This window comes from Manihot esculenta, chromosome 4, assembly GCF_001659605.2.
Source record: "Manihot esculenta cultivar AM560-2 chromosome 4, M.esculenta_v8, whole genome shotgun sequence".
NCBI lineage: Eukaryota > Viridiplantae > Streptophyta > Magnoliopsida > Malpighiales > Euphorbiaceae > Manihot > Manihot esculenta.
This window is the reverse complement of record NC_035164.2, coordinates 15,276,350-15,348,438: the sequence shown is the minus strand read 5'-3', so window position 1 is coordinate 15,348,438 and position 72,089 is coordinate 15,276,350. Positions and strand designations below refer to the sequence as shown.

The 72,089-nt window shown below is 38.3% G+C and overlaps 2 protein-coding genes across 2 annotated transcripts; both read left to right on the top strand.

Moving 5' to 3' along the window:
• The first annotated feature begins 25,705 nt into the window (after positions 1-25,705).
• LOC110612560 lies at positions 25,706-27,520 on the top strand. The gene is made up of 2 exons (XM_021753336.1): positions 25,706-26,698; positions 26,753-27,520. The coding sequence occupies exons 1-2, from the start codon at positions 25,706-25,708 to the stop codon at positions 27,518-27,520; spliced, it is 1,761 nt and encodes a 586-aa protein (XP_021609028.1).
• A 1,851-nt stretch (positions 27,521-29,371) lies between these two features.
• LOC110612561 lies at positions 29,372-29,997 on the top strand. Its single transcript, XM_021753337.1, has 3 exons — positions 29,372-29,676; positions 29,765-29,891; positions 29,980-29,997. Exons 1-3 carry the CDS (start codon positions 29,372-29,374, stop codon positions 29,995-29,997), a joined length of 450 nt encoding a protein of 149 aa, XP_021609029.1.
• The last annotated feature ends 42,092 nt before the right edge of the window (positions 29,998-72,089 follow it).

Sequence of the window (72,089 nt, the reverse complement as noted above, 5' to 3'; positions counted from 1 at the left end):
TGGTGGCCAGCCATGAAGAAAGAAGTGGCGCAGTTCGTGACAGCCTGTGAGGTTTGTCAGAGGGTGAAATTAGAGCATCAGAAACCAGCAGGAATGCTTAACCCATTACCGATTCCAGAGTGGAAATGGGAGAACATAGCCATGGATTTTGTAGTGGGTTTACCAGTAGTGTCCAACAGGATAGACTCGATATGGGTGATTGTGGACAGACTCACGAAATCTGCTCATTTTCTTCCAGTACGGAGTAACTATTCTGTGGATAAGTTGGCACAGGTCTATCTGGATGAGATAGTGAGATTACATGGAGTTCCAGTGTCTATAGTGTCAGACAGAGGACCTCAGTTTACCTCTCGCTTTTGGCGGAGTCTGCAAAGTGCGATGGGCACGAGATTAGAGTTTAGTACTGCTTTCCACCCACAGACTGATGGACAGTCAGAAAGGACCATCCAGACCATAGAGGATATGCTTCGACTATGTGTGTTAGACTTTGGCGGTTCTTGGCGGCAGCATCTACCTTTGGTGGAGTTTGCCTACAATAACAGTCATCATGCTAGCATTGGGATGGCTCCTTATGAAGCATTATATGGGAGGAAGTGCAGATCACCTGTTTGCTGGGAAGAGGTAGGAGAGAAGGCTCTTGCAGGGCCAGAGTTAGTAGACATTACCAGTAGAATGGTGCTCATGATCAGAGAGAGAATCAGAACAGCTCAGAGTAGACAGAAGAGTTATGCAGATGTGCGCAGAAAGCAGTTAGAATTCCAGGAGGGTAATTGGGTATTGCTGAAAGTGTCTCCAATGAAAGGAGTGGTTCGTTTTGGGAAGAAAGGTAAATTAGCTCCACGGTACATTGGACCCTTTGAGGTGTTGCAGAGGATCGGAAATGTGTCGTATAAGCTGGATTTACCTGCTTCTATGGAGAGAATTCACCCGGTATTTCATGTTTCTATGCTACGACAGTTTGTGTCAGATCCGAATCAGGTTCTGAATGACCCTGAAGTGGAGATTCATACAGATCTCACCTATATAGAGCAGCCAGTGCGGATTCTTGACACGCAGATCAGACAGCTAAGGAACAAGGAGATTCCGATGGTGAAAGTTTTATGGAACCACCATAATTTAGAAGAGTGCACCTGGGAGACGCGAGAGTCGATGCTCCAGCAGTATCCCTATTTGTTTTGAGGTTAGTTTCCTCCTTGTGTTTTATTTTGTGTTTTAGGAACATCCGAGGACGAATGTTCTTAAGGAGGGGAGAATGTAATACCCGGCTAGAATCCGGCACCGGAATTCCTGTTGTCTGGTGGAATCCGGGGTGTCGGAATTCTAAAAAGGGTAGGATTTATGTTTTACTAGGTGTTATGATGTGTTTAAATGTTTGAAGGTTAAGGGAAGTGAGTTTTGAGTTGAAATGACCTAAGGCAGTTGAGCCAAGTTCGGCCGCCGAAAGTAAGTTCGGCCGCCGAAAGTGTTTGGCTTCCGAAGGGAAGTTCGGCCCCCGAATGTTGCATGGTGTTGCATGCGATTGGGCAGCCGACATTGAGTTGGCCAGCCAGCTTTTGGACATCTTTAGTCAGCATTGTGGACAGGTGTTATGTCCCCTTTGTTGCCAGACATTTGGCCACGTCTCCCTTGGTTTCTTTGCTGAGTTTGAGCAGCTCATGCAGGAGTTTGCTCATTCACCAAGTTGTGAAGGGTTGGAAGCAAAAAGTGAGTTTGGGGGAGTTTGAGAGTGTGAGAAGAGGTGATCCGTTTTCCCTTGTTCAGAGTGTTTAGCTTCTTGCTACAAGAGGTAAGTGATGCACTTGAACATGTGTATATGTTTCTGAGTTATGGGGATAAAGGAAGGAGATGCATGCTTAGGGTATTAATGGTAGTTTTAAAGAATTATGCATGGCTACATGTTTATATGTTATGTTTGTTTTGTTGTTTGGGGTTATTAGCTAGTCTTGGACCCCTGTGAGCATATACATGAGTATATGTATGGTGAGGAGGTGACGTTTGCATGGTTTGAGAAGTTGAAGGAAAGAAGGAGATGGTTTGTCGTTGAAACTGAGTTCTGGATGAACTCAGGTTCGGCAGCCGAAAGTTCATTCGGCCGCCGAACCTCTTGCATGGTGGCTTAGGCTGCCACAGCTTGCCCCCGAGTGTTTTTGCATGTTCGGCTCTGTTTGGGGGATTCGGCCGCCGAAGGTGCCGCCGAAGGTGCTTGAGTTTCGTCTCTGGAGAGGACATTCGGCCGCCGAACCTGCCGCCGAAAGTGTCCTGTCCAGCTTTCAGCTTTCTTTTGCATGCTTTGCATGGATAGTTAAGTGAGTTTCAGGGGATTCTTGGGGAGTTTAATAGAGGTATTGATAAGTTAGTTTGGTCCCTCATTTGAGTCTATCTGTATAGGTACAGACCAGAGGAACCAGAGAGAGCAGCAGTGAGTACTGCTCCAGAGATTCAGAACCTGCAGAGTCAGTCAGTCCAGATAGCCAGAGGTGAGTGGAACTTAACTTATGACTTTTAATTGAATCACAAACTGCTTTTAGCATATCTCATGCATCATGGTTATGCCATAGGTTGATTGCATTAGTATTCACGAATATGTTGCATTGCATTGTTATTTGATGATGTGAGTAAATGCTGAATGATCCAATAGTCACAGACAGGAAGACCAGGAGCCTTTGACTACGCCCTGGCACGTATAGCAAAGACCAGGAGCCTTTGACTATGCCCTGGCAGGTATATAGCAAAGTCCAGGAGCCTTTGACTACGCCCTGGCAATGGTAAGTTCACAGGTGTTATATACACATATACATATATGACAGGAAGACCAGGTGCTTGATTCTACGCCCTGGCACAGAGTTACTGGGACTATGTGGTGACAGGTTTACTCTTGATGTGGCTTGTCTGTGATATGGTGCATTCCATGAAATCATATTTTACTGAGATGTTTTACTGTTCTACTCACTGGGCTATAGAGCTCATCCCACTCCCTTAACCCCAGTTTTGCAGGTTCAGTATTCAGTGTACAGTGTACAGGGACAGTCCAGCAGAGTACAAGAAAAGTAAAGAGATCTGTAATAGCTAAAGAGATGTAATAGTTGTTGCTTGCCCTAGTGATGTATGTGTTGTACATGATCTGTATATGTATATATGTTTTCCTGTATGTGAAAACCAGGCTTAACAGGTATGAGTGAACCCATCTAGAGCAAGCTCTAGTCAGGGATACAGAGTACAGAGTACATGAGTACAGAGTACAGAGATAGTGCATGCACAGGTTAAGCCTTGGTTCAGAAAAGAGTTTTATTTTCACAAAAAATGTATGATCATGTATGAGATTTACAGGTACACAGAGAGTATAGCAGGCTTGCTACGGGTTCTGGCGGCCTTAAGCCGACCTGAATCCTAGCGCCGGTGACGGTCCTTTTTGGGGTCGTTACAGAGAAAGTCCAGGTCGAGGCCCATGCTATGCCCCTGGCATGATTGGTTATGTTATGTTATGTTATGTTAAGAGAAAGTCCAGGACGAGGCCCATTCTATGCCCCTGGCATGATTGGATATGTAGAGGGTTATTGCTGACAAGTCCATCCGTGATGTGAATTGTTTGTGATGTGATGCATTTCATGATGGCATATGTTTAATGAACCGTTTTTACTGTTCTACTCACTGGACTTTAGTAGCTCACCCCTTTCCCCTAACCCCCAGGTTTGTAGAATCAGAGATAGCTCAGGGAGTCAGCAAGGGTAATGGCTATGGCTATGTTATGTAATAGTCTAGTAGTGGATATGAAATGTAAAATGATGTAATGTAAAGTAATGTAATGAGGATTAGCATTGTGCTTGGCCCTAATGTTTATTGTAAATCCCTGTTGTACATGATCTTTATGTAAATGTTTTAATGGTGAGATATGTTGAACCAGGCTTGACATATGAGATGTTGACCCAACTGGAGCATTTAATGAGGGCTTCAGTAAGGGGTTTTATGTATATAGTTATGATGCATGCACAGGTCAAGCTTGGTATATGAAAAGTTTAAGTTTTTATGGAAATGTATAATCATGTATGGGATTTTATCAGATACAGGATGTATTTTAGGCTTGCTACGGGTTCCGGCAACTTTAAGTCGATCTGAATCCTAGTGCCAGTAGCGGTCCGGTTTTCAGGTCGTTACAATGTTGGCAGGAAAAGGATGATTTATATGAAAGTCTTGTAGCAGATACATGAGCCATTAAACTTCACAGGTGACTTATGCTAATGCCCTATATTCTGCTTCTAAGGAGGATCTTAACACTATGTGCTGTTTTTTGATTTCCAACAAATCAGAGAATGTCTGAGGTAGACTGAAAAACCTGTGATAAATCTTCTTATATCTAAATAGCCAGTCCAATCTGAGTCACTAAAGGCTTTTAACTGAGTTATGGAGGTAGATGGGAAGAACAATCCTTTGTCCGGGGCACTTTTAACATATCTAAGTACTATATGAAGTGCTTGTAGATGTACAGAAGTTGGTTTAGCTAGGAACTAGCTTAACTGTTGGATTGCAAAGCTAATGTCAGGCCTCATGGTGGTTAAGTGAAGCAGCTTTCCTATCAATCTCCTCTAAGCAAAAGGATCAAATAAAGGATCTCCTATGCTGGAGCCTAACTTCAACTGATTATCCATAGGAGTAGATGTGGCTTCCCAAGGCAAAATCATTTTCATAAAAAAAAGCTCTCTTCTTCTCACTTTTTGTATTAAACTAGTCTTCTATTTCAAATTGGTCATCTAAACTAAATAGGATTAAGATATCTGTGGGATCGATACTCACTTATCTTATCTACGAGTTCTTATAAATAAAGAAAAGGGAAGTAAATTTTAAATTAACGGATTCGACACTTATCAAATTTTGGCGCTATTGCCGAGGACCTTTAACAATTTATTTTTATTTTTATGATCAGATCTGAGAATAGCAGAATTCAGTTTGATCGAAAAATCGAGAAGACTGCAAAAAGGTTGAGAAAAGCAACCAAGTCGCAAAAAAAGGCCAATTCGAGAGTCTCTCAACCATCTGCCCGATCCCCTTTGCACATCGAAGACATATCATCTTCAACACCAATCGAGCCTTCAATTGACACAAACCAAAGAGACAATATAGCCGCAGCTGCTGCCACTGAAGAGCAACCCCTTTGCATCACATACCTAGTACTGAATGCACCCTTGGAATTACGAACAAGTATGATTCATATATTACCAAAATTCCAAGGATTGGAGAATGAAGACCCTCATCGTCATCTAAAGGAGTTTTATGTGGTTTGTTCAAGTATAAGACCACAAGGTATAACTAACGAACACATAAGGTTGGTAACTTTTCCTTTCACTTTAATTGAATCTGCTAAGGATTGGCTCTACTATTTGCTCGTAGGATTAATCACCACTTGGACGCAAATTAGAGACTTATTCTTAGAAAAAAAAAAAATTTCAGCGACCAAAGCATCATCAATAAGAAAGGAAATAAGGGTAATCAAATAAAGAAAAAAAGAAACTTTACATGAATATTGGGAACATTATAAGAAATTAATTGCAAGTTGTCCAAAACATGGAATCACTCCAAAACAGCTTAACCTTCACTTCTACGAAGGACTTTTACCATTAGAACGAAGAATAATAGGCACTGCTAGTGGAGAAGCCATTGCAGAAATGGAACCTGAAGAAGGTAAAACTTTAATCTCCAATTAGCCGCCAATTCTAGATAGTATGGCCAAGAAGAGTACATTTCAAGAAATACCAATGAGGTAAGTATTGCATCTTTAGATTCTAAAATTTCACAACTAATAGCTGCAATTCAACAATTGACTGCAAGGAATAATATATGAACTTAGAGGATTCAATGAACAACAAAGGAAGTATGACCTGTTTTCAATTACCTGCAATCTGGTGTGAAGAGATCATCCAAATCTTAGCTATGGGAATAAACAATAGAACTTCCAGCCTAGAGCAAATTATCAAACTACAAAATCAGTTATGTCTCTAGAAGACCTTGTTCAATCCCTTGCTAATAACACTCTTACTTTTTAACAGGAAACGAAATCGAGCATACAAAATTTGGAGAATCAAATGAGCCAACTTGCTACATCAGTGAGCAAGCTAGAATCTCAAGGGAAACTGCCCTCCCAAACCATGCCAAATTCAAAACAGAACGTAAGTGCAACTATGCTATGAAATGGAAAGGAGTTAGAATCTGCCAGCCCAAAGAGGCTTACCCAAGGCCGTATGACAGACTTAAAGGCAAAAGCAGAAATAGAAATTCCAGTGGAGAATCAACCTAAAAAATCAGAGGTAGAACAGCTCCCAATACAAGTAATATATCCTCCTTTTCCTAAAAGGTTTGCTCAATCAAAAAGAGAAAATGAAGAAAAAGATATCTTAGAGATTTTTTGCAAAGTCCAAGTAAACATACCCCTTCTTGAAACTATAAAGCAAATACCCAGGTACGCGAAATTTCTAAAAGATCTTTGCACTAATAAAAGAAAATTGTATGGGCACGAAAAGATTAAAGTAGGGGATAATGTATCAGCTGTACTTCAAAGAAAGTTTCCACAAAAATGTAAAGATAAAGGCATGTTTGCAATATCATGTAAAGTTGGAAACCCTAAAATCAAGAAGGCAATGTGTGATTTAAGAGCTTCCATAAATGTTATGCCTCTGTCAGTTTATTTGTCTTTGGATGTAGGTCCTTTGAAACAAATAGGAGTCATAGTCCAACTCACCGATAGATCAATAATTTATCCTAAAGGCGTGTTGAAGGATGTTTTGATTCAAGTGGAGAAATTAATTTTTCCAGCTGACTTCTTTGTCTTGGATATGGAAGACGATAGTTCATCCAACTCTACAGATTTATTGCTAGGAAGACCATTCCTTAGCATAGCTAGAACGAAGATTGACGTGCACGAAGGAACACTTTCAATGGAGTTTGATGGAGAAGAGGTAAAGTTTAATGTCTATGATGCAATGAAATATTCTGATGATAATTTTTCTCTTTGCAGCATAGATGTAGTTGATCCTCTCGCTCAAGAAGCATTTGAATTAAGCAAGAAAGATAAGTTGGAGGTAGTTTTAACCGAAAACTTGATAATGGACTGCCCTGATAATAGCACATTGAAACTCAATGAGGAAATCATAGGAACAATCCGTTCATTGGACACTTTGAGCCACAAGGCACTAGAACTTGAGTTAAAAATGCTTTCAACTCATTTGAAATATGCATTTTTGGAAAGTAGTAACACACTTTCAATCATAATCACCTCCAAGTTGAATACTTTAAAAGCAATGAAGTTAATTTGGGAGTTGAATGAACACGAAGATGGAAGTGGATGAAGCTTAACATGCCACTGAAGTCTAGCCTAGGATAATAAAAAGGGCGTTACTTAGGAGGCAACCCAAGGTTACAGGCTTGCCCAAGCCTGTAGAGTCACAAGTAGGTTTCCTTTTAATTTTTAATTTTAAATTAATTTATTTGTTATTTTTAGAGCAGATTGGATCTTCTGGGCAATTCAGGACTTTAGGGAACATTTTTGGAGGTAAGTTGTTATTTTTAAAATTGTTCTGAAAGGAAGGTAAGTTTTGTTCTACTTAATCTTAATAATATATATATATATATATATATATAAATTAAAACCTAATTTCTTTCTCTCTCCTTATTTTTCTTCTTCCTCTCCCGCTCCTTTCAATCTGCAGGATGGTGAAGACCGCCGATGCTGCCACTCCGACTGAAAGGCACTGCTCATCGCATCGTTGTTGGACCGCACTGAAGACTCTAGCAGCTGTGGCGATTGGATCTCACGTGCATCACAGAACCACGATCGCGCTCCATCCTTACCGGTCGCAAGCCCTACGGCTCCATCCTCGCCAGTCATACATCCTTCCACTCCAGGCACAGCGCACGCTACTTCCTTGCCGGACGCAGCTTTCGTGCAAGCCTCCCCGCCGGTTGCAAAGCCCACGCAACCGTCATCGCTCCGCCGTTGTCAGCCCCTTTCACCGATCGCGACGTCTTCACCGCCGATTGCCGACCCAGCCACTCCTTCCTCACCGGTCGTAGCTTCTTCCGCGCTGACACTGCCGCTCTGCCACTATCAGCCTCCTCGCCGACCACAACCACGCGACAAATGCATTCGCAGGTGAAAGAACATGCACCACATTGATGCCAAATTGGACGTCATTCTCTCTCAGTTGGGAATGCTCATACACCATATACCAACCACCACCAGTTTGAGTTCTACACAATTTACTCCTCAGAGAAGTTCTCTTTGACTTACTTTTATTTTATTTTATGAACTTTCCCCGTTTGATTGAATTTTTTCCATATTGAGGACAATGTGAGGAGTAAGTGTGGGGGGAGATATGGAATAGAAATAGAAGTGTTTTGTGATTGATGAGTTTGATTGATTCTGGAATATATTTTTACTGTGTTCTAAAATATTTTTTGAAAATTTTTAATTCTTCTCTGCGTTTTTGCTGTTTGAGCTAGAGGCTTGTCCAAGCATCTGTTTTTATGATTCTCAGCACTTGCACTTGCTAAATTATTTCTCATATTTAATTTTTTATAATTTTCAGTATTAGCATCATTTTATTCAAAAATAAATAACAATAATAATAATAAATAAATAATTTTTTTACAGTTCCTTACTTGCCATGAGAAATTGATATGTCCTTTATCATAGAATTCAAGTTCTTATGCCATTTGTATGCTAGCTTAAATAGAATAAGTTGATCATTATTTATTTTATTAGTCTTGTTTTTAAGACTTGTTTTGGAAGCTTATAAAATATGGTTCTTGCCCAAATAGTTGGATAATGAATGCATGTTCCATAAATAAATTGTTGCTCTTTGTTAAGAATAACTTTAAAAACATTGTTTAGACCACATGTTTATATGAAAATTAAGGGGAGTCAAAAAGCTAAAGAAAAAAAGAAAAAAATATAGAAAAAGAAAAAGTAGAAATTAATGCACTCCTATGATCCATTCCTCTAGTTACTTAGATTAATTGGTTACCAACCTGCTGGCCCAAGTAGTGCGGTACTTGGTGATCCCTTAAGGTGATTCCGTACAGAAAAATCAGTATTTGGGAGAGTATCACCCCTTTGTGGGCCATTTAAACACTCGCCCCATGCCTTTTAATTAGGTAATCATGAGTGGAGCTAGTAGTCACCTAAGCTGAATAACCTAGGGCAAGTGGTTCAATAACCCTTTGTTTTATGTTCACTTTATCGGTTTTAGGCAAGATATAGTCGAAAGTGTAAATAATAAATAATAAATAATAAACCCCCAAATCTTTAAATTTTATTAGTCTAGTTAAGAGTTTGTAAGATTCTATTATTTTAAAAGGACAGTTTAATGTTATATGGCATTCTAATATTTTATGTGCTTGAAATTGAATTTAGGACCAACTTTATGTCTTGAGAAACACGTTTTAAATATAAAACTTGTTGAAGTGAACTTTGGTGAAATTAAGCTATTTCTGCTATCATCCTATTGCATGACAATTCGATTCTTTGTTTTAGACAAATTAAATTTCAGATTGGTTGAGGATAGGGATGTATTTTATTGTTTCATTTTAATTTCTATACTTGAGGACAAGCAAAGGTGTAAGTGTGGGAGAATATGATGAGTTGCAAAACTCACGACTTTTTCCTTATGTAATTCTATAATTTTGCTATGATTTTGATATAAATATTTAATTTTTACTTGGAATTTAATTTTGAATAGGTTTTGAGCAGAAGTTGAGAAAAAGAACGAAAAGAGGCTGAATTAAATAATTTTTGGACTGAAAGATTGCAACTTTGGCCAAACCTGTAGCCCAAGGCGATGAAAAGTTTTAGAAAGCGCCACCTCAGCAAATTTTGCCACATAAGTAAGGATAAGATAAGTTTCAAGTTGAATCAAACACAATCAGATTAGGATAGGATAAGATAGGAGTAGTAGAGTTTATTTTAAATTATTAAATTTTATCTTTTTGTTCCTATATAAAGGCTCCTAGAATTAAACCTAGGCATGATATTTTCCCTCTTTCCCTCCTCTCCTCTCTTGCCGCCGCCCCTCTCTCTTCTTCTTCTTCTTCTTTTCTTTTTCTTCTTTTCTTCTTCTTTTCTTCTTCTTTTCTTTAGCTTTTGCAATTTTATTATGGCCTTAGAAGCTAAAAAATTATTTTCAGTTCAAATTTAATTTAAATTGAGGTTTTATTCAAGTTGTGAGGTTATGTGTTTCAATTATTTTCATCTTATTTCTATTTTCTGTTAATTTCTGAATTCGAGAACACCACCTCCATTGTCGTTTTTTTGAGAATTCAAGGGTCTATTGAATCTCTTGAAAAGACAACATATTGCTAATTAATTTAATTAAATCTGTAATTGTTTAATTGGGTTAATAATAAGTAGCAATTAACATATTAGTTTATATTAAGGAATTAGTAGATTTGATTTAAATAAAATGCGTATTTTTATTGATTAATGTTTGGATTCTTATCTCTTAATGCAGTTGACTAATTAAATCTACACGCGTGTTGGGGTTGTTAGTTAACTAGGAATTAATTTAAGCGCGAAACAGATTAATTTATTCATAAGAAAGAATTATTGAGATTCGCGTATTTGTCCACTATAATCAAATAATAGATAATAACATAAATTATTTTTTTTCTAACAAATAATCAAATACAAAACAACTCAATTTGATTATCATCTTCAGCTGAAAGTTTTAATTAATCATTTATTTTTCAAATTTTAATTGCATTATTTATTTTTTTTTTAAATTTATTTTTCTTGACTTCTCAAGGCAAAACCACTTTCATAAAAAAAAAAAAATTTATTCATCTCACTTTTTATATTAAACCATTCTTCTGTTTCAAATTGTTCATATAAATTAAACAAGTTTCAAATTGTTCATCTACATTAAATAGGATGAAAATCCCTGTGGGTTCTTATTAATAAAGAAAATGGAAGTAAATTTTAAATTAATAGATTCGACACTCGTCAGATTTTAATAATATGTTTTATATAACATAAAATTTCAATAAAATTACACACATAATTTCAATATTATTTAATTATTAAATATTTTTTATTATTTTATTTAGCCAATTTAGTTAGTTGAATATAATTTGTTATATATGTATATATTAAAATAATTATATATATAATAATTGTTATTATTATCTACATATATAATAATAATATAAAATTATTATATTTTTTAGTCACAGTCAATTTTTAAATATTCATAATAGTATAATTTGACTAATTTTATTAATTAATTAAAGTTTGTCCCATTTAAGAGATTATGTATATACACTATCTCAATGTTAATATAATTACACTAGTAGAATATAAATTACTAAAATAATTATATGTAGGTCGCGAATATATATATATATATATATATAGTTATTAATAGCTATATGTATATTGTAATACCCGGCTAGACCCCGGTATCGGAATTCCTACGTTCCGGCGGATTTTCCGTTGGAAGTCGGGATTCGAGGATGTCGGAGCTTGCCCTAAGGGTATAAGAAAGGTTTTTAAGATGTTTTTTAAGTGTTTTTATCATGTTTGCATGTTTTGAGTTACGTAAAGTGAGTTTTAAAATGAAAAGGCCAAGGGGACAAAAGCCAGGTTCGGCCGCCGAAGGTGAAGTTCGGCCGCCGAAAGTTGCATGGTTTCGCATGCACGTTAGGCCGCCGAAGGAAGAGTCGGTTGGCCACTACAAAAGCCCCTTTGCCCGAGACTTGAGTGTTAAACACTCTGTTTTTGGGTCAAAGGTAGGTTCAAGCTCTCCTTGGTGTGATTTCTCATGTTTTCCTCAAATCTTGCATGTTTTAACTTGATTTGAGCTTTATTTTAGAGATTTGAGCAAAAGGAAGCAAAGTTGAGCACTTGGAGAGTTTGATTGAGTTTTCTCCTATCTCCAAGCTTGGATCATCAATCCTCTAGTTCTTCAAGAGGTAAGCATGGATCCTCACCTCCCCTTATGTTTAAAGCAAGTTTTAAGAAGTTTTGGAGAGTTTTATGGCATGTTTTGGGGTATAAGCATGAGTTTGAGCATATGTTGATCATATGAGTTTCTATGAGTTTTGTGGTTGTTTTTGGGGCTTGAACTAGTATTTAGGCCTCTATATGCATGAGCTATGTTTTAGGTTAGTTCAGAAGTGTTGGTATGCATGTTATGGGTGTTTGATAGGAGTTTGGAGGCTGAGAGCATGAGTTGTGCTCGGATTCTGCCTTTCTGGAGAATCCAGGTTCGGCCGCCGAAGCAAGGTTCGGCCGCCGAACCCCTTGTGGAGGCAGTTTCGGCTGCCAAACCTTGCCCCCGAAAGCTAGGCTTTTGGGTGAGAAAGAGACTTTCGGCCGCCGAAAGAGGGAGTTCGGCCGCCGAAAGTGCATGAGTTTCGTCTCTGGACGAGGCTTTCGGCCGCCGAAGGTGCCGCCGAACATGCATGAGTTTCGTCTCTGGAGGGAGGTTTCGGCCGCCGAACCAGCCGCCGAAAGTGCCCAGTCCAGCCTTCTTTTGCCCATTTTTCCATGCATGCCTATGATGTTTTAGAGGGGTTTTGGGGAGATAGTAGGCGTTATGTTTAAGTAAGTTTGGTCCTCATTTGAGTCCACCTGTGTAGGTACGGACCCGAGAGACCAAGGAGGCCCACAGAGTTAGAGTTACAGAGACTGCTCAGCAGTTGACAGAGGTGAGTGGAACAGAACTTTATTTTAAAAGTTAAGAACTGTTTTAGCATGATTCATGCATCATTAATGCCATGTTTATGTAGGATGCTTTGCATTAGTATTCACCAAGTTGATGCATTGCATTATTACTTGTATATGTGGATTGGACCGAGGCGATCTCAATAGCCCATAAGTCTGTCATTATTGTATGTCCTGTGTGAGCTCCTTTGGGGCCGGGCATTTACCTTGGATGAGTCATGTGAGAGCCCTTATAGGGTCGGGCACCAAGAGTAGTTAGTGAAAGACCTGTGTGAGCTCCTTTGGGGGCCGGGCACTGACAGAGGGAGTTTTGGGATCATGTCCAATCCGAGATGTGAAATGTTTGTGCAGTGATGCATCATATGATAGCATGTTTTAAATGTGATTTTTTTATAGATTCCGCTCACTGGGCTTTAGCAGCTCATCCCTCTCCCTAACCCCATTTTTCAGGGCCTTAGAGAAGAGAAAGAGAAAGAGATAGCAAAGGAAAAAGGCATATGTAATAGTATAGAATAGTGGACATGATAATGATGTACAGTACAGAGTTTATGTAATGTATAGAAATGATGTAATTGTAAGTTATATCGTGAGTTATAGAATTGTGCTTGGCCCTAGTGCTTGTTATCCCTTTGCACATGATCCTTTTATGTTATATATGATTGAGATAATGTTGTGATGATGATGAGCTAAGCTTGGTGCAATGTAGTCTTTCTATCTCTGTAGTCACTGTATGGTACCATAGCAGGTATCACTCTTCGAGTGCATACAGACAGAGCATGCATAGTCCAGGCTTAGTGGGAGTTATACAGAAAGACAAGATAGTCAAGCAAAGAAAAAAAAAAAAAAGAGAGTAAGTAACAGTTTTAAGCCTAAGTATGATCATGTATGGGATTTATCAGGTACACAGAGTTGACAGTAGGCTTACTACGGGTCCCAGCGGCCTTAAGCCGATCTGGATCCTAGTGCCGGTGATGGTCCGGTAAGCGGGCTGTTACAGATTGGTATCAGAGCATAGGGCCTCTAGAGTACGGTGTGCTGAGCTAAGATGCTCAGGGATTAGAGATATCTCACATCGGAAAGAGGTTGTTTTCGAGGGCAAGCACAATAGGAAGATCATGTCCACTAGGATAGGATGTTGAGTCCTTTCTTGATGTGTAATGCCATGATTTTATGCATGCGCATTTAATGATATGCTATGTTATGTTATGAGTTGAGGGCTCATGTTGTTACATGGATCCTATGATGATAAAGTTCATGTTATGTTTTCAGAAGCTAAGATGAGAGGAACCCGTCGATCAGCTAGATTGACTGGAGCTCCGCCCGAGAATGAGGGTATGGAAGGGCGTCCCCCTGCTTTGCCAAGAGCTATGTCCCAAAGGGCAGGCAGAGAAAGATCATCAAGGGACCCTAAAAGGTCTTTTGATGAAAGCAGGAGGGAGACAGAACAGAGAAGAAGATCTAGTGATACAAGGGAAGAGATGGATGTGGATCCAAGAAGGGATGGAGGGTTAGGTGTTGGCACTACGGAGGAGGATGTGGGATCATCACAGGGAGGCGGTCAGGCCTCGGGGTATGGTTATCCACCCCACTATCAGCCCTACCCACAGGGTCCAGGATATTCGATGGGAGGTACATCGGATTATCCTAGTTTTCACCCATATCCCACATATATGCCTTATCCACCGTATTACCCCCCATATCCACCATATCCCATGTATCCACCCTCACCTTTTTACCCCAGTCCAGCATACTCTACACCAGAAAGTTCTGCACCTCCCCCACCACCACCACCAGTGGTACAACCAGAAGCCCCAGTTATCCAAACACCTCAACCTGGCCCATCTGTGAAGAGCAAGGTAAAGATGACTGATTACCTAAAGTTAGATGCTCCTAAGTATCAATCAGGAGATGATCCGTTTGAGTACATTAAAGCAGTCAAGATGATAGCAGATGAGCTAGGGGCAGATGATACCAGAGCCATTCAGATGGCAGGGTTCACTTTAAAATGTAAGAAGGCGAAGGAATGGTTTGGCGTTTATGTGGACCCTAGGTTGGATAACATGTCTTGGGAGGAGTTTGCTAATGAGTTTGCCGGATGGGCATTCCCAGATAGTTCGAAAGAGCTAAAGATGATAGAGTTTGAGCAGCTCAAGCAGACAGAGGATATGAGTATTGATGAGTTTACTGACCGGTTTATTGAGTTGCTGCGGTATGCAGGACAGGCCTATGATACGGAACAGAAAAAGGCTAGGAGGTATGCTATGAAACTGCATTCTAGGTATTCCTCTTTGATCCATGCAGCCGAGAGGGAGAGTTTCCATACCGTGGTGGATTTAGCACGGAGGATGGAGGCTAGTGCCATTATACAGGGTACAGTGAAACAGCAGCCGGCACAGTCTTCTGGTTCTAAGACCCCAGGTAGGGGTAAGTCAGATCCCTCTTCACAGGGTGCAGCAACTTCCAGTGGTAAGAAGTGGAGTGGTTCCACGCAGAAGTCGAGGAAGAATAAGTTCTGGAATAAGATTAAAGCAGGTCTGGGATTAGGCAGTGGCATGAGTTCAGGCTCAGAGGTTCCAGTGTGTGGTCGGTGCGGTAAGGCGCACAGGGGAGTTTGTCGTTTGGGGATTACAGGATGTTACAGGTGCGGCCAGGAGGGACACATGGCTCGTGAGTGCCCTCAGGCATCTTTCACGGCACCATCCCATCAGACAGCTCCAGCTAGCATGCCACAGCCACCAGTTTCAGTTATGACACAGGGCAGAGGCAGAGGGAGAGGGTCAGCCTCTTCATCTGCGGGTCCCCGAGGTGGAGGTCCGTCAGCTCCGGCGCGGATTTTCACGATGACACAGCAGGAGGCAAACACTTCTAACACCGTGGTGTCAGGTAATCTCCTCATTGGGTGTTCTGAGGTGTATGCTTTGTTAGACCCTGGTGCTTCGCATTCCTTTGTTGCTCCCAGAGCCATAGAGAGAGTGGGTTTGATGACGTCTGGGTTAGAGTGTCCCCTATGGGTCAGTGGCCCTAAGTGTGATCCATCGTTGGCAGAGACAGTCTGTCGACATAGTCCAGTATTTATAGATGGTAGATGCCTTCCAGCTGACCTTGTGGTTCTAGAGTTGACAGATTTTGACGTCATTCTAGGGATGGATTGGCTATCTGCATATGGTGCTACCTTGGACTGCAGAGACAAGGTAGTTAAGTTCAGAGATGAGGATGGATCTGAGTTTGTCTTTAGAGGAGACAGGAGGGGCACGCCTAGAGGTCTGATATCAGCCCTACAGGCTCGTAGGTTGCTCAGGAGGGGATGTCAGGGGTATCTAGCTCATGTGAGAGAGCTAGACAGTCAGGTTAGGGACTCCAATTCAGTGCCCGTAGTCAGAGAGTTCCCAGATGTGTTTCCAGATGAGCTTCCAGGACTACCACCTGATAGGGAAATAGAGTTTGAGATAGAGTTAGTGCCTGGTACCAGACCGATCTCTATTCCTCCCTACAGGATGGCACCAGCAGAGCTAAAAGAGTTGAAAGAGCAGCTACAGGAGTTGGTAGATAAGGGTTTCATCCGTCCAAGTACCTCACCCTGGGGTGCTCCAGTGTTGTTTGTTAAGAAAAAGGATGGATCCCTTAGACTTTGTATCGACTACAGGCAGTTGAACAAAGTCACTACCAAGAATAAGTATCCCCTTCCCAGGATCGATGATCTATTCGACCAGCTAGCAGGAGCAGGTTGTTTTTCTAAGATAGATCTGAGATCGGGCTATCATCAGCTGAGAATCAGGGAAGAGGATGTACCTAAGACAGCTTTCAGGACCAGATATGGGCATTATGAGTTCTTAGTGATGCCGTTCGGGTTGACTAACGCCCCTGCAGCATTCATGGATCTCATGAACCGAGTTTTCAGAGAGTACCTGGATCACTTTGTTATTGTCTTCATAGATGATATCTTGGTGTATTCCAGGAATGCAGAGGAGCATGCCCATCATCTGAGGATAGTCCTGCAGACCTTGAGAGAGCATGGTTTATATGCCAAGTTCTCCAAGTGTGAGTTCTGGCTAAGGAGCATTTCATTCTTGGGGCATGTAGTGTCAGATCAAGGTATAGCAGTGGACCCCAAGAAGATAGAAGCTGTAGCCAATTGGCCTAGACCCACCACAGTGACAGAGGTCAAGAGTTTCTTGGGTTTGGCAGGCTACTACAGGAGGTTCGTTCAGGACTTCTCTAAGATAGCGGCTCCTATGACCAGATTAACCAGAAAGAACCAGAGATTCACATGGTCTGACCAATGTGAAAAGAGCTTTGAAGAGTTAAAGAGAAGATTAACTTCAGCACCGGTGTTAGCTCTGCCTACTAGTGATGAAGACTTCACAGTGTTCTGTGATGCGTCCCGAGTGGGATTAGGTTGTGTGTTAATGCAGAATGACAGAGTAATAGCTTATGCTTCTAGACAGCTGAAGAAGCACGAGCTGAACTATCCAACACACGATCTTGAGATGGCAGCTGTTATCTTTGCACTCAAGATGTGGAGGCATTACCTCTATGGGGTGAAATGTGAGATCTTTACAGATCATAAGAGCCTACAGCACATCCTGAGTCAGAAGGAGTTAAATTTGAGGCAGAGACGGTGGGTGGAATTGCTTAGTGATTATGATTGCAGAATCCAGTATCATCCGGGAAAGGCAAATGTTGTAGCCGATGCCTTGAGCCGGAAATCATTAGGCAGTTTATCCCACATTACAGCAGAAAGGAGGCCGGTGGTGAAGGACTTCTACAGGTTAGTTGAGGAAGGGCTACAGTTAGAGTTAACTGGTACAGGTGCTTTGATTGCACAGATGAAAGTTACACCCGTGTTTCTGGAGCAGGTGGCTCAGAAACAACATGAGGATCCAGAGTTGATCAAGATTGCCAGGACTGTTCAGTCAGGCAAGAGCGAAGAGTTCAGATTCGACAACCAAGGGATTCTCCGCTACTGGCATAGACTATGTGTACCAGACGACATCAGTTTGAAAGGAGACATTATGAGGGAAGCTCATAATGCGAGATATAGCATTCACCCTGGAGCCACCAAGATGTATCAAGATCTGAAGAGAGTGTATTGGTGGCCAGCAATGAAGAGAGAAGTGGCACAGTTTGTGTCAGCCTGCGAGATATGTCAAAGGGTGAAGCTAGAGCACCAGAAGCCTGCTGGAATGCTTAACCCACTGCCGATTCCAGAATGGAAATGGGAGAATATAGCCATGGATTTTGTAGTGGGGTTACCGGCGACGTCCAACAGACTAGACTCCATATGGGTGATTGTGGATAGACTGACGAAATCTGCTCACTTCATTCCTGTCAGGAGTGGCTACTCTGTGGACAAGCTAGCGCAGGTAGATGTTGAGGAAGTTGTGAGGTTACATGGGGCTCCTGTTTCTATAGTGTCTGACAGAGGACCCCAGTTTACCTTCAGGTTTTGGCGAAGTCTGCAAGAGGCTATGGGCATAAGATTAGACTTTAGCACTGCTTTCCATCCACAGACTGACGGACAGTCAGAGAGGACCATCCAGACCATAGAAGATATGCTTCGAATGTGTGTGCTAGATTTTGGCGGATCTTGGAGGCAGCATCTACCCTTAGTGGAGTTTGCCTACAACAATAGTCATCATGCTAGCATAGGGATGGCCCCATATGAAGCTCTGTATGGGAGGAAGTGCAGGTCACCAGTTTGTTGGGAAGAGGTTGGAGAAAGGTCCCTAGCAGGGCCTGAGATAGTAGAGATCACGAACAGGGTGGTGCCCATCATCAGAGAGAGGCTCAAGACTGCTGTTAGTCGGCAGAAGAGCTATGCAGACGTTCGCAGAAAGCACATCGAGTTTGAGGAGGGGGATCTGGTCTTGTTAAAGGTGTCTCCAATGAAAGGGGTGGTTCGTTTTGAGAGGAAAGGTAAGCTGGCTCCGCGGTACATTGGACCTTTTGAGATTTTGCAGAAGGTCGGAAATGTGTCGTATAAGCTTGATTTGCCTATGTCTATGGAAAGGATCCATCCGGTCTTCCATGTTTCGATGCTAAGGAAGTTTGTGTCAGATCCGAGTAAGGTTCTCAGCGAACCAGATGTGGAGGTCCTAGGTGATCTCACGTATGTAGAACAACCAGTGCGGATCATTGACACCCAGATCAGAAAGCTAAGGAACAAGGAGATCCCGATGGTGAAAGTCCTCTGGAACCACCATAACATCGAAGAGTGCACCTGGGAGACACGGGAGTCCATGCTCCAACAGTACCCCCATCTCTTTTGAGGTTAGTGTTAGCTTCTTTGGTTCTTTATGTGCTTTATGTTATGTTTTTTCCTCTGTTATGAGTTAGAGAGGAACATTCGGGGACGAATGTTCTTAAGGGGGGGAGAATGTAATACCCGGCTAGACCCCGGTATCGGAATTCCTACGTTCCGGCGGATTTTCCGTTGGAAGTCGGGATTCGAGGATGTCGGAGCTTGCCCTAAGGGTATAAGAAAGGTTTTTAAGATGTTTTTTAAGTGTTTTTATCATGTTTGCATGTTTTGAGTTACGTAAAGTGAGTTTTAAAATGAAAAGGCCAAGGGGACAAAAGCCAGGTTCGGCCGCCGAAGGTGAAGTTCGGCCGCCGAAAGTTGCATGGTTTCGCATGCACGTTAGGCCGCCGAAGGAAGAGTCGGTTGGCCACTACAAAAGCCCCTTTGCCCGAGACTTGAGTGTTAAACACTCTGTTTTTGGGTCAAAGGTAGGTTCAAGCTCTCCTTGGTGTGATTTCTCATGTTTTCCTCAAATCTTGCATGTTTTAACTTGATTTGAGCTTTATTTTAGAGATTTGAGCAAAAGGAAGCAAAGTTGAGCACTTGGAGAGTTTGATTGAGTTTTCTCCTATCTCCAAGCTTGGATCATCAATCCTCTAGTTCTTCAAGAGGTAAGCATGGATCCTCACCTCCCCTTATGTTTAAAGCAAGTTTTAAGAAGTTTTGGAGAGTTTTATGGCATGTTTTGGGGTATAAGCATGAGTTTGAGCATATGTTGATCATATGAGTTTCTATGAGTTTTGTGGTTGTTTTTGGGGCTTGAACTAGTATTTAGGCCTCTATATGCATGAGCTATGTTTTAGGTTAGTTCAGAAGTGTTGGTATGCATGTTATGGGTGTTTGATAGGAGTTTGGAGGCTGAGAGCATGAGTTGTGCTCGGATTCTGCCTTTCTGGAGAATCCAGGTTCGGCCGCCGAAGCAAGGTTCGGCCGCCGAACCCCTTGTGGAGGCAGTTTCGGCTGCCAAACCTTGCCCCCGAAAGCTAGGCTTTTGGGTGAGAAAGAGACTTTCGGCCGCCGAAAGAGGGAGTTCGGCCGCCGAAAGTGCATGAGTTTCGTCTCTGGACGAGACTTTCGGCCGCCGAAGGTGCCGCCGAACATGCATGAGTTTCGTCTCTGGAGGGAGGTTTCGGCCGCCGAACCAGCCGCCGAAAGTGCCCAGTCCAGCCTTCTTTTGCCCATTTTTCCATGCATGCCTATGATGTTTTAGAGGGGTTTTGGGGAGATAGTAGGCGTTATGTTTAAGTAAGTTTGGTCCTCATTTGAGTCCACCTGTGTAGGTACGGACCCGAGAGACCAAGGAGGCCCACAGAGTTAGAGTTACAGAGACTGCTCAGCAGTTGACAGAGGTGAGTGGAACAGAACTTTATTTTAAAAGTTAAGAACTGTTTTAGCATGATTCATGCATCATTAATGCCATGTTTATGTAGGATGCTTTGCATTAGTATTCACCAAGTTGATGCATTGCATTATTACTTGTATATGTGGATTGGACCGAGGCGATCTCAATAGCCCATAAGTCTGTCATTATTGTATGTCCTGTGTGAGCTCCTTTGGGGCCGGGCATTTACCTTGGATGAGTCCTGTGAGAGCCCTTATAGGGTCGGGCACCAAGAGTAGTTAGTGAAAGACCTGTGTGAGCTCCTTTGGGGGCCGGGCACTGACAGAGGGAGTTTTGGGATCATGTCCAATCCGAGATGTGAAATGTTTGTGCAGTGATGCATCATATGATAGCATGTTTTAAATGTGATTTTTTTATAGATTCCGCTCACTAGGCTTTAGCAGCTCATCCCTCTCCCTAACCCCATTTTTCAGGGCCTCAGAGAAGAGAAAGAGAAAGAGATAGCAAAGGAAAAAGGCATATGTAATAGTATAGAATAGTGGACATGATAATGATGTACAGTACAGAGTTTATGTAATGTATAAAAATGATGTAATAGTAAGTTATATCGTGAGTTATAGAATTGTGCTTGGCCCTAGTGCTTGTTATCCCTTTGCACATGATCCTTTTATGTTTATATGATTGAGATAATGTTGTGATGATGATGAGCTAAGCTTGGTGCATGGTAGTCTTTCTATCTCTGCAGTCACTGTATGGTACCATAGCAGGTATCACTCTTCGAGTGCATACAGACAGAGCATGCATAGTCCAGGCTTAGTGGGAGTTATACAGAAAGACAAGATAGTCAAGCAAAGAAAAAAAAAAAAAAAGAGAGTAAGTAACAGTTTTAAGCCTAAGTATGATCATGTATGAGATTTATCAGGTACACAGAGTTGACAGTAGGCTTACTACGGGTCCCGGCGGCCTTAAGCCGATCTGGATCCTAGTGCCGGTGATGGTCCGGTAAGCGGGCTGTTACATATATATAATTATTATGTATGTATATGTATCTGTAATTACTATTATTACTCCTATATATATATAATTATTAACTATGTTATATATTTTAATAAAATATAATTTAATAAAATTAAAAATAAATTAAATTAAATTAATTGTGACTATTTAAAAAAATTAATATTCAGTTAAATTATGTAATTTTAGATATTACGGTAATTTTAGATTTACAAAAATATTTTATTAAATATAAAATAAAAATTTTATTAAGATACATTATTATAATCATAAAAAAAAATGAATTTCATTTGTAACCGTTTTAAACTATTTCAAACTGTGATCTTAGTAGTTTTAAGACAACAATTTTACAACTAATGTGAGTAAACTATTATCTAAGCCCTCAAAATAAAAATTCTTATAATAAAGAGAAAAAATTACAAATAAGGCTCTCAGATAAATATATAAAAAAAATAAAAATATTAAAATTTTCTGCCATTAGTACGGAGTCTTCAAAAAAAATAATTTTATCCTTTCCAATGATATATAAAAAAAAACTCATATTAAATGGTTGGACACAACTTCGTTCTTATAGAGGAATTAACTTGGCTCAACTAGTAAATCATGATATTGGTGGAAAAATATTGTTTGTCAATCAACTCTCATAATGAAAGACAATACTTTATACGGGCTCCTAGAATACAATCATAAACTGTATTAGTGTATATAAAATTATTTTTTAAGTACTAATTTAATTAAAATACACTTATTTTACTAAAATTTATCACTTTTTAGCAAGCTCGTAAATGGAATATTAACTTCACCCATATGCCAATTGAATCCATGCTCCTAGGAAAAAATAATTTGATTTATTAAATATTAAAAATAAATAGCACTTTTTGTGATACCTTTGAGGATATTTGTATTGGTAAAGGTTGATAGTTGGAATTGTATATGAGTACCATATAGTTGACAATGCAAACTCATACCTACTGCAGGAGAAAAATTACAAAAAGAAAATAAGCGGAAACATGATTAATTTATACATTAAATAATGAAACACAAGCACTAATAAAGTGTAAAATTATTATACATAAGGTTGAATTATTGATTCTTGATTAGAAAAATATGATGGTCTATTTGATGCATTTTGTCTAAAAAAATTAAAAATAATAATATTCGTCTAAATAAAAGTATGAAAAATAAAAATTAACAAGATACATATACTTACCATTTTTTTTTTCTTACTTGCTTGGTTACATTTTACATGCGAGGGATTCAGAATTGGTTCATTAAAAATGATCCCATGCTTCTTTGTGCTATCCTCAACTATTGTTCGATTTTCTACTAAATCGTCCACATTTATTGCCAATTTTGCAAGTAAATACTCCACTTGTAAATTCCCCTAATGCAAAATATCACAACAAGTTTGTCTTGGCATTTCATTTCCTTGACTTTTTGTTATGAGATCATGTGTATATTACATTATGGAATTTCAACATATAGTCTGTACCAATTGTTGAATAAACAACTAACTCTTGTTGCTTTGCATTCTTGCTCCATCTAATGTGTATTTCTCAATGATTCTTGCAATATTTTTTATAATATGATATTACAACAAGAAATTTCTTTTGATGTTGTTGTTACACTATTAAGAAATTCTTGCTCAAACAACTTGAAAATTTTAATTGTATACACTACAAAAATTTAGCGGATTAGTAACGAAAAATAGTAACGGAAAACTTCTGTTACTAATCAGTAATGGATTAATAACGGATATTATATTAAACACAACAATAGTAATGGATTAGCTAATCCGTTATAAATCCGTTACTAAATTCTGTAACGGATTTAAATCCATTACAGAATTGGTTAAATTTACCCAAAATTAGTAACGGATAAACACATCCGTTACTAAATAGTTTTGTAATCAGTCATTTAGTAACGGATATAGTATCCATTACAGAAGTTAAATTTAGTAACGGATGTGTCCGTTACTAAATTTAAAATCCCTAACATTAGAAAGCCTGGAATTTCCCTTTCTCAGTTACATGTTTTTACTTTCCCTTTCCGTCACTTGCACGAAGTTCTCCAAAATCTCTCTGCCCTTCACCATTGCTGTTGTTCTTCAGCAGTTTAAGTTGCCAAAATCCCTCTTCCCTTCACCATTGCTATCATCGCCTTCACAGTTGCCGCCTTCGATCACCGTTGCCGCCTTCACTGTTGCCGCCTCCACTGTTGCCACCTTCACCGTTGCCGCCTTCACCGACTATCAATTGCTATCGCTAGAGTGAAAAAAGGGGAGCGCGCTCAAAGATCAGCCTGTTGCTTTAAAGATCATATCCAAAGCCAAGGTAAATTACTCTGTTTTTTGTATATATTTGCAGAGCAAATCCCTAAATATTTATCACAAAAATTAGATGTTTTCACTTAGTTCTAATTAAATGCAGTGCACCTATTTGCTTTTTATATTTTTTCTCTTTTGAATGTTGTTGTGGTTTTATGATCACGGGGTTTCACAATTCTATCTAATCACGGGTTTCACAATGAGGGATATTTCTCTTCCTTGATGGGTTTGCTTTCGAAGTTGGAGAATGAGCAATATCTGTGCAATCCACCGCAGATGGCGGGGACTGAGTTGCTTAATAAATGCAGCAGCAGGAATAGGCTGCAGTGTAGTTACATCAGTGGGTGAAAGATAATACTGAGTCTGATTGATTTTGGCCATTGCTTTAGCTTGAGGCTACTTGATATGGATAAAGCGTATGGCAGTGGGGAACGTGGCTAGGGTTGTGGTTGCCAGTTTTCTTTTCAGAGTGACAATAGAGATAGATAGATGCTTGCTTTATCCAAATACGCTCTTGAAAGCTCTCTTCCAAAAACCAATTTAAATTTCTATTTGATCTATCTGTACTTGCTTTTGTCTATTTCTCTATTTCCTTTCCTTTTCTCTTTGACGGGAAAAAGAAGAAGACATAACATATTGCAATTCAAAAGATAGGGTTACTCTCTTCTCTTATGCCACCTTTTTGTTTATTTACGCCTCTAATGTTAGTATTATTAAGGTGTTATTAATTGCAAATTCAACTATGCATGAAAAAACTCTAGCTATGGTGAAGATTTATGGAAGGGTTCTCATGTGTCTTGCCAAAGTACAGAAATTCATGACAGTTGCTATTTGGAGTGCTAGCTAGCAAGTGCCAATTTTTGTTTTATGGAAATTATTAAAATGAATGAAGTAAATTTAGTTTCGTCTTAATTGCAAAAGAAATCATTATGTTGTCTTTTCATGACAATTCTGTTACCTCATCCACTGCAATTAAGAGATGGGCTTTACTGTTCTAAACCAATAATTAATGAACAAAAATTATTAATTATATAAGAGAAAAGAAAGGAAATTAAGATATGGAGTGTAGTAAAATTGAATAGGACTAGCTGGAAAGAGCAGCCCAACATACACTTTTACTTTGAAGTCTTGTTTTTTTAGTTTGATAGTAATTAGTAAAATATTAACAGATATTGCTCAGTTAGTTTTTGACTGTGCTTTGCTGGAGCAGCCCCAAATTCCAATTCTTGAGTTTGGTGTGTATGTATGTGAGAGTGTTTTATAAATAGCATTGCATTAACCATGGCATTTGCTTTATACATCCATAGTTGCTCTGGATTTAAATATTTAGGGTTCATTCTTTAGAATACCATAGGCAATTTAAATTCAGATTTTAGACTCAAACATGGATTGAGGCTGCTTCACTAATATTTTTCTGTTGGAGGTGTTTTTTTAATTGTGGACTTTCCTTTGACTTGGGGCTTAGTTGCTTTATTTACATAACCATTACTTTATTTATTAATATTTTTTTGTTGGAGGTGTTTTATTATTTATTGCTTTAGAAGAAATTTTTTTAGGCAATCTGAATTGTGGTTTGAGACTCAAACATGGCATTGGGAATAATTTATATATATATATATATATTGCCATTTGCTAATCCATCCCTTTCCATCTATAATATAAACTCTCTGTCTCCAAACAGTCCTGGTTCTCATAAGCTAACAAGCCCTAGGAATGCTACCCACTTTTTCTTTTTTAGTATATATATTTGTTAGGATTTGAGATTTAAACCCTTTTTTATTTGGACTTTCTTATTGCTACCCATACACTAAGTTGATCTTCTTTTGATATATGTTATTGTTGGCTTATATATACTTATTAAAATCAGTCCACTCCTAATCAACTTATCAACTTATAAATAACCATATTACTTTTATTTAAACACAACTACATATCAATTTATTTTTTTTAGATGAGGACACCCTTCTGACCAACTCTTCATTTATTGTTATACATTCTAGGTATAATAGGTACAATATGCATTCTGATAGAGGTTGGATGTATGCAAGACTAAAAGATGGTCTACTAAATCCTTTATTCCTTGAAGGATTAAATGAATTCATATCAGCTGCCAAACAGTTTCCAGACTGTTTGAATGGAGAACTAATTAGGTGTCCATGTAATCGATTTAAGTGCCAAAATTGCAGTTTTGAAGATGAGAGTACAGTTAGGTTTCATCTGATGAAATATGGGTTTGTTAGGGACTATTACGTATGGTATTTGCATGGAGAAATGCAAACCTACAATGAGGTCCACGGGAGAAGTAATGATTCGACTTACAACACTTGCAATGTGGAATATCAACATACTGAGTTCTCTAATGCTTATGAACAACTTGTTGTAGATGCAGCAGGACCTAGTTTCTCCCCATCAATAAGTACTGAGCCTCCAAACCAATCTACTCAAAGATTGTATGACATGTTGGCCGCTGCAAATAAGGAATTGTGGCCAGGTTGTGAAAATCATTCACAACTGTCAGCTGTGGCAAGGATATTGAATATCAAATCTGAACATCATTTGTCCGAACGTTGTTTTGACAATATTTGCCAATTCATCAAAGAAATTTTATCTACTGATAATTTATTTACTGATAATTTCTACTCTACAAAAAAATTGCTTGAAGGCTTGGGATTACCAATTCAGAAGATTCATACTTGCTTAAATGGTTGTATAATTTATTGGGGTGAGGATAATGAATTGCTCAGGTGCAAGGTGTGTGATCATTCGAGGTACAAACGATTGCAAGATAGTCAGAGCTCTAGTAAAACCCAAGTTGCTTATAGTAAAATGTATTACATGCCAATCACACCTAGACTACAAAGGTTGTACGCATCTAATGTTACAGCTAAGGATATGACTTGGCATGCCAATCATGGGACTAATGATGATTTAATGCATCATCCAGCTGATTCACATGCATGGAAAGCTTTTGATAATAATTGGCCTCATTTCAGTGCTGAGAAACGTAATGTCCGTCTGGGACTGTGTACCGATGGTTTTCAACCCTTTGGATAATCTGGTCAGCAATATTCATCATGGCCTGTCATATTGACACCGTACAATTTACCCCCATGGTTATGCATGAAAGGTGAGTATATGTTTCTCACTATACTTGTCCCAGGGCCTAGAAATCCAAAAGATAAGTTGGATGTGTATTTGCAACCCCTAGTAACTGAGTTGAAAGATTTATGGGAGAATGGAGTTGAAACATATGATGCATTCAATAAAGAAAATTTCAACTTGCAAGCTGCTTTCATGTGGACTATAAGTGATTTTCCTGCTTATTCAATGTTATCTGGATGGAGCACTGCAGGATGGACTGCTTGTCCTTATTGCATGGAAGATAGAGATGCATTCACATTGACAATAGGAGGTAAGCAATCATGGTTTGATAATCATCGCAAATTTTTACCTCCTAGCCATTATTTTAGAAGAAACAAAACAGCTTTTAGGAAGAATGTATCTGTTACTAAGAAAGCTAAACCACCTATTTCCGGTGAAGAAATACTGAAACAGATTAATGAATTGGGGTTTAAGAGGGTTATAGATGAGGATGCATTTGAAATAAATTCCTGTCTATCAAAGCAATGCGGTTGGCGAAAAAGAAGTATCTTGTGGGATTTACCGTATTGGAAAAGTAATTTGATTCGACACAATCTTGATGTAATGCACATTGAGAAAAAATTTTTTAAAAATATAATCAACACTGTAATGAGTGTTGAGGGAAAGACAAAGGATAATGCTAAGTCAAGGGCAGACCTCAATGTGATCTGCGATCGACCAGAGTTGTAAATGGATCAAGTCACTGGGAGATATCCCAAAGCTTGTTATACTCTAGATAATCAAAGTAAGCAGGTGTTATGTGATTGGTTGAAAAATCTCAAGTTTCCTGATGGATATGTTTCCAATATGGGCCGATGTATTGATATGAAGAGGCTGAAGATGTTTGGGATGAAGAGTCATGATTGTCATGTTTTCATGCAGCAGATTATTCCAATTGCATTTCGTGAGTTGCTTCCTTCGAATGTTTGGCAGCCCTTAACAGAGTTGAGCAATTTTTTTAGGGAATTAACATCTACCGCTATAAGTGAGAGTGATATGTTGCGGTTGCATGGTGAAATTTCTTTGATCATATGTAAGCTTGAGCGTGTTTTCCCTCCAAGTTTCTTTGATTGTATGGAACACCTCCCCATCCATCTAGCATATGAAGCATGGCTGGCAGGTCCAGTGCAATATCGGTGGATGTATCCTTTTGAACGGTAAGTTTTTTTAACTTCACTTTAATTAAGTTATTTAATAATGTTTACTAATGTTGGTCAATATTTTATAGATATCTGCGACGGCTTAAGAATAATGTCAGAAATAAAGCTAGAGTCGAGGGATCAATATGTAATGCGTACCTAGTAGAAGAAGCCACTTCATTTTGTGCGCATTACTTTGAGCCGTATGTCCAAACTAGACATCGAAAAGTGCCAAGAAATGTTGACATTTCAGAAAGTACTGAAAATTATGAAGGCAACCTATCAATTTTCATGCAGTCCGGTCGACCAATAGGAAAAGGGACAACCAGATACCTTATGGAGGATGAGTATAAAGCAGCACAAATGTACGTATTATTAAATTGTCCAGAAGTGAAACCCTATATTGAGTAAGTTATCGTAAATAAGTAATTTATATATTTTTTTTAAAATTACTTTTTCTAATGAAGTTGAGATTTTTCCAGCATTTACATTGATCAACTGCGCTCAAATGATCCGTTAGTCAATGATTCTCAGATTGACATCAAATTGGAGAGTGAATTTGCTATATGGTTCAACAATTTTGCTCATGATTCATGCAGTAATATATCCAACAAGTTTATCATATCGCTTGCAAAGGGTCCATTACGAAGTGTGACATCATACAATGGATATATGGTGAATGGATATAAGTTTCAATCAAAATCATACTGTACAAGTAGAGCAACTATGAACAGTGGGGTGTGTATTAAGGGGTCAAATTACAGCAACGAAGAGAGCGATTACTATGGACAATTGCTTGAAGTTATACGTTTGGAGTATCCAGGTCTTCCAATCAAGCGAGTTGTACTTTTCAAATGCAATTGGTTTGGCCCCACTCCAAATGTAGGCAGAAAGATCCATAGTAAATATAAACTTATCGATGTAAATCATAAACGATCTTTTAATAGATATGAGCCTTTTGTGCTGGGAATACAAGCAATACAAGTGATATACACTACGTATCCTAGCCTAAAGCGAGATAAAATTGATTGGTGGGCTGCTGTAAAAGTGAAAGCACGTTCTGTAATTCAACTTCCAACACAAGAAAATACACAACCTGATGAAGAACCATTTCAACAAGATGAAATGGAACACACTGCCATTGTTATTGAAATTGATGATTCAACACAACAATTAAATGATCCAACTGGGGATGTTATTGAAATTGATGATGGTGAAGAAAATGATGAAGATGAAACTATAATAGCAACAGAAATGGACGATGATGATGATGATGATGATGATAGTAATGATTTAGATGTAGATAGTGAATAAAAGGTATAAAATAATTGATATCTATTTTCACTCTCACTTATTAAATATATTAACTATATGTGATTTGTTTAATGTAAATTTATACAGGATGAGAGGACGAGAACGTGGATCTTCATCACGGGATCGAGGAGACCATGGCAGGGGTAATGTCCACACAAATGAATCAGAAAATATCAATCAAGATTTGGTACAGCACACTGCTTTGATTCCTAGACCAGACCAGGGTGAGAGATCCACACAGGGTGCTGCATCATCCACTCCTGCTTCAGTGCACACATCTGCTACTACCTCAGCTCCCATAGGTTTGCCACCTATTCCATCGATGGCTACATCTGCATCTGCTACTTGCGGACCCACAGGATACAGACTATATATTTCTTTAGTAAACTCAATGTGAGTAAAATTTATAAGTATTTTTAAATATGCATTTAATTTCTGTGTTTATTTCAATATAATTATTTTGTCAATTATTCTTCTACAGCATGCAGCCTTCTGATCCGATTGCTAGGCGAATTACCTTGATCTTCAAGGAAAAGTTAGTAGCAGATGGCTTTTGTTGGAAAAATGTACCAGAAGAGGTTAAAGAATTCTATTGGCAAGAATTTAAGGTAATACAAATTTTACAGTACATGTGATTATTTTTACTGTGCATTATTTGTCACTAAATATGAGTAATTACAGAAACACTTCTTATAGGAGGAGGCAATAGAGTAGCTTATGAAGATACTTTGGAGGAAGAAAGATGCCGAGCGGTATCGTAGCCTTATGTGTAGCGTAAGGAATGGGAAGGAGAAGAGGCTATCACTGACAGAAGGAGTAATGGATGCATGGCAATCCGCTTGGGGAGCAACTGAGTATAAAGAGAAATGCAAAAAATTCTCAAATAACAGAAAGAGTGAAACTGGTGGGCAAGGTGCTGGCCCATCAAGACATTGTGGAGGATCCATATCTCAGTATAGGCATCAACAACAAATGGTATGTACTATTCATTTTCACTTTTAAACTTTTTCAAATGCTTTAAATTTTATCCAATTTGTTGTGAATTTATATTGAAGCATGTTATTACTATTTATATTTTACTTGTAGCGCGAAAGATTAGGCAGAGATCCTCTACCTCATGAGTTATTTGAGGCTACTCATAAGAAGAAGGATACCTCAGAGTTTGTTGATGCACGCTCAAAGGCCATTCATATTAGAAATTAAATAAATTTATAGTAAAGTATTTGATTTGTATTTTATACTGTTATATCACATGGTATCTTTTTTTGAAGGACCGCTTTCTGACTTTGAAAGAGCAAGCATCACAGATAGATAATGACAGTATTGAGGCATCCCGCATTGATGAGGCTCAGTTATACTTTGAGGCAGTAGGTGGAGAGAAAAAAAGAAGGGTGTACGGTCTTGGATCACAGGCTTCAGTCTTCTTCCCAAACAAGACTTCTGCTAGTACATCCTTCACATCAGCTCAGCAAAATCGGGAGCTTCAAGATGAAATGGCTGATCTCATACGTAAGCTACAGGAGCGTGAGGATAATGAACAAGCATTGCTTGAGCAAAATGTGCGGATTACCTCTGAGCTCTCAGAGATGAAGGATTTACTTATGCAGCTTGTGAGTCAAAGACAAGGCAGCCAGCCTTCAAGTCCCGGTGAGGGAACTTCTGCACAGCCTCCTGATCAAGCAGATGAAGCTAATGATGAGGACGAGGACGAGGATGAGAACACTACACATTTATAGTTTCTTTTTTCATTACACATATGTACTAGGATAATAAATAATTTGTTAATTTTTTTAGTTTAAAATTGCACAACTAGATGTTTGGATATATGATTGATTTTATTTACATAATATATGATATTGGATTTGAGTTCATTCATGATATGTATGGCATTTGGTTTTTACATTTTGTTATTGAGATGAGTTGTAATAGGTGAGTGTATTTACAGGTTAAATTGTCTGATTAGATTATATAATTTGTAATATTTTATTGTAATTTTATAAATAGTAACATATTAGTAACGGATTAAGTTGTTACTGATCCGTTAAAAATAGTAACGAATTAGTAACGGAAAAATCTGTTATTACCTTTTCACAATTAGTAACGGATTTCTGTAACAGAAAATTCCGTTACTAAAAAAATCCATTACTAAAACCAACGAAAAGGAAACAAATTTAGTAATGGATTTTTCGTTACTAATCCGTTACTAATTTAGTAACGGACTAGAAAATCCGTTACTAATACATTAGCAACGAGGTTTGCTGTAACAGAAAATTTCCGTTACAAATTCGTTACAAAATAGTTTTAGTAACGGATTTTTAATAATTAGTAACGAAAATTTCCGTTACTAATTCGATAAATTTTTGTAGTGATAAACATTTGCAGTATGATTCAAAATCCCAGTGATTTTAATTGCACAACTTGGAATTCCTTATTTACAATTAAAATCATATGATGCTTCAGAAGAATGCCAATCTCTAGCATAAATTTGCTTAATTTTATTTGCTAAACCATTCAATATATTATTTATTCTTTCATTAAATTGAGATGATTTAATTTCACATGAAAAGAAATCTCTATTAAAACTTTTACACCGTGTTCATATCGTTATATAATATGTTTAGCCAACTATGCTATTTAAAATTAAAATCATTAAACATTTTTGTCTCATATGACTCCTCTAATTCAACATGAAAGTGTAGATCTAAAGGTCTCACACCTTAAATTTTAAAAATCAAAGGATTTGACTTTAGTATTAAAAGACTAAAAACTGGCCATTTGAGAGATTTAATGAAGAAATAGAGAATAAAGAGAATTGCCCCTAAATGTTCCCCTACTTCTCAAAGTTTCTGAGGTCTTCAAAATGAAATTCAACTCTTAAAATTAGGGTAACTTAAGCTAAAATCTTCACGTACACTCAGAAAGCACACCTTCTATTCTGAAATGGAGAGCAGTTGCCCCTCTATTTTTTAGTTTGAGCCAACTTATACCCTTCTTGTCAAGGGACAATTCCTTTTACATCCCTTTATAAGTGTGTAAAAGTTTTTAGAGAAAAACCATTTTCAAACTTTTCTTTCAAAATTAAATTGATTTTCTAGGTGTTTTTAACTACATGAACATTTATATAATATATAAGCTTCTCCACCCTTAGTTGGAATATTATTTGATATAAAATAATATAATTTTTTGGATGTGTCTAATCTTTTTATTGTCAAATGATTTTTGAGAGAATTTGTATGAGGAAGTTTTAGATATGTGGTTTTTTAAAGGTTTAATTTTGTTCATACCTTTATCATTTTTCAACGAAATTAAGCATATAAATCAAGAAATTAATTATAAAGAGCAATAGAGAGGCCTTAAGTACAATATATGATCATATTATCATATAAGACCTATTGAACATAAAGTCAAATACTATCTAACTTGTACTTTCCTAGTCCTCAATCTAACTCCTAAAATATCTTATTATAGATTGAGAGATTTATTCAAAATAGGAATTTTATATTTTAAGGATTATGTTAATTTGAATAAAGTTTAAAAATGATAGATAAATAAATAACAATTGGCATTTTAATCTATAACGTGATTAAAAGTAAATATTTAGAATTTTATTTTCATTTGATCAAATTATTTTAGAGGTTAATTACAGTTGTAATAAATTTTAAAGAATGAGATTTATTATATAAAATTAATTATTCTACTTTTACATGAAATAGACTAAAAGAATATATATGTTAATTATAAATTAACTATTAAACACACTTTTAAATAATATATTTTATTAATCATCTTAAATGTGTGCAAAGTTTAGATGCTAAAAATATGCATTTACAATAATATAAATTTCAACTTACACACTTTTAAGATGATATATAAATTTACCTTTAACATTTAGATGCTCAAAATAATATTAATTTTTCAACATTATGATAAAAGATTATACTTTTAATGAGATTAAAATTTATGTATTCTAAATATATCAAATTAACTATTTAAAAAATAAATAAATAAAATTAACATTGTTAACCTAAAAACAAAAATTATTTCATACACTCAGGAGTATATATATAATTCTAGCATATAATTTAAAATTAAAAAAATATATTATTTAAAATATAGTGGGTATTAATGTAAAGTTTAAGATTTCATTACTTGCGTATACAAAATAACTTATACATCCCAATGTATATAAGAATTTTCCTTTAAGGGAAAATTTTTCTACATGTAACTTTGACGCATAATTTATACTTCAATAAATTTTATTTAAAATATGGTGAGATTTACATATTAATTTTAAATTTTAACTTTTCATTGGTTAGATATCAACTTGTACACTCCAAAATGCACAAAAATTTTTTCTAAAGAGAAATTCTTCCACACACCCACCTGTATATCCATCTAATATAATTTTATTGCATAATTTAAAATTAAAAGAAATTTATATTATCTAAAATGAATCTAAAATTTTAACTTTTTGCGTATAAATTAACACTCAAGTCCATGCAAAGAGAAAAATATCTCTTTGCTCCACAAAAATTTAAAAAATATATATATATTTCTCAAACTATTTATTAGTTTCTTTAAATATCTATGAAAACCATTAAAATAAATGATAATACATTTTTATGTTTTATTAATTGGACCCTTAAATATATTATTGGTTCTGTAATCAAGTGAATCTATCACTTAGCTTTAAACTTATGCCAAAAAAAAAAAAAAATCATTTGACATAAGGACGTTTTCATATTTAACTTTTATAATAGTTTAATTATTTAATCTCTATACATAAATATAGGATATATGCACTCCAATTTTTCATTGCACTTTTATAAATTTCAAAGTTTAAATATGATACTAAACAAAAAGTTAAGAGTGAAATAGTTAAAAATTAAGATTTTATTTATTTGTGAAAAATAATTTGTATTTTAAAAATTTTTTTTAACTAATTTATTTTTTATTATTTAATTTTAATTTAAAAGATAAAATATATTAACAAATTTTATATATAAAAGTGTTAATAAGATTTTTAAAATATAGAAAATTACTTTTTTTTTAAATAATTATTTTATGTTTATTAAAATGTCTTAAATTTTTTTAATAAGAAAATATTTTTTATTAATTAATTTTTCTGAATGCTTAAATACCAAAAACTATTAAAAAAAATCTAAAAAATATTTTCCAAACATAAAAAGTTTGAAGTTTCAATATACGAAGGAAAACAATGTACTTTACGATCTCTAATGACATATAATTTAAATATTATGATTTAAATTGAAAGATTATAAGTAATTAGTTGTGATTAATTGTTTAAGTTTTTATATTTATAAATTAAAATTTGATTGAAGTTGTTAGTAGAAAACTAATAATTAAAATATTAATTATTCAAAGTTGCAGGTGTATACCTCCATGCAATTTCACGAATCTTCGCTTATTATTATCAATCTCTTTAAAAACCATCTATTACCCACTAAATTTTTTTTTTCTAAAAATTAATTTTTTTATAATAAAAAATTTTAATTAAAATAATGAGTTCTTTTAATTTTAAATAAAAATTTATTAAAAAAATAATTAAATTAAATTTTTACAAAATTTTTAATTTCAAATCGAGAGTTAATCTTTATAAACATAAACAACATATATATCAAGATCTATTGTGCAAAATGCTAAATCAGCAGTGTTGTGTTATTTTTCTAACAACTAATTTCTTTGCATTTTTTTTTAAGAATAATTTATTTGTATATTTAAACTATAGAAATTAAATTATTGGCATTCATAAAACCATAGAAACTAAATTGTGAGTTAAAAAACAAATTCTATTGTATAAAAGCTAATTTATTGATTTTTAAAATTTTAAGGACTAGATATCAGGCTTCTAAAAATACAAAAAAAAAAAAAAAAAAAAAAGAAAAAAGAAAAAAGAAATAATGTGTAAGTTTTACTAAACTGATGGACTAAATAATAGTTTATTTTATTTTAAAATTAGCACTTCCAATTTTTAAAAATTTATTCATTACTTGCTAAAAGTTTCTACATAGAAGAGGAAGGGGGATTATGCCCATGAAGGCGCTTTTCGGGGCATGGCAAAGGAAAATAGAGCTCAAACAGCTACTTTGATTCTGTGAACTTTCTTTAATGCGTGATAGGTATGGCTTTTAAACAATAAAAAAAAAAATCAAACGAACTCAAAAGACTGAAAATAAATCAAACTAAATGCATCTTTCGAACATCAACAACAACCGAAAGGGAAAAACATCACATTCCTCTCCAAAGAGTTCTCTTTTCTGTTCTATTGTGTTTCTTTGCCTCTTGAATGAGTAGATCTAATGTTTTCCATTGCCTTCTCCTACACACCTGGTAAATGAAGGCCTGGCATGTTCATTTTTCGGTTTCTTTCCTATCAATGTTAGCTTCCCCTCTGGCTTGGCAATGAGTTTTGGTGATATTGAGGTGGCTATTTTTCTTTAAAAACTATAATTAAATTTAGTGTAAATTTTTTTTTTTAAAGTAAAAAGTTAGAAAATTTTTGTACCGTTATCCCATATTTAAATATTGAAAAGCTTTAACACTAGTAACTTCCATGTTATTACAAGTCTCAATTCAATTCCAGAAAAACTCATCTTCCACGTATAGCACACCCGTTACACTAATCATTTTAAATATAATTGATTAGCTCATCTATAACTAAAACAAAATAAATACAAATGTAAAATTTGCTAGTATAAAGAAACTGTCCATATCCCTTCCCGCTGCTCTCACACTCATAAATTGTCCCATGCATATATTTAAACATAAATTACTATCAAATTCTTAACCTTAGACTCTTTTATACTTGTTAAAATTTAACTCTTTAAATTTAAACCTTTTGTTGGAAAAAATTAATTATTTTAAAATTTTCTATTATTTAGCCTAAATTAGAATAAATTAATTAACGATTATTTAATGAATTTTTTATATAATATAGAAAAACTTTAATTAAATATTTTTGAACTAGAATGAACCAATGAATTTCCTAAAAATCCAGAGATCTGATAGTATTTCTCCTTATCCTTATGAAATTTATAATTTATCCAATGATTCAATTTGTATTCCATTAAAAGCTAATAAAGATCATATGCAACTGAGCCATCTTGTAGTCATAGATGGGCTGATACAGCTGAAGGTCTATTCGAGAGGAAAATTAAAAGGGAATGTAAGCACCTCCAGGCGGAAATATTCCAAAAGTATAAAAAGTTGTTACAGCATAGAGAATAAAGGAAAAGACGGAACAGATGGCAGGGAGAAAAAATTAGTAATAATTTATGCAATAAGTATATATCATAGGATAGGACAGAAGAGGGGATACTGAGATTATAATTTTTTTTTTAGCTTACTCCAGGCTAGGAATTTCATACTGAGGAGATTCTTAGAGTATTTTGTCTATAGGAAAAGCTTGAGAAATTCAGTCATTTTATAATACAACTATTTCCTTTGTTCTATATATTTCAGCAAGTTTGTTCCTTTAAAACTCTATCAATTGGTCCGACCTGCCGGATGCCAAACATGAGGATAGATTCACGGGTAGAAGAGATAGAAAGGAACGTTGCAGCCTTGGAAGAAAATTTGCACAAGTTTAGCCTAGAAAGGGAACAGCGTATAAGCAGGAAGCTTAGAGCTTTTACAGCATCAACAACAACTGGAAAAGTCAGATGGGATTGAACTAATATTGACAAACTTGACTAATCTTATAAAAGGAAAAGAAATTGACAGTGGGACTCCGAGTCCTATAGGTACTCAAGGGGGTATTGCCACTAAAGGTTCAGCATCGTCATCCATAATGTCCACTCCTTCACACACAATGACGTCCAATGAATCCCAGTTGACAGTAAAACAGAAGAACTCTCAAACTTTGATGGTAGTGACCCGTAGGGTAGCTCTCCTAAGCTGACCAATGTTTCTCGGTACACCATAGGACTGATGAGCAGAAAGTGGCTTTGGCCTTGGTATACATGGAAAGGTTGGGGCTGCATTGGATGAGATGGGTTAAACAACAAATGTCGACTATGTCATGGGAGAGGTTATCACTAGAGCTACTGCGGAGATATGGGGGAGATGATTATGCAAACCCTTTTGAAAGATTAGCTGTGGTACTACAGGATGGAACCGTGGAAAGTTTTTCCAGAGAATCATCGCTTGCACGTCACAAGTACCTAGAATCACATACCACCACTATTTGGGATATTTCCTAAATGGTTTGAAATAAAAAATAAGGGTTTGAATCCAATCCTATGAAACACATATTTATTCAAAATTATGAAGTTAGCGAGAGAAATTGAGATAGAACTCTTACAAACATCGGAGTAGAGGGACTGGAAGGGAACCACCGGAGAAAACAGAGTCACATGCAGTAAAACACATGGGCTAAGGGCATATTACGCCTACTATGTTCTCATGGGCTACTTTTTAAACTCCTGTAAGGCCCAATCAAATTCAGCTCCTTCAAAAGAGCCCAAGCCACCAAATTGAGCCCTAATATTCCAAAAAATTCAACGTTTGACTTTTCCTCAATCACAGAATAAAGGATTGACAAGGGGATTTATGAAGAATCGGGTACCAAGCAATACTCACATCAACAATTCACCGAATTGAGAGTAAAGGGACTGTGCTATCATTGCCATCAACCATATCATCCCATGCATGAGTGCTCTAATAAGACTCTAAGAGCTCTCACTATCGAGGAAGACGAAGCTATACTAGAAAGGGATATTGAAGAACAAATGGGAGATGCATAGAAGTGGATGGGCATCTAGCCCGAATGGAGCTACCATTATATTCTGTAGGAGGCATATTTGGGGCTCGTACCATGAAGATTTACGGGAAAGTTAAAGGGCAGCCTCTAGTTATCATGATCGATAGTGGGATGAGCCATAATAATTTAGCTAATTCGATAGGAAATTTTGAAATCTAGGAAGATTGCTATGTATTTCTACTAGGTGGGGTTGATATGATACTGGGAGTTACATAATTGGAGAAATTAAGGAATATGGAAGTAAATTGGCATCAAATAACTATGGAATTTTGGCACCAAAGCACTAGGGTGAAGCTTTAAGGAGATTCGTCATTAACAAGGGCCATAATTTTTTACAAGAGTCGAATCCGTCAATTAAAATTGATTTCTATTTTCTAATTCAATAATTCTTGTAGATAGGATAAATTAGTGTGGATCCCACAGAGATCTTAAATTTATTTAACTCAAATGCCAAGTGAAAAAAAAAAAGAAGAAGAAGAAGAAGACTTGTTTGAAATGAAAAAGAGAAGAAGGAAATTTCAATTGGAAATTTGATTTCAAGAAAATCTAAGAAGAAATAAAATAAGTGTGATGGAACAATGAAATAAAAAATTAATTTAAAAATTTAGATGAAAATAATCAAAGTTAAGAGATTTATAAATTGATCATTAATTCAAAAGGTAATTCACTTAATTTTCATTGTTTGATCAAAATATTCAAACAAGTGAATCCCACCAAAATTCTTCCTTAAAACTAAATTAATTTGTGAAGTGCTAAATTAATTCCTAATTAATTAGTAATTCCTAATTAATTAGCAATTCCAACAAGCGTGTGGATTTAATTAATTAATTATTTTAAAAAATAAAAACTCAAACTTGATTAATAATTGTAAATAAATTATTTAAACCAAATTAGATAAATAAATATATTAATTGCTACTTGTATTAACCCAATTAAACAATTAAATATTTATTTGAGTTAATTAGCAATATGTTGTTTAGTTAGGATGTTCAATAGTCTTCTTGAATACCTAAGAAGATAACAATAGAAGTAGTGTTCCTCAAAAACAGAAAAAGAATGAAAGTAGAAATTAAGATGAAAAGAAAATAAAATTAGATCTCACAACTTTGATAAAATCTCAACTAGATTAATCACCAACCGAAAAATATGTATATATATATATATATATATATATATATATATATATATATATATATATATATATATTTAGTTACTAACGGCCAGAACAAAAATGAAGAAAAATAAAAAGAAGAGAAAGTGATTTGATTGTAAAACTAGAGAGATGGAAAGAGATTAGATGAATTCAAGGGATAAATTCTTACTTCTAAAAAAGCCCTTATATAAGTTTTTTCCCTAACAAAAAGATTAAACAAAATATTCAAGTTTTGAATGGAAGAATATAAATTAATAAATCTTTCTATTAATGTTATCCTAATCCTTGATCTGATCATACTTGAACCTATCTAAAATAATTTAAATTCTATACAACTGTCAAAACTGAAACTCTGTTGTCTGTCTTTTTGAACTTGGGTCACAGCCTTGAGTACGGAAGAAGCTTTCAATCCAAAACAACTCTAAAACAGTCTCTGCTGGTTCCTTTTAACATATTTAGCTCCAAACCTATCCAAAATTAAAATCCAGATAATTTTTTTTTTAACATCAAGAATATAATAAAATTATGGAAATTAACATGAAAAAAGTAGTGAGTTTGGCAACTCATCAGAATCTCCCACACTTGCACATTGCTTGTTCTCAAGCATGGAAATTCAGATTTCTAAAAATACAACCCTATCTTTAGCCAATTGAAATTTAATTGTCCAAAGCAAAGAACTAAATTATCATGCAATAAAATACTAGCAGAAATAACTTAATTTCACTAAAGTTCACTACAACAAGTCTCACGTTTAAAACATGTTGCTCAAGACATAAAGTAGGCCCTTTGTCCAATTTAAGCACACAGAAGTTAAAATCTCATCTTTTGAAATTAAATTGCCCTCTTTAAGAGAATAGGCTCTAGAAATGTTGACTAGACCAATAAAATTTAAAGAGTTTCAAGGGTTTTATTATACTTCCTACTATATCTTGTCTGAAATCGATCAAGTGAACATGAAACAAATGGTTATTAAGCCACTTGTCCTAGGTTTTTCAGCTTAGGTGGCTACTAGCTCCACTCATAATCACCCAACTAAAGGCATGGGGAGAGTTTTTAAACTGTCCAAAAGGGGTAATACTCTCCAAAACACCAATTTTTCGATACAGAATCACTTTAAGGAGTTATCAAGTGCTGCACTACTTTGGCTATCGGATTAGTAACCAAATGACTAGAAGAGTGGGTCATAGGAGTGAAATGATTTTTTGTTTCTTTTGCTGGATTTTTTTCTTCTATCATTTTCTTCTTCTTCTTTTTTTGTTAATAAAACCCCTAAATATTTTAGCATAACAACATGGTCTAGACAATTTCCTTAGTGTCACTCTTATCAAAGGGTAGCAAACAGTTTACTCATGCATTCAGTATCCAACCATTTAAACAAGGACCATATTTCATAAACTTTCAAAACAAGTCTTAAAAATAAAACTAAAGAAATGAAAAAGAATGAACTTATTCTATTTAAGCTACGATCAAATTGCACAAAAACTTAAAACTCTTTGATATGGACATCTCAAACTTCTCATGGCAAGTTAGTATGTTTTTACCATTTTTTTTAATAATAATAACCTAAGAACTTAAAATAAAACAATAAGCAAGTGCAAGCCTGAGAGACAGACAGGCTGGGACAAGCCTGTCACATTTGACAACAAAAATTTAAAAATATGCAAGAACACAGCAATAGAATAACAGAAACATTAACAAAAGAATATGTACAACAGCCATCATGGAAATTACAAAAGAAACAATAAAAACACTTCAATACTCTCTCCCCCCACACTTAATCCCCAAATTGTCCAGTTTGGCAAGTCATTACTAAATCTTCAGGCTGGTGGTGGTTGGAGTATAAGACAACCCTAAATGGGAGAGTATCGCATCCAGTTTGGCATCAATATGATGCATTTGGCTTCAATTCTGACTAATTGAGTATTATCATTAGATTCTGGAGGAGTTGAGATAGATGGACCTGGTTTTTCTTCTGTCCAAAATAAGCGTGATCGAGGTAGAATTATAGGACCTTTTCTTTATCATTGCCTTCAAAATCGAAATTACCATGTAGCTCATGCTCATTGAGTAGGTACATGGCCTTCTCGCTGGTGATTATCGACATCCGCTTCATTTGTTTCTCTTTGGTGGAGACACGGGTTGTACGTCCTCAGTGTTGCTACTGTCATCTACATCCTGTGCTAGGGTCACGACCTCTTTGCCACTGAGGTCTAAAGCTAAATCTTTACTACTGCTTTCGGTGTAAGATTCCAAAATCAGCGTGGTAGTCTTAGATTGCACTTTACTTTTCTTCAACTGCACCAAAATCTCGGGCTTAACTTCCCATTCCTCTTCTGGTTCAACTTTCATGTTGAGCATTAGAGCTTTATCTTTTACTTGTGAGCGAGTAGCTTGCCTTGTCATGACTAGAGAAGGCGCCATTGTTGGTGCGATAGCTTCTGGTGGCAATGCCATGGCCATCATCGCTTTCTCCTTATCAGCTATCTGTTTTGGTACCGACAGTGTCGTTGTGGTCTTGCCATGAGTGTGGTCTCGCCATGAGTGTAATCTAATGAGTTTTGTCAATGTCGCTTAGACGTGGGTGTGGTGGTCGACGGTGTCTCTGACTGGTCGGCAGTTGACTTATTGTTAACAATTGTTGTTCTACAAAAGAGGGGAGAGCTTTTAAGGAGCGATTATAAAATAAGTCAAATAATTTTACCTTATAAATCTCAAATAACCATAAAGGCCTATGTATGATCTCTATAAAGCTCAAACCTATACAGAAAAATATAATCAGCTCCAAGGTTGAAGACAACAGAAAAAAATAAAAATTAGAAAGAAAGTAAAACATCTGAGGACAGAAAGACTTAGACAAGCCTGTCACTTTGGGTTGCCTCTTAAGTAGAACCTTCCTTTACTATCCTAGGCTGGACTTTCTTGCCTTCAAACATCAATCTGTGGCACTTCCAAGGCCATAATTCCTCCATTCCTAGGCTTGAATCCTTCATAGAAAGGTTTGAGCTTATGTCCATTTACTTTAAAAAATTTTCCAATTTCAAGACTTTGAATTTACACAGCTCCATGAGGAAACGATTTGATCACAATGAATGGACCAATCCATTGAGTTTTCAACTTTTCAAAAAATAATTTTAAATGAGAATAAAAAAGTAAAACTTTTTGTCCCACTTTAAAACACTTCTGAGAAATGGATTCATCATGAAAGGTTTTGGTATTTTTCTTGTAATCCTTACACTCTCATATGCATCATTCCTTATTTCTTCCAATTCTTGCAATTGTAATTTTCGGTTAGAAGTTGCTTCACTTAGATTGTTGTTCCATTGTTTCACTACCCAAAAGGCTTTAGGTTCTAATTCAACTGGCAAATGGCAAGGTTTGCCATAAACTAGTCAAAATTATGACTTGCCAATTGGGGTTTTGTAGGCTGTTCTATAGGCCTATAATGCATCATCAAGTCGAGTGCTCCTGTCTTTCCTATTTACATTGACTGTTTTCTCCAGAATTGATTTTATTTTTCGATTGGAGACTTCTACTTGACCGTTTGTCTAAGAATGATAGGCTGTAAAGGTACGATGAATAATCCCATATTTCTTCAATAATGACTCAATCACCCTATTATAAAAATGCATTCCTCGGTCACTAATATGTAGTCACGATCTTCCAAACCTGGTTAAAATATTATTTTTCAAAAAAATAGGTACAATCTTTGAATCATTAGATTTAGTGGCTTTCGCTTCAACCCATTTTGAAACATAATTAACAGCAAGTAAAATATACTGATTACCAAATGAAGAAGGAAATAGACCCATGAAATCTATGCCCCCAAATGTTGAAAATTCTGATCACTAGTATAGGGGCTAGAGGCATTTGATCTCGGTGTCCTAGGTTACTTGTCTTTTGATAATTAGAACATGCCTTATAGAACATGTAGGATTGAACACATTGGGCCAATAAAGTCCACACTCCAACAATTTCCTTGCTGTTCTTTTCAGCCTGAAATGACCTCCACAAGCCTTTGAATGGCAGAAACACATAATTAACTTTACTTCATTTTCTGGGACGTAACTTCTTACTATTTGGTCAACACAAAATCTCTATAGATATTGTTCATCATAAACATAGTATTGTGCATCATGTTTCAATTTTTCTTTATTATTTCTTGACATTTCTTTTGAAAAGGTTTTGGTCACTAGGTAATTCACCAAATCAACGTACCAAGGGCTCACAATTTGCATAGATAGTAAATATTCGTTAGGAAATTCATCTTTTAAAGGCTTCAATTCTTGGGTTTGAAGTAAACAACTTAAGTGATCAGCCACTAAATTTTCTAATCCTTTTTTATCTTTAATCTCAAGGTTGAATTCCTATAACAACAAAACCCATCTAATTAGTCGTGGCTTTGCTTCTTTCTTTTTCAAGAGTCACTTCAAGGCTGCATTGTCAGAAAACACAATCACTTTAGTACCTAACAAATATGATATAAATCTATCTAAGGCAAAGACAATAGCTAAAAGTTTCTTTTCAGTGGTAGTGTAGTTGCTTTGAGCCTTATCTAAAGTTCTAGATACGTAACATATAATATGAAATTTTTTATTAATTCTTTGACCAAGAATAACTTCTAACGCATAGTTGCTTACATCACACATTATTTTAAATGGATATTCCCAATTTGGTGATTATATAATGGGAGCAGCAACCAAATTTTCTTTTAAAGCATCAAAAGCTTCTCGACACTCATTGTTACAACTGAATGGAACATCCTTTTGCAAGAGTTTGTATAATGGTTTAGCTATCTTTGGCAAGTCCTTGATAAACCTCATGTATCTTGCATAACTAAGAAATGATCTAATGTCCTGCACATATGTGGGGTATGGCAAAGATTTAGTCACATCAACCTTGGCCTTATCAACCTCAATTCATCTTGCAGACCCTACATGACCTAAATTAGCCCTTGATCTACCATAAAATGATATTTTTTATAATTCAAGACCAAATTAGACTCCAAACACCTTTTCAAAATTTGGGTGAGGTTAAGTAAGCATTCTTCAAATGAATTAACATCAACTATAAATTCATCTATGAATACCTTTATTATTTTCTCAACAAATTTTGAAAATATACTAACCAAACACTTTTAGAAAGTTATTGGTGCATTGTAAAGCCCAAAAGGTATTCTTCTATAAGCAAAAGTATCAAAAGGATAAGTGAAGGTTGTTTTCTCTTGATCTTCTAGAGCCACTGGTTTTTGGTAAAATCCTTAAAAACCATCAAGATAACAAAAATGAGTTTTTCCTACCAATCTTTCTAACATTTGATCAATAAAGGGTAAAGGAAAATGATAATTTCTAGTTACTGAATTTAGCTTGCAGCAGTCTATACAAACCCTTCACCAGTTCTAAACACGGATAAGTACCGATTCTCCTTCTGCATTGGTCACCACTGTTATTCTAATTTTCTTAGGTACGACTTGGACTGGACTTACCCAATTGTTGTCTGAAATGGGGTATATTATTCCTGCATTAAGCAATTTTAACACATCCTTTTTCACAACCTCCATCATAGGCGGATTCAACTGTCTTTGTGCCTCCTTTTTTGGCTTACTCTCCTTTTCAAGGATGATTTTATGCATGCAAGTAGATGGAAACAACCCCTTGATGTCTGCAATTGTCCATCCGACAGCCTCTTTATACTCTTTCAACACTTGAATAAGCTTGCCTTCTTCTTCCTCACTTAGCTTATTAGATATTATGACTGGGAGCTTGTTATTACTTTCCAAAAATATATATTTCAAATGAGCTAGAAGTGTTTTCAACTCAAGTTTTGGTGCCTGCAGAATAAAAGAAAGAAGTTTATTGTAAGTATCAGGTATTGAAGCTGAGTTAAAGATATTTACCTTGTGGCTCAAAGTGTCCAACGAGCGGACTGTTTCTATGATTTCTTCATTTAATTGCGTTGTGCCACTGTCAAAGCTGTCCGTCGTCAAGCTTTCGATTAGGACTACTTTCAACTTGTCCTCTTTGCTCAATTCAAACACTTCTTGGGTGAGACACTCACAAACATCTATGCTTCAAAGGGTAAAATTATTATCAGGATATTTCATTGCCTCATAGACATTAAATTTTACCTCCTCTCCATCAAACTCCATTGTGAGCATGCCTTCATGCACATCAATCTTCATTTTTGCTGTGCTGAGGAATGGTCTCTCTAGCAATAAATCAGTGGAGTTGGATGAACTGTCATCTTTCATTCCCAAGACGAAAAAGTCTACTAGAAAAATTAACTTCTCCACTTGTACCAAGACATCCTCCAACCGCCCTTAGGGTAGACTATCGATCTATCAGCGAGTTGAAGTGTATCTCCAGTGTGCTTCAATGGACCTGCGTTCAAAGACGGATAAGCAGACAGAGGCATAATATTTATTGAATCTTCTAGATCACACATTGCCTTCCTAATTCCACAATTTCAAATTTTACATGATATTGCAAACATATCTTTATTTTCACATTTTTGTGGAATTTTTCTTTGAAGTACATCTGACACATTTTCACCCACTTTTATTTTCTCATGCCCAAACAATTTCCTTTTATTAGTGCATAAATCTTTTATAAATTTCGCATACTTGAGTATTTGCTTTATAGTTTCAAGGAGAGATATGTTTACCTGAACTTTACAAAAAATCTCCAAAATTTCAATTTCTTTTTCTTTCCTTTTCCTTTTGGACTAAGCAAATCTTTTAGGAAAAGGGGAACGTGTTACTTGAATTATGGCTATTCTATTTCTGATTTTGAGGGCTATTTTTCTATTTGAATTTCCAATTCCTGCTCTATTTCTGGCATCAGACTTGGGATACTGTCTTGGGAAAGCTTCTTCGAGCTGTCAGTTTTCAGCTCCTTCCCACTTCGTAATGTGATTGCACTCGTATTCTGTTTTGGGTTTGGCACGATTTGAGAAGGCAGTTTCCCTTAGGATTCCAGTTTACTCATTGAAATGGCAAGTTAGCTCATTTGGTTCTCCTTTTAAAAATTGAGGGTACTGTTAGCAAGTGATTTGACGGGTGTTGAATCTATCAATTAAAACTTATCTCCCTTTTCTGGATTCAATATGAATTTGCAGATAGGGTAAGTGAGTATCGATCCCACAGAAACCTTAACTCTGTTTAATTTAGATGACTAGTTAAATAAGAAGAATAGTCTAAAACAAAAAGAGAGAAGAAGGGAATATTTGTTTAAAGAAAATGATTTTGCTTTGGGCAAGCTAAAAAAAAAAAAACTTAAAAGAAAAATAGACAATGCAATTGAGATGGCGAAATAAATAATTAAATTAAATTCAACTGAAGGTAATCAAATTGAGGGGTTTGGCAGTTGATCATTGATTAGAAAAATAATTCATTTTATTATCTATTGTTTGGTTATAGTGGTCAAATACGCGAATTCCACCAATTTTTTCTTATGAATAAATTAATTCGCTTCGTGCTTAAATTAATTCCTAGTTAACTAACAACTAGATTTATTTAGTTAACTATTTTAAGAGAGAAGAACCCAAACTTGATCAATAATAACACGCGAATTATTTAAATCAAATCTACTAATTCTTTAACATAAACAAATATGCTAATTGCTACTTGTTATTAATCCAATTAAAAAATTACGGATTTAATTGGGTTAATTAGCAATATGTTTTTCCAAGAGGGGACCCCTTGAATTCATAAGAGGACAACAATGGAGGTGGCATTCCTCGAAAACATAAATTAATAGAAAATATAAATAAGATGAAGAGAATTTAAACACATAATCTCACAACTTGAATAAAACCTCAATTTGGATTAACCTTCAACTGAAAAGAATTGTTTAGCCTCTAAGAGCCATAATAAAATGCAAAAACTTAAAAAAAAAAAGAAGAAGGGGGCGGCAAGGAGGTGGCCGAATTTGAGAGTGGAGAAAAAGAAGAGAAAAATATGATTTCTAGGTTAATTCTTGACCAGCCTTTATATAGGCTTTTCCCAAAAAAATATAAATATTTACAATTTAAAATATACTCTACTACTCTTATCTTATCTCTATCATAATCTGATTGTTTTTACTCCAATTTCAAGTTGATCTTATCCTTGTACAGCTGAAAAAATTGGATTGAGGTGGCATTTTTTGAAATCGGAAGTTGTTCATCGCCTTGGGCTACAGGCTTGCCCAAGGTTGTAACCCCCCAATCTGAAAATCTTTCAATTCAACCTCTTTTCGTTCCTTTTCTTAACTTCCATTTGAAAATATATCCAAAATCAAATTCAAAGTAAAACTTAATTATTTATATCAAAATCATGGAATTTAATAAGAAAAAAGTGGTAAGTTTTGGAACTCATCAGATTCCCCTATACTTACACCTTTGCTTGTCCTCAAGCATGAAAATTCAAATAAAAATAATAAAACTCAGCCTTGTCCTCAACCAATGTGAAATTTAATTTGTCTAAAGCAAAGAACCAAATTGTCATGCAATAGGTTGATAGCAGAAATAGTTTAATTTCACCAAAGTTCACTTCAATAAGTTTCATATTTAAAGCGTATTTCTCAAAACATAAAGTTGATTCTCAATTCAATTTCAAGTACACAAAATATTAGAATGCCATATGTTATTAAACTACCCTTTTGAAAGAATAGACTCTTAGGAACTTTTGACTAGATCAACAAAAATTTAAAGACTTGAGGGTTTATTATTTTTATACACTTCCTACTGATGAGTTGCAAAACTCACAATTTTTTTCCTCCATTTAATTCCTTGATTTTACTATAATTTTGATATAAATATTTAATTTTAATTTGAATTTAATTTTGGACAGATTTGTGAGCAGAAGTTGAGAAAAGGAAGAAAAATAAGCTGAATTAAAGGATTTTTTATACTGGGAGGCTACAACCTTAACTAAACCTATAGCCCAAGGCGATGGGGAGATAAGATAGATTTTGCCACCTAAGCAAGGATAAAATCAGCTTTAAATGGGGTCAAGTTGAATCAAACTCAATCAGATGAGGATAGAGATAAGATAGAAGTATTAGATTTTATTTTAAACTATTAAGTTTTATCTTTTTGTGCCTATATAAAGGCTCTTAGCATTAAACCTAGAGAAAATATATTCTACCTCTCACTCTCATTTCCTCTCTTGCTGCCCTCCCACCTTCTTCTCCATCTTCTTTTCTTTTTCTTCTTCTTTTGCTTAGTTGTTATAATTTTATTATGGTCTTGAGTGGCTAAACATTATTTTTCACTTGAAGGTTAAATTAAATTGAGGTTTGTTCAAGTTGTGAGGTTATGCACTTTAATTCTCTTCATCTTATTTCTATTTCCTATTAATTTCTGAATTCGAGGAACAACACCTCCATTGTTGTTTTTCTTGAGAATTCAATGGGCCCATTGAATTTCTTGGGAAGATAACATATTGCTAATTAATCTAATTAAATTTGTAATTGTTTAATTGGATTAATAACAAGTAGCAATTAATATATTAGTTTATATTAAAAAATTAGTAGATTTGATTTAAATAAAACGCGTATTTTTATTGATCAAATTTGGGTTCTTCTCTCTTAATGCAGTTGACTAATTAAATCTACATGCGTGTTGGGGTTGTTAGTTAACTAGGAATTAATTTAAGCGCGAAGCGAATTAATTTATTCATAAGGAAGAATTGGTGGGATTCGCGTGTTTGACCACTATAACCAAACAATAGATAATAATATGAAATATTTTTTTTCTAATCAATGATCAACTGTAAAATACCTCAATTTGATTACCTTCAGCTGAAAGTTTTAATTAATTATTTGTTTCTTAAATTTTAATTGCATTATTTATTATTTTTCTTTTAAGTTTATTTTTTTGGCTTGCCTAAGGCAAAATCACTTTAATAAAAAAACTCTCTTCTTCTCATTTTTTGTATTAAACTACTCTTCTATTTCAAATTGGTCATCAAAATTAAACAGGATTAAGGTCTCTGTGGGATCGATACTCACTTACCCTATCTACAAGGTCTTATCAATCAAGAAAAGGGAAGTGAATTTTAAAAATTGATGGATTCGACACCCATCAAATTTTGGCACCGTTGCTGGGGACCTCTAACAATTTGTTTTTATTTTTATGACCAAATCTGAGAACAACAGAATTCTGTTTGATCCAAAAATCAAGAAGACTGCAAAAAGGTTGAGGAAAGCAACCAAGTTGCAAAAACAGGCCAATTCAGGAGCCTCTCAACCATCTGCCCGATCACCTCAACGCACCAAAGAGACATCATCTTCAGCACCAATTGAGCCTCCAATTGACACAAACCAAAGAGATAATATGGCCACAGCTGTTGCCGCTGAAGACCAACCCCTTTGCATACTGAATGCACCTTTGGAATTACGAACAGGTATGATTCATATGTTACTAAAATTTCAAGGCTTAGAGAATGAAGACCCTCATCATCATCTAAAGGAGTTTTATATGGTTTGTTCAAGTATGAGACCACAAGGTATAACTGACGAACAAATAAGGTTGATAGCTTTTCCTTTCACTTTAATTTAATCTGCTAAGGATTGGCTCTCTACTATTTGCCCCCAGGTTCAATCACCACTTAGGTGCAAATTAGGGACTTATTCTTAGAAAGATTTTTCCCAGTAACCAAAGCATCATCAATAAGAAAGGAAATAAGTGGAATTAAACAAAGAAAAAATGAAACTTTACATGAATATTGGGAAAGGTATAAGAAATTAAATTACAAGTTGTCCAAAACATGGAATCACTCCAAAATAGCATAACCTTCACTTCTACGAAGGACTTTTGCCATTAGAACGAAGGATGATTGATACTGCTAGTGGAGGTGCCATTTCAGAAATGGAACTTGAAGAAAGTAAAACCTTAATCTCAAAAATGGCCGCCAATTCTAGAAAATATAGCTAAGAAGAGGACATTTCAAGAAATGCCAATGAAGTAAGTATTGCATCTTTAGATTCTAAAATTTCACAACTAACAGCTACAATTAAACAATTGGCTGCAGGGAATAATGCACGAACTTGTGGCATTTGCAAACAATCTGACCATCCCACAGATTTGTGTCCTATCCTTCAAGAAGGAGAGCAACAGGTAAACGCCATTGGAGGGTTCAATGAACAACAAAGGAAATATGACCCATTTTCAAGCACTTACAATCCAGGGTGGAGAGATCATTCAAACCTTAGCTATGGGAATAGACAGCAGAACTTCCAGCCAAGAGCAAACTATCAAGCTGCAAAATCAGGTATGTCTCTAGAAGACATTGTTTAATCCCTTTGTAACGACCCGAAAATCGGACCGCTACCGGCGCTAGGATCCGGGTCGACTTAAGGCCGCCGGGACCCGTAGCAAGCCTAACATAATACCTGTAAACCTGAATAATCCCATACATGATCAACAATAAGCATAAAAATTAAAACTTTCCTTTTGCATACTCATCAACCAAACTCAACCTGTGCATAAATATTAACATAACTTTGATCCCTCTGTGGGATCTCATCTGTGCCCTCAAAGGGGGTAACATAACCTGTGTTGAGCTGGTTTACATAAACATCATGTGAATCTCTAAGATCATGTATAAAAGGGATACAACAATCTATGGTCAAGCACATACTAACATCCATAAAACTCATTACATAACTATACTGTACTTTTACATTACAATTTTGATCATGTCCATTACTAGCTATTACATAACATGACTTCTTTACTCTATCCGGACTCCCGCTCTATACTGTACCTGCAAGCCTAGGGGTAAAGGGAGAGGGGTGAGCTAAAAGCCCAGTGAGTAGAGCTAGTAAAACATATTAACACTATGCTCAAATGGAATGCATCATAACACAAACAATTCACATAAGGGTTGGGTGAACTTGTCACCAAATAGTCCAAGTAAACTCTGTGCCAGGCCTGTAGAATGGGGTCCTGGTCTTTCCTGTCAGAACATACATTACTTACCATTTTCCCAGGGCCTCCTCTGGCTCCTGGTCTTCAAGTCCCATAACCGTACCTTACTCTGTGCCAGGCCTGTAGACTGGGGCCTGGACTTGCTTACTCTGTGCCAGGCCTGTAGCATGGGGCCTGGTCTTCCTGTCTTGGACTAATTGGGTCATCCAACATTCACCCACAACAACAACAATTTATGCAATGCGGCATATTCGTGAAACTAATGCAATCATCCTATTACATAATCATGATGCATGAAACATGGTAAAACATTTAATTTAAAAGATTTGGTTTTAGTTCCACTCACCTCTGGCTGACTCTGACAACACCGCAGCTGAACTCACTGCTGGGGTCCTCGGTTCCTCGGGTCCGAACCTACACAGGTGGACTCAAATGAGGGACCAAACATACTTGAACACAACTCTAAACTACTCCCCAAAAACCCCCTAAAACATCCTGAAAATATCACAGAAAATATGCATGAAATGGCTGAACAGGGCACTTTCGGCGGCACCTTCGGCGGCCGAAAGTCCTGGACAGAGACGAAACTCAGCTAGGTTCGGCGGCACCTTCGGCGGCCGAAAGTGCCAGACAGAGACGAAAGTCTCTTTTCGGGGGCAACTTCGGCAGCCGAAAGGCCTGCCTTCCCAGCCACGTTCGGCGGCCGAAAGTACCTTCGGCTGCCGAACCTGGTTTCTGCCAAAGGCAGAAACTTGGTTCCCTTAACACATCTCGCCTCCAATCCTTTCCAAACATGCATATTTTTCAACCAGAGCATGCATACAAGTTCCTAGGGGCCTCAAACATACATATACCCCATCTACAACACTTCAATCACACACAAACAAGCTACATTGTTTCAAACATCAATATTAACCCATAACTCATCAAATAACCTAACAAGCATTCTACCCCTTAAAAACTTCTTAAAACTTGTTTAAATCATACATTGAGCTTAAGATCGGCTCTTACCTCTTGAAGATCGAGGGTTGAGGAGATCTAAACTTGGAGATGGGAGAAGTTCCAACTTTTGGTCTCCAAGCTCCAAAACTCGCTCTAAGCTCAAAGATCTTCAAAACCAAAGTTATAAACTTGTAAAGATCATGGAAAAAGGAAGGAAAAACTCAAGATTGAGGGAGGATGGCGGAAAGCTCACCTTGGCCGAAAATAGGGAAAAAAGCTCGCCCGTTTTCGGCTAAGGGACCCTTTTATAGTGGCTGGCCAGACCACGTTCGGGGGCCGAATGTGCCTCCGCATCCATGCAAATGTTCGGCGGCCGAACTTGACTTTCGGCGGCCGAACCTTTGCTTCCCTAACTCATGCTTTCGGGGGCCTAACGTGCCTCCAAAACGCATGCATGTTCGGCGGCCGAACTTGACTTTCGGCGGCCGAACCTGGGTTTTCCTCCAAGGACTTTTTCATGCAAAACTCATTAAATTTCATACTTAAAACCATTAAAAACATGAAAACATTTTTATAAAACATGATTCTACCCTTTTAGAGATCTCCGACATCCGAGATTCCACCGGACGGTAGGAATTCCGATACCGGAGTCTAGCCGGGTATTACATTCTCCCCCCCTTAAGAACATTCGTCCCCGAATGTTCCTCAACTAGCACAAGCATAGAAATCAACATAACATACATACAACACATAGAGACTAACCTTAAAAGAGATGAGGATATTGCCGGAGCATGGACTCCCGTGTCTCCCAGGTACACTCCTCAATATTGTGGTGGTTCCAAAGGACTTTCACCATCGGGATTTCCTTGTTCCTTAGCTTTCTGATCTGGGTGTCTATGATCCGTACTGGCTGCTCAACATAGGTGAGATCCTCTTGGATCTCCACATCAGGCTCACTAAGAACCTTGCCCAGATCTGACACGAACTTTCTCAACATAGAAACGTGGAAAACCGGATGGATTCTCTCCATCGAAGCAGGTAAATCCAGCTTGTACGATACATTCCCAATCCTTTGCAGGACTTCAAAGGGTCCGATGTACCGCGGAGCTAGCTTACCCTTCTTCCCGAACCGAACCACTCCTTTCATTGGAGACACCTTGAGCAATACCAGATCCCCCTCCTGAAATTCTATTAGTCTTCTGCGGATGTCTGCATAACTCTTCTGTCTGCTTGCAGCTGTCTTGATTCTCTCTCTGATCATGGGCACCACCCTGCTGGTGATCTCTACTAGCTCGGGTCCTGCTAAGGACCTCTCTCCTACTTCTTCCCAGCAAACAGGTGATCTGCACTTCCTTCCATATAAAGCTTCGTATGGAGCCATCCCGATGCTAGCATGATGACTGTTATTGTAGGCAAACTCCACCAAAGGTAGATGCTGCCGCCAAGAACCGCCAAAGTCCAGCACACACATTCTGAGCATATCCTCGATAGTCTGGATGGTCCTTTCTGACTGTCCATCAGTCTGGGGGTGGAAGGCAGTACTGAAGTCCAACCTAGTACCCATGGCATTCTGCAGACTCCGCCAAAACCTGGAGGTGAACTGGGGTCCTCTATCTGACACAATAGAAACAGGAACCCCATGCAGTCTGACTATCTCATCAACGTACACCTGCGCCAACTTGTCCATAGAATAGCCACTCCTGACAGGGATGAAGTGAGCAGATTTGGTGAGTCTGTCCACAATCATCCATATGGAGTCCAATCTGTTGGACGTCGCCGGTAACCCCACTACGAAGTCCATAGCTATATTCTCCCATTTCCACTCTGGAATAGGTAGCGGGTTAAGCATTGCAGCCGGCTTCTGATGTTCCAGCTTCACCCTCTGACAAACTTCGCAGGCTGACACAAACTGTGCCACTTCTTTCTTCATAGCTGGCCACCAGTAAACTTTCTTCAGATCTTGATACATCTTGGTGGCTCCGGGGTGAATGCTGTATCTTGCATTATGAGCCTCTCTCATAATGTCTCCTTTTAGCCCTATGTCATCTGGTACACACAATCGACTCCCATAGCGGAGGATCCCCCTATTGTCAAATCTGAACTCACTGACCTTGCCTGACTGAACAGTCCTGGCAATCTTCACTAACTCTGGGTCCTCATGCTGTTTCTGAGCCACCTGCTCTAGAAACACGGGTGTCACTTTCATCTGAGCAACCAAGGCACCTGTACCAGATAACTCCATCTGTAGACCTTCCTCAATGAGCTTGTAAAACTCCTTCACCACTGGTCTCCTCTCTGCCGTGATATGGGATAGACTGCCTAGTGACTTCCGGCTTAGGGCGTCTGCCACAACATTCGCCTTACCCGGATGATACTGAATCTTGCAATCATAGTCACTCAGCAGCTCTACCCATCTCCTCTGTCTTAAGTTCAAATCTCTTTGACTCAGGATGTACTGCAGGCTTTTATGATCTGTGAAGATCTCACATTTAACCCCATAGAGGTAGTGCCTCCACATCTTGAGTGCAAAGATTACTGCTGCCATCTCAAGGTCATGTGTGGGGTAATTCAACTCATGCTTCTTTAGCTGCCTAGAAGCATAAGCAATTACCCTCTCATTTTGCATCAGTACACAACCCAGTCCCACACGGGACGCATCACAAAAGACTGTAAAGTCCTCTCCACTAGATGGCAGAGCTAAAACTGGTGCTGAAGTTAACCTTTTCTTGAGCTCTTCAAAACTCTCCTCGCACTGGTCGGTCCACAGAAATTTCTGATTCTTCCTGGTCAGTCTGGTTAGAGGAGTTGCTATCTTTGAGAAGTCCTGAACGAACCTCCTGTAGTAACCTGCCAAACCCAAGAAACTTCTAATCTCTGTCACTGAAGTGGGTCTAGGCCAGTTAGCCACAATCTCTGTCTTCTTGGGGTCTACCTCAATCCCATTCTCTGACACTACATGCCCCAAGAATGAAATACTCCTCAGCCAGAACTCACATTTAGAGAATTTGGCATACAAGCCATGTTCCCTTAGGGTCTGTAGAACCAACCTCAGATGATGGGCATGCTCCTCTGCATTCCTGGAATACACTAAGATATCATCTATGAAGACAATAACAAAGTGATCCAGGTACTGGCTAAACACTCTGTTCATGAGATCCATGAATGCTGCAGGGGCGTTAGTTAACCCGAACGGCATTACAAGGAACTCAAAATGCCCATATCTGGTCCTGAAAGCCGTCTTTGGCACATCCTCTTCCCTGATCCTCAACTGATGGTACCCGGACCTCAGATCTATTTTGGAGAAACAACCCGCTCCTGCTAGCTGGTCGAATAGATCGTCGATCCTTGGCAATGGGTACTTGTTCTTGGTAGTGACTTTGTTCAACTGTCTGTAGTCGATACAAAGTCTAAGAGATCCATCCTTCTTTTTCACAAACAGAACTGGAGCACCCCAGGGTGAGGTACTCGGTCGGATGAAGCCCTTGTCTACCAGCTCCTGCAACTGCTCCTTCAACTCTTTTAATTCTGCTGGTGCCATCCTGTAGGGAGGGATAGAGATCGGTCGGGTTCCAGGCATCAGTTCTATCTCGAACTCTATCTCCCTAGCAGGTGGTAAACCTGGCAGCTCGTCTGGGAACACATCTAAGAACTCTCTAACCACTGGCACCGAGGCGGGCTCTCTGACCTGACTATTTAGCTCTCTCACATGAGCCAAATACCCCTGACATCCCTTCCTAAGCAACCTACGAGCCTGAAGAGCTGAGATCATACCTCTAGGTGTACCCCTCCTGTCTCCTCTGAAGACAACCTCTGATCCATCCTGACCTCTGAACCTGACTACCTTGTCCCTGCAGTCCAAGGTAGCACCATGGGTAGATAACCAGTCCATCCCTAGAATGACGTCAAAATCTGTCAAATCTAGAACCACAAGGTCGGCGGACATGCATCTCCCCTCAACAAAAACTGGACTACACTGACAGACTGACTCTGCCACTGATGGATCACACTTGGGTCCACTGACCCAGAGAGGACACTCTAACTCAGAGATCATCAACCCCAACCTCTGAACGGCTCTCGGAGCAATAAATGAATGAGATGCACCAGGGTCCATCAATGCATATACATCCGAACATCCAATGACGAGATTACCTGCCACCACGGTGTTGGATGCGTCTGCCTCCTGCTGTGTCATTGTGAAGATCCGTGCTGGGGCTGACGGACCTTCACCTCTGAAACCCGCTGAAGAAGAGGCTGCTCCTCTCCCTCTGCCTCTGCCACTGGCCTGAGTCATGGCTGGAGCTGCTGGCTGCGCTACACTGCCTGAAGCTGTCTGCTGGGACTGAGCCATCGGGGCCGCTCTTGGACAATCTCGAGCTATATGCCCCTCCTGACCACATCTGAAGCAAGTGTTTGTCCCAAACCGACATACTCCCCTGTGTGGCCTTCCACACCTCGCACATAAAGCATTATCCGCACCAGAGCTTGAGCCACTCCCAAATCCCAGACTAGATTTGACCTTGTTCCAGAACTTGTTCTTTTTACCCTTGGGTTTACCCCATCTCTTACTGCCTGAAGCTGCTGCACTCAAGGTAGAGGGATCTACCCTTCCCCCTCCCGGAGTCTTAGAACCAGAAGCTTGTGCCACTGTCTGCTTAACTGTCCCCTGAACGATGGCACTAGCCTCCATTCTCCTAGCCATGTCTACTATGGCATGAAAACTCTCTCTATCTGCTGACTGAACCAAGGAGGAATACCTGGGATGGAGCTTCATGATATACCTCCTCGACTTCTTCTGGTCTGTGCTAAGGTCTTGCCCTGCAAATGGCAGCAACTCCATAAACCTGTCAGTATATTCGTCTACACTCATGTCATCAGTTTGCCTCAACTGTTCGAATTCTATCATCTTCAATTCCCTTGAACTATCAGGAAAAGCCCATCCTGCAAACTCGTTTGCAAACTCTTCCCAAGTCATGCTGTCCACTCTCGGGTTCACATAGTTCTTGAACCACTCTCGTGCCTTCTTGCACTTTAATGTGAACCCAGCCATTTGAATGGCTCTACTGTCATCCGCCCCTATCTCATCTGTAATCGCCTTGACCCGCTCTAAGTACACGAACGGATCATCACCGGTCTCAAACTGGGGAGCACCCAGCTTCATATAGTCTGTCATCTTAACTTTGCTCCCACTGGCTGAGCTAGATCTAGGTGGCTGAACAACTGGGGCTGCTGGTTCGGCAGGTGGTGGAGATGGTGCAACATTTTCTGAGGTAGGGTTTGCTGGATTTGGATAATAGGGTGGAGGTGGATACATTGGGTACTGAGAGTACGGTGGGTAGTATGGTGGGTATGGCATCTGTGTGGGATAAGGGGTGAAACTAGGGTAATCCGATGTACCTCCCATCGAATACCCTGGATGGTGTGAATAGGGTGGGTAGTGAGGTGGCTGTACATAACTTGAGGCCTGAGCGCCTCCTTCTGATTCCCCCATGCCCTCTTCCGGCATGCTCACACCGAGACTGCCATCCCTCCTCTGATCTACTTCCATATCCTCAGACGCTCCTCCCTGTACTGTTCCTCTAACTGATCTGCTCCTACCCAGATCCAGAGACCTTCTAGGGTCTCTTGCTACTCTGTCCCTGTTGGACCTGCTAGACATTGCCCTAGGCAATGCTGGAGGACGGGCGCTCATGCCCTCATCCTCAGGTGGTACTCCTGTCAATCTTGCTGATCGACGAGTTCCTCTCATCCTGTTTTCTGAAAAACAGTACACATCACAAGCAACATTAGCATCATATGGTTCATGTGGGCACACATGAACCCGCATCACATATCATAGCATATCATTAATGCACATGCATATTATCATGGCATTTCACATCATCATGCAAGACAGGACTCCACATCCTATCCTAGTGGACATGATCTTTTCCTATTGTGCTTGACCTTCTATAACATCTATGAGCCCGACACTCTAGGTCCGACCATATGAACCTGGCTCTGATACCATTCTGTAACGACCCGAAAATCGGACCGCTACCGGCGCTAGGATCCAGGTCGACTTAAGGCCGCCGGGACCCGTAGCAAGCCTAACATAATACCTGTAAACCTGAATAATCCCATACATGATCAACAATAAGCATAAAAATTAAAACTTTCCTTTTGCATACTCATCAACCAAACTCAACCTGTGCATAAATATTAACATAACTTTGATCCCTCTGTGGGATCTCATCTGTGCCCTCAAAGGGGGTAACATAACCTGTGTTGAGCTGGTTTACATAAACATCATGTGAATCTCTAAGATCATGTATAAAAGGGATACAACAATCTATGGTCAAGCACATACTAACATCCATAAAACTCATTACATAACTATACTGTACTTTTACATTACAATTTTGATCATGTCCATTACTAGCTATTACATAACATGACTTCTTTACTCTATCCGGACTCCCGCTCTATACTGTACCTGCAAGCCTGGGGGTAAAGGGAGAGGGGTGAGCTAAAAGCCCAGTGAGTAGAGCTAGTAAAACATATTAACACTATGCTCAAATGGAATGCATCATAACACAAACAATTCACATAAGGGTTGGGTGAACTTGTCACCAAATAGTCCAAGTAAACTCTGTGCCAGGCCTGTAGAATGGGGTCCTGGTCTTTCCTGTCAGAACATACATTACTTACCATTTTCCCAGGGCCTCCTCTGGCTCCTGGTCTTCAAGTCCCATAACCGTACCTTACTCTGTGCCAGGCCTGTAGACTGGGGCCTGGACTTGCTTACTCTGTGCCAGGCCTGTAGCATGGGGCCTGGTCTTCCTGTCTTGGACTAATTGGGTCATCCAACATTCACCCACAACAACAACAATTTATGCAATGCGGCATATTCGTGAAACTAATGCAATCATCCTATTACATAATCATGATGCATGAAACATGGTAAAACATTTAATTTAAAAGATTTGGTTTTAGTTCCACTCACCTCTGGCTGACTCTGACAACACCGCAGCTGAACTCACTGCTGGGGTCCTCGGTTCCTCGGGTCCGAACCTACACAGGTGGACTCAAATGAGGGACCAAACATACTTGAACACAACTCTAAACTACTCCCCAAAAACCCCCTAAAACATCCTGAAAATATCACAGAAAATATGCATGAAATGGCTGAACAGGGCACTTTCGGCGGCACCTTCGGCGGCCGAAAGTCCTGGACAGAGACGAAACTCAGCTAGGTTCGGCGGCACCTTCGGCGGCCGAAAGTGCCAGACAGAGACGAAAGTCTCTTTTCGGGGGCAACTTCGGCAGCCGAAAGGCCTGCCTTCCCAGCCACGTTCGGCGGCCGAAAGTACCTTCGGCTGCCGAACCTGGTTTCTGCCAAAGGCAGAAACTTGGTTCCCTTAACACATCTCGCCTCCAATCCTTTCCAAACATGCATATTTTTCAACCAGAGCATGCATACAAGTTCCTAGGGGCCTCAAACATACATATACCCCATCTACAACACTTCAATCACACACAAACAAGCTACATTGTTTCAAACATCAATATTAACCCATAACTCATCAAATAACCTAACAAGCATTCTACCCCTTAAAAACTTCATAAAACTTGTTTAAATCATACATTGAGCTTAAGATCGGCTCTTACCTCTTGAAGATCGAGGGTTGAGGAGATCTAAACTTGGAGATGGGAGAAGTTCCAACTTTTGGTCTCCAAGCTCCAAAACTCGCTCTAAGCTCAAAGATCTTCAAAACCAAAGTTATAAACTTGTAAAGATCATGGAAAAAGGAAGGAAAAACTCAAGATTGAGGGAGGATGGCGGAAAGCTCACCTTGGCCGAAAATAGGGAAAAAAGCTCGCCCGTTTTCGGCTAAGGGACCCTTTTATAGTGGCTGGCCAGACCACGTTCGGGGGCCGAATGTGCCTCCGCATCCATGCAAATGTTCGGCGGCCGAACTTGACTTTCGGCGGCCGAACCTTTGCTTCCCTAACTCATGCTTTCGGGGGCCTAACGTGCCTCCAAAACGCATGCATGTTCGGCGGCCGAACTTGACTTTCGGCGGCCGAACCTGGGTTTTCCTCCAAGGACTTTTTCATGCAAAACTCATTAAATTTCATACTTAAAACCATTAAAACCATGAAAACATTTTTATAAAACATGATTCTACCCTTTTAGAGATCTCCGACATCCGAGATTCCACCGGACGGTAGGAATTCCGATACCGGAGTCTAGCCGGGTATTACACCCTTGCTAATAGCTTTCTTGCTTTTCAATAGGAAACAAAGTCAAGCATCTAGAATTTGGAGAATCAAATTAGCCAACTTGCTACATCTGTGAGAAAGCTACAATCACAAGGGAAACTGCCCTCCCAAACCATACCAAATCCAAAACAGAACGTAAGTGCAATTATGCTACAAAGTGGGAAGGAGTTAGAATTTATCAACTCGAAGAGGCTTGCCCAAGGCAGTACAACATACCAAAAGGCAGAAGCAGAAATAGAGATTCCAGAAGAGAAAGAACCCCAGAAATTTGAAGAAGAACAATCCCTAATGTAGGTAATTGATCAAGCATAATTTAGCCACATTTTTATTATCATTATTACTGTTTAAATACACATTTTTCTAGTTTAATCTATGTTTTTATGATATTTTTACAGAAAAGTAGAAAACTGGAAACTTAGAGAAAAATTGCAGAAAAAGCTGAAAAATCGACTGGGTCAAAGTGATTTGGCCAAATCACCTGCAGGAAGCGGAAGCAAAAACATGGGACTGACTTGCAGAAATGATTTGGGCAAATCAACCGCCCAAATCAAATTGATGCAGACAACGACAACAGCGCGGGAAAAAGGAAAAATTAGAATTTCAAAAGTGTTGGAGTCCTATTCTACTTCAAACACCACAAGACCAATCCTATGACATCTTCAAGAGTCACTCCCAAGAAAGAATTTCTCAAAAAAGTAGGTTTATTCATGATTAAATACAAAGGCAATGAAGGAATAAAAGACTACAAAAAACCAAGTCAAATTAGGATTCTAAATCCTAATTGGACTAGGACTCTTCACCTATAAAGGGAGACAGCCACAAAACCAGCAGGGGGGAGTCGGATTTTCTGCAAAACCTCAGCAGCAACATAGAAGCCTCCTTTCTACCTTTCTTCTTTCTCTTTTTGTGTATTTTTGTCCACCATGAGTGGCTAAACACCTTCTTTTCTAGTTGAAGTTGGGAAATTTCAGTTTTGTGACGAATTGGGAGATTTAAAACTCCATTATTAAACTTCTATTTTTCAATATTTATGCAACTTGTTCTTTATGCTATTATTTCTTTGCTATTAGAATCAATTAAGGCCTGTTGCTTTTAATTGCATAAGTGATAAATTGTTAGTTTAAATACTGTCAGTTTTTAGCTCCTTCCCACTTCGTAATGTGATTGCACTCGTATTCTGTTTTGGGTTTGGCACGATTTGAGAAGGCAGTTTCCCTTGGGATTCCAGTTTACTCATTGAAATGGCAAGTTAGCTCATTTGGTTCTCCTTTTAAAAATTGAGGGTACTGTTAGCAAGTGATTTGACGGGTGTTGAATCTATCAATTAAAACTTATCTCCCTTTTCTGGATTCAATATGAATTTGCAGATAGGGTAAGTGAGTATCGATCCCACAGAAACCTTAACTCTGTTTAATTTAGATGACTAGTTAAATAAGAAGAATAGTCTAAAACAAAAAGAGAGAAGAAGGGAATCTTTGTTTAAAGAAAATGATTTTGCTTTGGGCAAGCTAAAAAAAAAAACTTAAAAGAAAAATAGACAATGCAATTGAGATGGCGAAATAAATAATTAAATTAAATTCAACTGAAGGTAATCAAATTGAGGGGTTTGGCAGTTGATCATTGATTAGAAAAATAATTCATTTTATTATCTATTGTTTGGTTATAGTGGTCAAATACGCGAATTCCACCAATTTTTTCTTATGAATAAATTAATTCGCTTCGTGCTTAAATTAATTCCTAGTTAACTAACAACTAGATTTATTTAGTTAACTATTTTAAGAGAGAAGAACCCAAACTTGATCAATAATAACACGCGAATTATTTAAATCAAATCTACTAATTCCTTAACATAAACAAATATGCTAATTGCTACTTGTTATTAATCCAATTAAAAAATTACGGATTTAATTGGGTTAATTAGCAATATGTTTTTCCAAGAGGGGACCCCTTGAATTCATAAGAGGACAACAATGGAGGTGGCATTCCTCGAAAACATAAATTAATAGAAAATATAAATAAGATGAAGAGAATTTAAACACATAATCTCACAACTTGAATCAAACCTCAATTTGGATTAACCTTCAACTGAAAAGAATTGTTTAGCCTCTAAGAGCCATAATAAAATTGCAAAAACTTAAAAAAAAAAAAAGAAGAAGGGGGCGGCAAGGAGGTGGCCGAATTTGAGAGTGGAGAAAAAGAAGAGAAAAATATGATTTCTAGGTTAATTCTTGACCAGCCTTTATATAGGCTTTTCCCAAAAAAAGATAAATATTTACAATTTAAAATATACTCTACTACTCTTATCTTATCTCTATCCTAATCTGATTATTTTTACTCCAATTTCAAGTTGATCTTATCCTTGTACAGCTGAAAAAATTGGATTGAGGTGGCATTTTTTGAAATCAGAAGTTGTTCATCGCCTTGGGCTACAGGCTTGCCCAAGGTTGTAACCCCCCAATCTGAAAATCTTTCAATTCAACCTCTTTTCGTTCCTTTTCTTAACTTCCATTTGAAAATATATCCAAAATCAAATTCAAAGTAAAACTTAATTATTTATATCAAAATCATGGAATTTAATAAGAAAAAAGTGGTAAGTTTTGGAACTCATCAGATTCCCCTACACTTACGCCTTTGCTTGTCCTCAAGCATGGAAATTCAAATAAAAATAATAAAACTCAGCCTTGTCCTCAACCAATGTGAAATTTAATTTGTCTAAAGCAAAGAACCAAATTGTCATGCAATAGGTTGATAGCAGAAATAGTTTAATTTCACCAAAGTTCACTTCAATAAGTTTCATATTTAAAGCGTATTTCTCAAGACATAAAGTTGATTCTCAATTCAATTTCAAGTACACAAAATATTAGAATGCCATATGTTATTAAACTACCCTTTTGAAAGAATAGACTCTTAGGAACTTTTGACTAGATCAACAAAAATTTAAAGACTTGAGGGTTTATTATTTTTATACACTTCCGACTGATGAGTTGCAAAACTCACAATTTTTTTCCTCCATTTAACTCCTTGATTTTACTATAATTTTGATATAAATGTTTAATTTTAATTTGAATTTAATTTTGGACAGATTTGTGAGCAGAAGTTGAGAAAAGGAAGAAAAATAAGCTGAATTAAAGGATTTTTTATACTGGGAGGCTACAACCTTAACTAAACCTATAGCCCAAGGCGATGGGGAGATAAGATAGATTTTGCCACCTAAGCAAGGATAAAATCAGCTTTAAATGGGGTCAAGTTGAATCAAACTCAATCAGATGAGGATAGAGATAAGATAGAAGTATTAGATTTTATTTTAAACTATTAAGTTTTATCTTTTTGTGCCTATATAAAGGCTCTTAGCATTAAACCTAGAGAAAATATATTCTACCTCTCACTCTCATTTCCTCTCTTGCTGCCCTCCCACCTTCTTCTCCATCTTCTTTTCTTTTTCTTCTTCTTTTGCTTAGTTGTTATAATTTTATTATGGCCTTGAGTGGCTAAACATTATTCTTCACTTGAAGGTTAAATTAAATTGAGGTTTGTTCAAGTTGTGAGGTTATGCACTTTAATTCTCTTCATCTTATTTCTATTTCCTATTAATTTCTGAATTCGAGGAACAACACCTCCATTGTTGTTTTCTTGAGAATTCAATGGGCCCATTGAATTTCTTGGGAAGATAACATATTGCTAATTAATCTAATTAAATTTGTAATTGTTTAATTGGATTAATAACAAGTAGCAATTAATATATTAGTTTATATTAAAAAATTAGTAGATTTGATTTAAATAAAACGCGTATTTTTATTGATCAAATTTGGGTTTTTCTCTCTTAATGCAATTGACTAATTAAATCTACATGCGTGTTGGGGTTGTTAGTTAACTAGGAATTAATTTAAGCGTGAAGCGAATTAATTTATTCGTAAGGAAGAATTGGTGGGATTCGCGTGTTTGACCATTATAACCAAACAATAGATAATAATATGAAATATTTTTTTTCTAATCAATGATCAACTGTAAAATACCTCAATTTGATTACATTCAGCTGAAAGTTTTAATTAATTATTTGTTTCTTAAATTTTAATTGCATTATTTATTATTTTTCTTTTAAGTTTATTTTTTTGGCTTGCCCAAGGCAAAATCACTTTAATAAAAAAACTCTCTTCTTCTCATTTTTTGTATTAAACTACTCTTCTATTTCAAATTGGTCATCAAAATTAAACATGATTAAGGTCTCTGTGGGATCGGTACTCACTTACCCTATCTACAAGGTCTTATCAATCAAGAAAAGGGAAGTGAATTTTAAAAATTGATGGATTCGACACCCATCAAATTTTGGCACCGTTGCTAGGGACCTCTAACAATTTGTTTTTATTTTTATGACCAAATCTGAGAATAACAAAATTCTGTTTGATCCAAAAATCAAGAAGACTGCAAAAAGGTTGAGGAAAGCAACCAAGTTGCAAAAACAGGCCAATTCAGGAGCCTCTCAACCATCTGCCCGATCACCTCAACGCACCAAAGAGACATCATCTTCAACACCAATTGAGCCTCCAATTGACACAAACCAAAGAGATAATATGGCCACAGCTGTTGCCGCTGAAGACCAACCCCTTTGCATACTGAATGCACCCTTGGAATTACGAACAGGTATGATTCATATGTTACTATAATTTCAAGGCCTAGAGAATGAAGACCCTCATCATCATCTAAAGGAGTTTTATATGGTTTGTTCAAGTATGAGACCACAAGGTATAACTGACGAACAAATAAGGTTGATAGCTTTTCCTTTCACTTTAATTGAATCTGCTAAGGATTGGCTCTACTATTTGCCCCCAGGTTCAATCACCACTTAGGTGCAAATTAGAGACTTATTCTTAGAAAGATTTTTCCCAGTAACCAAAGCATCATCAATAAGAAAGGAAATAAGTGGAATTAAACAAAGAAAAAATGAAACTTTACATGAATATTGGGAAAGGTATAAGAAATTAAATTACAAGTTGTCCAAAACATGGAATCACTCCAAAATAGCATATGTAACGACCCGAAAATCGGACTGCTACCGGCGCTAGGATCCAGATCGGCTTAAGGCCGCCGGGACCCGTAGCAAGCCTGACATTTATCCTGTAAACCTGTATAATCCCATACATGATCAACAACATACATAAAAATTTAAAACTTTTCCTTCAAACATCCAACTCAACCTGAACATACATGTACATAGTCATGATCATAATCGTGATCCCTCTGTGGGATCTCATCAATGCCCCAACGGGCGATACAACATGAGATGAGTTGGCTTTCATGAACATTATAAAACATTTTTGATCATGTAATAAAAGGGATACCTCATACACAATGTCAAGCACAATATCTAATCCTCAATATCATTAAATGACTGAAACTGTACTTTTACATAACATTCATACATTTATCATGTCCACACTATCTATTACATAAACCAGACTTCATTACTCTTGTAAACCTCCTGGTCTACCCTGTACCTGCAAACCTAGGGAAATGGGAGAGGGGTGAGCTACTAGAGCCCAATGAGCAGAAAATAAAAACATTTAAATCATATGGATCATGGAATGCATCACATCACAGCTAATCACATCAAGGATGAATTTGTCACCAATAGCCCTCTACATGGTCCAACTGTGCCAGAACGTAGAATGGGTCCTGGTCTTTCCCTTACATAACATATCATAACATAACAGTGTCCAACTGTGCCAGAACGTAGAATGGGTCCTGGTCTTTCCCTTACATAGTGCCAGCGAACGTAGAATGGGTCCCACTGGTCTTACTTTCCGTACCGTACATATCACATCGTCATATCATAGATCGAGGGTTATGGATCATCCAACATTCATCCACATCAACATAAAAATATGCAATGCAACATATTCGTGAATTCTAATGCAAGCAACCTAATTCCTCACATGGCATTCATGATGCGTGAAACATGCTGAAAAGTTCATTCTTTGCATTAAAACATAATAAGTTATTCCACTCACCTCTGGATAGCTCTGACTAGACACTGGGGCGACAGACTCACTGCTGGGGTCCTCGGTTCCTCGGGTCCGAACCTACACAGGTGGACTCAAATGAGGGACCAAACATACCTAAACATAACTCTAAACTATTCCCCAAAAACCCCTTAAAACATCATAGAATAATCATAGCAAAACATGCAAGAAATGGCTGAACAGGGCACTTTCGGCGGCAGGTTCGGCGGTCGAAAGTCCCTCCAGAGCCGAAAGTCAGGCAGGTTCGGCGGCACCTTCGGCGGCCGAAACTCCCAGACAGAGGCGAAACTCATGCATGTTCGGCGGCACCTTCGGCGGTCGAAAGTCCCAGACAGAGACGAAAGTCTCCTTTCGGGGGCAACTTCGGCAGCCGAAAGGCCTGCCTCCCCGCCATGTTCGGCGGCCGAAAGTTCCTTCGGCTGCCGAACCTGGTTTCTGCCAAAGGGCAGAAACTTGGCTCCCTTATGCATTTTTGCCTCCAAACTCATCCAAACATGCATAAACCTATTCTACAACATTCCCAAGCATTCACAAGCAAACATACAAGCTCCTAGGGGCATCAAACCAACAAAAACCCCAACTACAACACACAAGCAACTCACATTGCTAATAAACACATATAAAACCCATAAACCTAACTATGAACTAAACATGCATTCTACCCCCATGAACTTCATAAAACTTACTTAAAACATAACATAAGCTAGAGATCGACTCTTACCTCTTGAAGATCGAGAGTAGAGGCGACCAAACTTGGAGTTGGAAGAGATTCGGGTTCTTGAACCTCAAAGCTCCAAAACTTTGCTCAAATCTTCAAAACGAAGTTAAAACATGTGAAAAAATTGAAAGATCTAGAGGAAAAACATCAAAGATCGGTGAGGGGCGGCGGAAAGCTCACCTTGGCCGAAAATGGGGAAAAACTCGCCCGTTTTCGGCTAAGGGACCCTTTTATAGTGGCTGGCCAGGCCACGTTCGGGGGCCGAATGTGCCTCCGCATGCATGCCATGTTCGGCGGCCGAACTTGGGCTTCCTCACTTATGCTTTCGGGGGCCTAAAGGCGATCCCGAAGGCATGCATGTTCGGCGGCCGAACTTGAGGTTCGGCGGCCGAACCTAAGTTTTCCTCCAAGGTTGTTTTAATGCAAAAACTCATTTCCATTTTACTTAAAACCATGAAATACCTTAAAACATTTTATGAAAACATGATTCTACCCTACTAGAGGCTTCCGACATCCGAGATTCCACCGGACGGTAGGAATTCCGATACCGGAGTCTAGCCGGGTATTACAATCTCCCCCCCTTAAGAACATTCGTCCCTGAATGTTCCTCAACTAGCACATAGCATGACATAAAACATAACATACATACATAACACATAAACACATAGAGATCTAACCTTAAAAGAGATGAGGGTACAACATAGACTCCCGTGTCTCCCAAGTGCACTCCTCCAAATTGTGGTGGTTCCACAGGACTTTCACCATCGGGATTTCCTTGTTCCTTAACTTTCTGATCTGGGTGTCTATGATCCGTACTGGCTGTTCAACATAGGTGAGATCCTCTTGGACCTCCACATCAGGCTCACTAAGAACCTTGCTCGGATCTGACACAAACTTCCTCAACATTGAAACATGGAAAACCGGATGGATTCTTTCCATTGAAGCAGGTAAATCCAGCTTGTACGACATATTCTCAATCTTTTGCAAGATTTCAAAGGGTCCGATGTATCGTGGGGCTAGTTTACCTTTCTTCCCAAAGCGAACCACTCCTTTCATTGGAGACACCTTGAGCAATACCAGATCCCCCTCCTGAAACTCTAACTGTCTTCTGCGGACGTCTGCATAACTCTTCTGCCTGCTTGCAGCAGTCTTGATTCTTTCTCTGATTATGGGTACTACCCTGCTGGTAATCTCTACAAGCTCAGGCCCTGCCAAGGCCTTTTCTCCAACCTCTTCCCAGCAAACAGGTGATCTGCACTTCCTTCCATATAAAGCTTCATATGGAGCCATCCCGATGCTAGCATGATGGCTGTTATTGTAGGCAAACTCCACCACAGGTAGATGCTGCCTCCAAGAACCGCCAAAGTCCAGCACACACATTCTGAGCATATCCTCTATGGTCTGGATGGTCCTTTCTGATTGTCCGTCCGTCTGTGGGTGGAAGGCAGTACTGAAATCCAACCTAGTACCCATGGCATTCTGCAGACTCCGCCAAAATCTGGAGGTGAACTGGGGCCCTCTATCTGACACTATAGAAACAGGAACCCCATGCAGCCTGACGATCTCGTCAACATACACCTGCGCCAACTTGTCCACAGAATAGCCACTCCTGACAGGAATAAAGTGAGCAGATTTGGTGAGTCTGTCCATGATCACCCATATGGAGTCCAATCTGTTGGACGTCGCCGGTAACCCCACTACGAAGTCCATAGCTATATTTTCCCATTTCCATTCTGGAATAGGTAGCGGGTTAAGCATTCCAGCCGGCTTCTGATGTTCCAGCTTCACCCTCTGACACACTTCGCAGGCTAACACAAACTGTGCCACTTCTTTCTTCATAGCTGGCCACCAATAAACCTTCTTCAGATCTTGATACATCTTGGTGGCTCCGGGGTGAATGCTGTATCTTGCATTATGAGCCTCTCTCATAATGTCTCCTTTTAGCCCGATGTCATCTGGTACACATAGTCTGCTCCCATAGTGGAGGATCCCCTTGCTGTCGAATCTGAACTCACTATCATTGCCTGACTGAACAGTCCTGGCAATCTTCACTAACTCCGGGTCCTCAAGCTGTTTCTGAGCCACCTGCTCCAGAAACACGGGTGCCACTCTCATCTAGGCCACCAAGGCACCTGTACCAGACAACTCCATCTGTAGACCTTCCTCAATGAGCTTGTAGAGCTCCTTCACCACTGGCCTCCTCTCTGCCGATATGTGGGATAAACTGCCTAGTGACTTCCGGCTTAGGGCGTCTGCCACAACATTCGCCTTACCCGGATGGTACTGAATCTTGCAATCATAGTCACTCAGCAGCTCCACCCATCTCCTCTGTCTCAAATTCAAATCTCTTTGACTCAGGATGTACTGCAGGCTTTTATGATCTGTAAAGATCTCACATTTAACCCCATAGAGGTAGTGCCTCCACATCTTGAGTGCAAAAATTACTGCTGCCATCTCTAGGTCATGTGTGGGGTAATTCAACTCATGCTTCTTCAGCTGCCTAGAAGCATAAGCGATCACCCTCTCATTCTGCATTAGTACACAACCCAGTCCCACACGGGATGCATCATAAAAGACCGTAAAGTCCTCATCACTGGATGGCAGAGCTAACACTGGTGCTGAAGTCAACCTCTTCTTAAGCTCTTCAAAACTCTCCTCGCACTGGTCGGTCCACAGAAACTTCTGATTCTTCCTGGTTAACCTGGTCAGAGGAGCTGCTATCTTTGAGAAGTCCTGAACGAACCTCCTGTAGTAACCTGCCAAACCCAAGAAACTCCTGATCTCCATCACTGAAGTGGGTCTAGGCCAGTTAGCCACAGTTTCTGTCTTTTTGGGGTCTACCTCAATCCCATTCTCTGACACTACATGCCCCAAGAACGAAATGCTCCTCAGCCAGAACTCACACTTAGAGAACTTGGCATACAAGCCATGTTCCCTCAAAGTCTGCAAGACCAACCGCAGATGATGGGCATGCTCCTCTGCATTCCTGGAATACACCAAGATATCATCTATGAAGACAATAACGAAGTGATCCAGGTACTGGCTAAATACTCTGTTTATGAGATCCATGAATGCTGTAGGGGCGTTGGTTAACCCGAATGGCATTACAAGGAACTCAAAATGCCCATATCTGGTCCTGAAAGCTGTCTTTGGCACGTCTTCATCCCTTATCCTCAGCTGATGGTACCCCGATCTCAGATCTATTTTAGAGAAACAACCCGCTCCTGCTAGCTGGTCGAATAGATCATCGATCCTTGGCAAAGGGTACCTATTTTTGGTAGTGACTTTGTTCAACTGCCTGTAGTCGATACAAAGTCTGAGGGACCCATCCTTCTTTCTCACAAACAAGACCGGAGCACCTCAAGGTGAGGTACTCTGTCGGATGAAGCCCTTTTCTACCAGCTCTTGCAACTGCTCTTTCAACTCCTTTAACTCGGCTGGGGCCATCCTGTAGGGAGGGATAGAGATCGGTCTAGTTCCAGGCACCAACTCTATCTCGAACTCTATCTCCTTAGCAGGTGGTAAACTTGGAAGCTCGTCTGGAAAGACATCCTGAAACTCTCTGACAACTGGCACCGAGGCCGGCTCCCTGACCTGACTGTCTAGCTCTCTCACATGAGCTAAGTACCCCTGACATCCCTTCCTAAGCAACCTACGAGCCTGAAGAGCTGATATCAGACCTCTAGGTGTGCCCCTCTTGTCTCCTCTAAAGACGACCTCTGACCCGTTCTGATCTCTGAACCTGACTACCTTGTCCCTGCAGTCCAAGGTAGCACCATGGGTAGATAGCCAATCCATCCCTAGAATGACGTCAAAGTCTGTCAAATCTAGAACCACAAGGTCGGCGGAGAGGCATCTTCCCTCAACAAAAACTGGACTGTACTGGCAGACTGACACTGCCACTGACGGGTCACACTTGGGTCCACTGACCCAGAGGGGACACTCTAACCCAGAGACTACCAGACCCAACCTCTCAACGGCTCTCGGAGCAATAAATGAATGAGATGCACCCGGGTCCATTAATGCATACACATCAGAACACCCAATGACGAGATTACCTGACACCACGGTGTTGGATGTGTTAGCCTCCTGCTGAGTCATGGTGAAGATCCTGGCTGGAGCTGATGGACCTTCACCTCGGGAACCAAAAGAAGAGGATGCCCCTCTCCCTCTACCTCTGCCACTGCCCTGAGTTGTGGCTGGAACTGCTGGCTGTGCCACACTACCAGAAGCTGTCTGCTAGGGTTGGCCCATAAAAGGTGCTCTAGGACACTCCCGAGCTATGTGTCCCTCCTGTCCACATCTGAAACATGTATTAGTCCCAGCCCGACACACTCCCCTGTGCGGTCTTCCACATCTCTGACATTCTGTACCATCTGAGCCTGAGCTCGAGCCACCGCCAAATCCCATATCGGATTTCAACTTATTCCAAAACTTATTCTTCTTCGGCTTCTTGGTGGTGTTATCCCACCTCTTCTTTCCTGAGCTCTGAGAAGAGAGACCTGGCCCTCCTCTGCCTGGGGTCTTAACCCCTGAAGACTGGGTCACTGACTACTTCACTGACCCCTCAACTATAGCACTTGCCTCCATTCTTCGAGCCATATCCACCACAGTGTGGAAACTTTCTCTCTCAGCTGACTGAATCAATGAGGAGTACCTGGAATGCAGCTTCATAACATACCTCTTGGCTTTCTTCGTATCTGTATCTAGAGCTTGCCCTGAAAAAGGCAATAGCTCCAAGAATTTATCCGTGAACTCCTCTACACCCATGTGCTCTGACTGCCTTAGTTGCTCAAACTCAATGATCTTCAGTTCTCTGGAACTGTCTGGAAAAGCCCATCCAGCGAACTCATTCGCAAATTCCTCCCATGTCATACCGTCTAGTCTCGGGTCCACATAACACTTGAACCATTCCCGTGCCTTCTTGCACTTTAAAGTGAACCCTGCCATCTGAATGGCCCTGCTGTCACTTGCCCCTAGCTCATCAGTTATTGTCTTCACTACTCTCAGATACTCAAAGGG

Bases quoted from the DNA above. Each gene is read 5' to 3' on its own strand.
- LOC110612560 (XM_021753336.1), top strand. From the start codon at position 25,706: ATGCATTCTGATAGAGGTTGGATGTATGCAAGACTAAAAGATGGTCTA. The intron at 26,699-26,752 runs GTCCGTCTGGGA...TAATCTGGTCAG, and splicing joins TCAGTGCTGAGAAACGTAAT to CAATATTCATCATGGCCTGT.
- LOC110612561 (XM_021753337.1), top strand. From the start codon at position 29,372: ATGAGAGGACGAGAACGTGGATCTTCATCACGGGATCGAGGAGACCAT. The intron at 29,677-29,764 runs GTGAGTAAAATT...ATTCTTCTACAG, and splicing joins ATTTCTTTAGTAAACTCAAT to CATGCAGCCTTCTGATCCGA.